The 72,089-nt window shown below is 45.7% G+C and overlaps 1 protein-coding gene across 2 annotated transcripts; it reads left to right on the top strand.

Moving 5' to 3' along the window:
* The first annotated feature begins 26,230 nt into the window (after positions 1 to 26,230).
* On the top strand, positions 26,231 to 66,206 carry LOC137561599 (pleckstrin homology domain-containing family A member 5-like). Of its 2 annotated transcripts, none has more exons than XM_068272909.1 (4): positions 26,231 to 26,410; positions 26,676 to 26,752; positions 47,642 to 47,699; positions 51,962 to 52,013. In XM_068272909.1, exons 1-4 carry the CDS (start codon positions 26,316 to 26,318, stop codon positions 51,996 to 51,998), a joined length of 267 nt encoding a protein of 88 aa, XP_068129010.1. In that variant the 5' UTR covers positions 26,231 to 26,315; the 3' UTR covers positions 51,999 to 52,013. The 2 variants fall into 2 exon arrangements, with proteins under 2 accessions (XP_068129010.1, XP_068129011.1); XM_068272910.1 differs by lacking the exon at positions 51,962 to 52,013 and adding an exon at positions 66,139 to 66,206 and having other exon boundaries at positions 26,232 to 26,410.
* Positions 66,207 to 72,089: the final 5,883 nt, after the last annotated feature.

Here is a 72,089-nt window from a genome sequence, read left to right as displayed (position 1 = left end):
CACCATGATGTGGCCTCTACCAGGACACAGTCACTGGTGATTTTGGTCCTCAGCAGCGCCGGACCTAATTACTAAACTTTTCTAGGAAGAAGTCTGCACAATAAAGGTAATTCAATAATCAACTGAATTTTTAAAAACATTGTCTACTATTAGACAAAAATGTCTAATGCCTCGTTTACACTTTGTGTTGCCATGCGTATTGTGGCAAATCTATTTTGCAGCGCAGCAATGCGTTGCGATAACGCACTGCTGCCCGCATTTTTGCACAAAACGTAGCACTCATCTACTCACTGTAGTGAATGGGATCAGCAGCGCAACAGATGGAAATGTAGATGGTGTGCGATCACATGCGTTGCGTCTGAACACTTGGCCATCTGTGTATCATGGTGAACAAGGCCTATGGCTGGGAGTACACTTGTCTGTTGAGAAAACCACAAGTTTTCTCCCATGTGTGTTTCTGCATTTTACTGCACTTGCATTTTTAAGCTTTGCATGCAATTCTAATGAGTTACACTATATGCTTTGCTAAGCGTACTTGGACAATGCGTATAACATCAGATGGAAAATCTCCACCAGTCAGGGGCTGCAGGAGTGGTGCAAAGTTGATGACCCACAACAACGCATTGCATCGAAAAATGCCATGGTGCGGGGTTCAATAGATTTTCAATATATTTCATGCTTTCATCTATTGTAAATCTATGTGCAGTATGTGAAGGAATCAATCCCTATATAATCAGATTTCGATCAAAAAGTATAGATCATTTTAAGCACACCTGAACTGAGAGGGATACGGAGGCTGCCATATTTATTTCCATTTAACCATACAGGTTGCCTGGCTGTCCTGTTACATAGTTACATAGTTATTTTGGTTGAAAAAAGACATACGTCCATCGAGTTCAACCAGTATAAAGTACAACACCAGCCTGCTCCCTCACATATCCCTGTTGATCCAGAGGAAGGCGAAAAAACCCTTACAAGGCATGGTCCAATTAGCCCCTAAAGGGAAAAATTCCTTCCCGACTCCAGATGGCAATCAGATAAAATCCCTGGATCAACATCATTAGGCATTACCTAGTAATTGTAGCCATGGATGTCTTTCAACGCAAGGAAAGCATCTAAGCCCCCTTTAAATGCAGGTATAGAGTTTGCCATAACGACTTCCTGTGGCAATGCATTCCACATCTTAATCACTCTTACTGTAAAGAACCCTTTCCTAAATAAATGGCTAAAACATTTTTCCTCCATGCGCAGATCATGTCCTCTAGTCCTTTGAGAAGGCCTAGGGACAAAAAGCTCATCCGCCAAGGTATTATATTGCCCTCTGATGTATTTATACATGTTAATTAGATCCCCTCTAAGGCGTCTTTTCTCTAGACTAAATAAACCCAGTTTATCTAACCTTTCTCGATAAGTGAGACCTTCCATCCCACGCATCAATTTTGTTGCTCGTCTCTGCACCTGCTCTAAAACTGCAATATCTTTTTTGTAATGTGGTGCCCAGAACTGAATTCCATATTCCAGATGTGGCCTTACTAGAGAGTTAAACAGGGGCAATATTATGCTAGCATCTTGAGTTTTTATTTCCCTTTTAATGCATCCCAAAATTTTGTTAGCTTTAGCTGCAGCTGCTTGGCATTGAGTACGATTATTTAACTTGTTGTCAATGAGTACTCCTAAGTCCTTCTCCAAGTTTGATGTCCCCAACTGTATCCCATTTATTTTGTATGGTGCTAGACCATTAGTACGTCCAAAATGCATGACCTTACATTTGTCAACATTGAATTTCATCTGCCATGTATGTGCCCATATAGCCATCCTATCCAGATCCTGTTGCAATATGACACTATCTTCCTGAGAGTTAATGATTCTGCACAATTTTGTATCATCTGCAAAAATAGCAACATTGCTCACTACTGCATCTACTAGGTCATTAATAAATAAATTGAAGAGCACTGGACCCAGAACAGACCCCTGTGGGACCCCACTGCTAACAGTCTCCCATTTTGAGTATGATCCATTGACCACAACTCTTTGTTTTCTGTCCATTAGCCAGTTCCCTATCCATGAACACAGACTCTTCCCCAGTCCTTGCATCCTCAACTTTTGCACCAGACTTTTGTGGGGAACAGTGTCGAAGGCCTTTGCAAAGTCCAAGTATATCACATCTACAGCATTCCCAATATCCATATTAGCATTCACTACCTCATAAAAGCTGAGCATGTTAGTCAAACAGGACCTGTCTTTAGTAAACCCATGTTGATGCTGAGAAATAAGATTATTTTCTACTATGAAGTCATGTATAGTATCTCTTAGTAACCCCTCAAATAGTTTGCATACAACTGATGTTAAACTTACAGGTCTATAATTTCCTGGATCAGATTTTTTGCCCTTCTTAAATAATGGGAAAACGTGGGCTGTACGCCAATCCACTGGGACTCTGCCAGTTGCAAGAGAGTCACAAAAGATAAGATAAAGGGGTTTATCTATAACTGAACTTAATTCCCTTAGGACCCGAGGATGCATGCCATCCGGGCCAGGTGCCTTGTCTATTTTTAATTTATTTAGTCTTGCCTTCACTTCTTCCTGCGTTAAGTATTTAATATTACAGTTAGAAGATTGAGACTCTTCCGCCTCTGTAGTTTGCAACAGTGCTGTTTCTTTTGTGAAGACAGAAGCAAAGAAAGCATTTAATAACTCTGCCTTACCTTGGTCATCCACCATTGAGTTCCCATCCTCATCCTTTAGGAGTCCTATACAGTCAACCTTTCTTTTTTTAGAGTTAATGTACTTGTAAAACTTTTTTGGGTTAGATTTGATATCCTTAGCGATTTGTTTTTCAGCTTCAATCTTTGCCTGCCTAATTTCTTTTTTACAATTTTTATTGCACTCCTTATAATTGCTTAGTGCAGCCTCTGTCCCCTCCTGTTTTAAGACCTTATAGGCATTCTTTTTCCTTTCATTTTATCTTTAACCTTTCTATTCATCCATAGAGGCCTTTTTTTATTCCTAGACATTTTGTTTCCATATGGGATATACATACTACAGTATTGATTGAGTATAAGTTTAAAAGCTTGCCATTTCCCTTCAGTGTCTTCCCCTTGTAGTACATTATCCCAGTTCACGAAACTTAGTGCCTGCCTAATTTGAGTGAACTTTGCTTTTCTAAAGTTCATAGTTTTAGTGGTCCCGCTGCCCCGTGGCCTATCAGTTACCAGCTCAAACGTTATCATGTTGTGATCACTATTTCCCAAATGTTCTTGAACCTGCACATTTGATACATTATCTGGTCTATTAGAAATGATTAGATCCAGTAACGCATTCCCCCTAGTTGGTTCAGTTACCTTTTGAGTCAAGTAATTGTCCTGTAGTGCTGCCAGAAATCTGCTGCTTTTACCAGAATGGGTAGCCTCAATACTCCAGTCAATGTCTGGAAAGTTGAAGTCGCCCATAATTATGACCTCATATTTACCTGCAGCTTTTTCAATCTGCTGTAGTAATCGCAGTTCTGCAGCTTCATTAATAAGAGGTGGCCTGTAGCATACCCCAATAAGCAATTGGCAACTTTTATTTCCACCATGAATATTTACCCAAACGGACTCCACATCTTCGCAATCTTCCTCCATCTCATCGTTGAGGACAGCTGTAAGAGAATTCTTAACAAAGAGACAAACCCCTCCACCTTTTTTCCCTGTTCTATCCCTCCTAAACACATTGTATCCTTTTAAATTAGCTATCCAGTCATGGCTTTCATCCATCCATGTCTCGGTTATTCCCACAATGTCATAGCCTTTGTCATTCAGAATGAACTCTAGTTCGTCTATTTTATTTGCAAGGCTCCGAGCATTGGTTACCATGCACTTTATATTTTTACCACCACATTTACCAATTTTGTTTACATGAAATTGGCTACTTGAATTTTTACCAACCTCCTTAATCTTTACACTGTCCCCACCCCCCTCTCCACCCTCCATAATGATAGGTTCCCACTGTCTTTTTACCTCATCTTGTCTATGTATTGAGACTTTATCCTCCCGCCTCCCCCCAGATCCTAGTTTAAAATCTCCTCCAACCGTTTAGCCATCTTCTCCCCCAATGCAGCTGCACCCTCCCCATTAAGGTGCAGCCCATCCCTGCTGTAGAACCTGTAGCCGACTGCAAAGTCTGCCCAGTTCTCCAGGAACCCAAACCCTTCCTTCCTACACCAATTTCTCAGCCACTTATTTAACTCCCTAAGCTCCCTCTGTCTCTCAGATGTAGCACGTGGCACTGGCAGTATTTCAGAAAACACCACCTTGGAGGTCCTTGCTTTAAGTTTATCTCCAAGTACCTGAAAATCATTTTTGAGGACCTTCCATCTCCCACTAACTTTGTCATTGGTGCCAATGTGTACCATGACAGCCGGGTCTTCCCCAGCCCCACCCAGTAATCTGTCAATTCTTTCCGCTACATGCCGAACCCGAGCACCCGGGAGGCAACAGACTGTACGGCATTCGCGGTTTCTTCGACAGATTACCCTATCTGTGCGCCTAATAATTGAATCCCCTACCACCAGTACCTGTCTAGCCTTAGCTGCACTCCTATTCCCTTTCTCGTTACAGCAGTCTGCCCCTTGGTTGCTAAGGAGCACATCCTGCTGCAACATTGCTACTCCTGAATCATCCTCCCCAATATTACGCAAACAAGCATACTTATTAGTGAGGGACAACTCGGGACTAGCCTCCCTGCCACTTTTTCCCCTACCCCTTCTAACTGTGACCCAACTAGCGGCTGCCTCTGCTTCTTGGTCCGGCTGTACTCCACCCTCCTCATCTTCAATGGTTCCATCCAGTGTCTGGATCGTGAGATCCAAGCTCTTCTCCATGTTGTGTATGCTTCTCAGTGTTGCGAGATGCTTATTTAGCTCTGCGACTTCCGCCTCTAACTGAGCAACACGCACACACCCAGGGCAACAGTAAACACCCTCAATCCGCTGATCAAGGCATGCATACATGTTGCAGGATGTACACTGTACAGCATAGTCCAACATGATGACTTTTGTGTGGGGAAAAATTATTTAAAGTAAACTGTGGTGGTAAAAGATGAAATGGGAGAGTGAGTGTAGCTGGGGAGGAGGAAAGGGAGAGTAAGTGAAGTTGGGGAGTGAGTGAAGAGGGGGGGGAGGGGAGGAGGGGGGAGGAGGGGGAGGAGGGGGAGGGGGGGAGGAGGGGGAGGAGGAGGGGCGGGAGGGGTGGAGGAGTGGAGGTGGAGTGAGTGAAGTTGGGGTGGAGTCCTCAAAATATAAAGACTACACCACAACGTGCCTAGCACATTCTAACCAATGCAAAAAACCACAATATTGATTGAAGTTTTTTTTTTTTTTATTTATTTTTTTAGTCCTTACCTACTTCCTCTCACCACTCTCTTTGTGCCTGTGTTGTAACGCCTGTTTTTAACGCCTATGCCACTTGTGTCGCAGCCACTTAGTGAGCAAGCCACAGACTGAGCAAGCTCAGTACTGAGTCCTGAAGCTGACCAAATACCTCCTGTTGCAGCTAGTCCCTCCCCCTAGCCAATTGCCTGCTGCAAAACAAACTAGAGGGAAAAGAAAAAAAAATTTGTACTTTTAAAAACTGACACTTGCTGTTTAATATCAGATGAACCACACAGACAATCCACCAGATATTGCAGCAGCAAAAAACAATATACAAACAGCAATGTAATATAATTAGTGCTCACAATTCCCAGCAGTGAAGTGAAGCAGCCCACCACCAATACTTTTAGTGATAGACCCTAAACAAGCATATCCAGAACAGGTGCTCTGACTGGATTTGCTGCATGCTTGTTTCAGATGCTATTGCAGGCATTTAATCCACTTTTTTTTTTTTAAAGAAAATAAATATGGCAGCCTCCATAACCCTCCATTCAGGTGTACTTTATTAATGTCCAGGCAGTCAACAACCAAATATACAACCACTTTAAGTGGTTATATATTTTTGTGTCTTTTATTTGTACATTGAATTTTTTTCACTCTACTGATGCCACTTATCGACTCTTTTTCAAAATCATCACCGGGACTCTGGCAACCACCATCTGTGTTGCCGTGGTCCAACCCCCAGCTCAACAGCCGTAACTAGTGCACATAATTAGTGACTGTCGAGCTGGGGGCAGGCCACGACAGCGCAGGTTTCCAAAGAGCTACGTAAGTCTTCGGAAACATGACTGCAACTGCTCTGTCGAGGAAGAGCGTCACCTGTGACCTGAAGATGTTGGATCAGGGGTGGAGCGTCACATGTGACCTGAAGATGTTGGATCAGTGAATTATTTAACCCTGTGAATATCTCCCCCTCCCCCCCACCACCAGCCATTTGTACCTTCGGTACTCTTTAACCTTTTGATTTTTTTTCCATGAGTGGTGATGTATTGACCTAATATAGCATATGTACATATATGTCTGGCCAATAGGCCTTAAGACTTTGCATGTCGCTTTGTTCAACTCCATACCCAGGCCTTTTGGAAGCTGCTACTTCATGCACCACACCATTGACTTTTCTCCTCTACTCATAGTAATGGTGGTCATCATTCTGAGGCAGGGCCAGCGCTTCCACAGATGCAAACTAGGCAATTGCTTAGTGACCCGGAGCTGGCTGCTGGGCCCTCATGGCACCTTTCAACTTTATTGTGGTACCTTGGACTCCTGCAGAGTTTTTGGCAACAGAGCGAACAACAAGCAATTAACAAATGTGTCACTCCTCTATGCAGGACCGTTTCTAGTTGCAATGGGGCTGCTGCTTTTCTGTGACCCGGTGGCACATTATAATGCAACAATCGGCCCTCCAGGAAGGAGGACAGGAGCACATGGACTGATGAGGAGCACACCAGCTGGACAGACGAGTTTGGCCCAGGGACCACAAAAAAGTTGGGGGGAGGTCTCTGATGCCACTTACGGGTGGAGCCCATGTTAATTTTGTCCAGGGCCTAATAGGAGCTAGAACTTGCCCTGCATAGAGGAGTTACATGTCTGTTAAAGCGGATCCGAGATTAAACACTAACTATAACAAGTAACTTGTCTATATATCTTATCTAAAGTTTAGATAGTTTACACAGCATATCTAGCTGCAAAAGTTTAAAAAGTGTATGATTATTTATTCCTGTGATACAATGGGGGCAGCCATGTTCTTTTTGTCATATTGTCACAGGCTAAAGCTAAGTACTCACGGGGGGACAATTGTAGCTGTCGCTAGCACACGGGAGCGTGTGCGCGACAGTTCGGCGACAGTTCGGCGACAGCTCGTCGCCAAGTCCCTCTGCATCCACATGGCAGCAGAGGGATTAGCGATGCGGCAGAAGCTGTCGCCGAGGTTCCTCCCCCCCGCCGGAAGCTCCGTGTGCTGTGTGTGGGTAGCTGTCGCTAGCCCGCATACACATGCGGGACTAGCGACAGTTCCGGCGAGGTTGCGGCGACGGCTGTAGCCGGCGATTGAACATGTCAATCGCCTGGCGACAGCTCCGACGGTCGACGGTTCGGGGCGCGCGTCATAGACACGGGCGAACTGTCGCCACAACATGCGCATGCCACGCGGTTGCGGCGACGGCCGTCCCCCGTGAGTATGGACCTTAAGAGCTGGAGATGGTATCAGATTTCTTGTGTGTAAATTCAGTCCCCTCTCCTCCTCCCCTCTGCCTTTGAAATCAATGGCTAGTAACACCTCCCCCTCCTCCTGCCCAGACTGAACTCCTGTAAGCCCTTGCTATTGTCTGAAAGTGCCTTGGCACTCTGAGGGCTGTGGGCGTGGCTTTTTTAGTTTATAGGGAATTAAACAATTAAAACAAAAATAAAAAAGTATTTGGCTTGAGGAATGCCCTATAAACTGTAGAAAAGGGACATAATTATGCAATGAGTAAAAGTTCATCTCGGATCCACTTTAAGTGCTTGTTTTCCACAGTGCCATCTGCAAAATCAAAGTTGATCATGAAGGGAGACACTAATGGTGCCTGCATACGCACTCATATTGTTATTGTTCCTTGACTGCATTTTACCGGTGCATTTTCTACATACTTAATGAAGTTAAATTCTATGTTACTTGAAACCAAATTGGGCTTGGGCGCCGCCATAGACCATAATGTTAAACAGTCTATAGCAGTGCAGGGGTATTCTCAAAAAAAATCCCTGTAATCCGTGTGCTGGCAATAGCCAGAATCCGATTCCATGTCTCCTCTGGGTTGCTACAACTCAGAGGGGAAATAGTGTTTAACCTGCCAACCAATAAGGACAAGCCTGACTCGTCAGAAAATTTTTTTTGGAATGGTTATGCTGGGTATACACCATGCGTTTTCCCGCTCGATCTGTGGGTCGATCGGGATTGATTAGATTATTTCCGGCGTGCTCAATTTGGGTTTCGATCGTTCCTGCCATCGATTTGCATGTTAAGTATGCAAAATTTATGGCAGGAACTATTGAAGCCCGAAACAAGCATGTCTGAAATAATCGAATCGATCCCGATCGACCTGCGGATCGAGCGGGAAAACACATGGTGTGTACCCAGCATTAAGGATGAGTCAGGCTCGTCTAGTAATTCCTATTACTCATCTGAGGTGTTGCTTCGCATGTGAGATCCTTTGACGGCACCTTGCAGATTCCCGTCTTCTTAGCGACGATCCACGGCAGCGATCTCCTCCTCTTCATTCTTCATCCACTCCCTATCCAGTAATCACGTCCCCTCACAATCTGCAAGCGGTCCGCAAAAATGCTTACAATATAAAGAAATGCGTGAAAAAATTTTTTTTTTACAGCTTTTGGTACAAAAATTGCAGGGAAATTAAATACCAGGAAGGTTAAAGTGATACTTAAAGTGTACCTGAGATGGGGCAAAAAAAAATGTATACATACCTGGGGGTTTCCTTCTGATCGCTCCCACGCTGCCGTCCACTGCCGCCTGCAGCCTCTGCAACTGGCCCCGGTAAGTCGTCCAGTCAGTGCAGTCTGGCTATGTGCACTCCCGTGGCCGTGAGTGGCACAGAACGCTCCTGACAATGGGGACACGCGCGCGGCTGTATGCGCAGTATGCCCCAGACCAGAGGACTTTCAGGGGCAATTTGCAGAGGCTGCAGGCAGTAAACGACCGCAGTGTGAGAGTGATCAGGCTGGAGGGGGCAGGAAGAAGCCCCAGGTATGTATACATTCTCCCTTCTGCCCCATCTCAAGTTTACTTTAAAGTGGATCGGAGATGAACTTTTACTCATTGCATAATTGTGTTCCTTTCCTATTGTTTATAGGACATTCCTCAAGCATCAAGCCAAATACTTTTTTGTTTTAATACTCTAATTCCCTATAAACTAAACAAGCCACGCCCACAGGTTTTCAGAGAGCCAAGGCACTTTCAGACAGTAGCAAGGGCTCATGGGAGCTCAGTCTGGGCAGGAGGAGGGGGAGGTATTACTAGCCAGAGATTTCAGAGACAGAGGGGAGGAGGAGGGGGGGATTAGTTTTTTTTTGCTTAAGATGCAGATAAGCTTGCCTCTGTGTAATGTTTACAAACAACATGGCTGCTGTCACTGTATCACAGGAAGAAATAATCACATTCTATTAAAGCTGTTTGCAGCTAGATTTGCTGTGTAAACTATCTAAACTTTAGATAAGATATATAGACAAGTTACTTGTTATAGTTAGTTTTTCATCTCGGATCCACTTTAAGTGAAAAAAGTCAGAATATTAACTCTTTCAGGCAGGGTAAGAAGAAAAGCATCACAGCATCTAGCATTTTTCAAAGCGGTTTTCCACTTTCCTATACTTTAACATTGAGGCAGAAACGCCTCAGAAATCTAAAAAATGTTGCAGCCCCCCAGTTTGCGTTTGTGGAAAAAACAAACCGTTTTGGTGTGCACCAGCCCATTGAAATACATTACCAAGCTGTTTTCAGCTAAGGCTTGATTCACAAAGCGGTGCTAACATTTAGCACCCTGGTGAAAAGCCCCTTATTACGCCTAAACTCAGTTTAGGCGTGATAAGTTTAGGCATGATAAGTTTAGGCGTGATAAGTTTAGGTGTGATAAGTTTAGGCGTGATAAGTTTAGGCACCAACTGGGTTAGCACCGCAGTGCACAGCTGATCAAAAGTTTTGCGCTAGCAAAGTCCGGTGCACTTTGCATAGAGTTTAATGGCGCTGCTTTGCGCGCGGGACTTTGCGCGCGATCTAAACTTATCTAAACTTATCACGCCTAAACTTATCACGCCTAAACTGGCTTTTCACCAGCGTGGTGCAATGGTTATCACCAGGGCTGTGGAGTCGGAGTCGTGGAGTCAGAGTCGGGCAATTTTGGGTGCCTGGAGTCGGAGTCGGGAAAAAATGCACCGACTCCGACTCCGACTCCTAATGAATTTGTAACTGTAATTAAAATAGAAAATATTATAAAATGTTCTATTTCTCAGATAATAGTCATTAAAAATAATGTATATATATATACAGTATATATACAGTAATAGCTGTGCTTAGTCCACAAAAATGAAATAAACCAATCAAAATTAGTTACTTGTGCTGCTTCAATAAAGCAGTCCCCGTATTTTTAAGGTCAGATATACATATCTGATTGTGACTGTATATATGATGTGTACACAGGAATCTCTTATATATACTAAATAACATCTATGCTGTAAGAATAAAGCCTGATGTGTAGCTGTGTCACTAATAGAGATTGTCAACGAGATGGAAATAATTCTGCATTGATGCTGATTTATGCAAATGTATGCGCTCCTTTTGCTGATGAAATCAAATAATTTGATATGTTGTTAAAATTTGGTTTGGTGACTACAAATTAAAGGGCAACTGAGACGGATGAAAAGTAAAGTTTTATACATACCTGGGGCTTCCTCCAGCCCCCTTCAGGCTAATCAGTCCCCCGCTGTCCTCCACCACCCGGATCTTCTGCTATGAGTCCTGGTAATTCAGCCAGTCAGCGCTGTCCGGCCGCATGCCGCTCCCACAGCCAGGAACATTCTGCACCTGCGCAATAGTGCTGCACAGGTGTAGAATGCTCCTGGCGGCGGAGTGTGTGCATGCGCACTACGCCCGACTGGCTCAAGTACCTGGACTCATAGCGGAAGATCCAGGCGGTGGAGGAGGACAACGAGGGACTGATTATCCTGAAGGCGGCTGGAGGAAGCCCCAGGTATGTAAAAACTTTAATTTCATCTGTCTCAGGTTTACTTTGTTACACAGTAGTACTATACTCTACATATGCACTCCCCACAGAGCTGCAGGGAATCCACTGAGAATGCTGTGCACATTGAACACAGAGGTGTTGTCTGTTTACAATCTCCTTATTCCCCTGCAGAGTACCTGCACATCATTCTTACATGTACCCACACTTACATTGCCTAGGGCCTGATAGATGTTCTTTGTTCCGGTTTGTACCTTTTACAAGTACTCTTACCAAGGACTAGTTTTAGTCTAAAGGGAATAAATATAGTAGTCTACATATCCTTCTCACTTTAGTTGTCTTGTAAAATTCCTAAGCGTTGGCAGTTAAGAGACGAATTTCATGTTACATACTTTTAATCAACAAAATTGTAATATGCAAATTAGAGGAGTCAGAGTCGAGGAGTCGGAGTCGGTGGAATCCTAAACTGAGGAGTCGGAGTCGGTGGATTTTTGGACCGACTCCACAGCCCTGGTTATCACGCCTAAAGTCTTTTACTGGGTTAGTACCGCTTTGTGAATCGAGCCCCTAGTGTTTTTAAAAATGCTCCATAACCACTCTGGTGTGCACCAGCCCTCAGTGAGGATTACTATAGTCCAGCTATGTCCCGGCTGTGAGAAACTTGCATACCTGAAAGTTTAACTCATTCAGGCAGTAAAAAAGAAAAGGAACACACAGATTAGTTATTTGTACTGCACTGTACATACACATCTATCTTATCATATCACCTTGGGTACACTTTTTTTTGTAAGAAGGTTTTCCTGCTGAATCATTCTATAATTAAGTAATCTGAAATCTGAGTTAATGAGATACTACTCATCCCAATAATTAATTCCTGGATAAAGAGATATGAAAATCACTCATGTTTGGCAGGTGCAGGTCATGTTTTTTTATACAGTGTAAGCTGATCCTTATTTACAGTAGTATTCAATTTTGGATAACGATACCATCCCAAAAATACATTTATATAACAAGAGGTTCAAAATTTGTGTGGTTTTCCACAACATTAGAAAGTAGGCCACCATGATTGATAGAGCAGGTCAGTATGATTCTCACTATAATTTGCAGGTTGCATAGCTGATATACTGCCTCCTCATCCTACTCTGCATACAGAGAAATGTGCCATATTGGGCAACCAATGGCTCCACCTTACCCTTTAGGGCCCGTTTTCACTAGCGTGAATCCGCATGCAGACAACGCATGCGGATTCGCATAAGCAATACAAGTGGATGGGACTGTTTCCACTTGTCAGTTTTCATTTGCGTTTTTCTGTGCAGGATTTTTCTGCACGGTAGACCCTGCAGAATTCGCCTGCGTGTGGAATGCAGGCGAATCGCAGGCAATGTATTTAATAGGGAAATCGCCTGCGATTTCGCGAGCGATTTCGCATTGAAAGTATTGTAAATTGACACTGGCAGTGACATGGTTAAAATCGCTTATACCCTGCCTATGCGAAATCGCATGCGAAATGGCGGCAAAAACCGCATGCGGAATCGCATCCGCATGTGATTTCGTCAGCGGTGATATGCGGCAATTCCGCACCGCAATAGTGGAAACGGGCCCTTAAGGTTAGGAACACACTAGGCAGAATCGTATATGCGTTTTCCACTATGTGCTATGGAAAACGCATATGCGATTCTGCCTAGTGTGTTCCTACCCTAACAGTTTGCTCTCAATTTTGCATTCAAATAGGCCTCAGCTGGCTGAAATTTCTCACTGAAAAATCGCTTGCACTTGGTGGGAACACACTAGGCAGTGCGTGAAAGTTAGCCTTTTGCTGTATATGTGTTTTGAGTGCATTTTGCGTGCGTTTTCAGTGCGTTAGCGTTTTTGTTGTGTTTTAATGGGTTTGCAGTTTGCATATATAAATCGCATATGCGTCTTTGATATGTGTTTTATGCTAACCACTAGGAAGTCAACAGGGAGCGGAAATACATCATCAAACTTGGTTTAAAAAAAATAATTTTTTTTTAATAATATATACATATAAAAAGCACTAAAACACAATACCTCTGCATCACCATTGACTTTCACTATATGTGTTTTAGAGGCGTTTTGGAAAATATGCAGCAAGTCCTGCGTTTTAAAAACGCACATTGCAGAACGCAAACATATGTGTTTTTCCATGCGGCCCATTGACTTGCATTATGTGCGTTTTCCGCAACGCTAGAAATTCTGCCTAGTGTGTTCCTACCCTAAAGGAACATAAAAATTAATGTATTCTCACTATTAAATTCACACAGATACACCTCGTCTAACCAAAAATTACAATTGAATCATGAATGAATATGTGCTTGTTCAAGAGTGAGCTATATTCTAGCAAGTTAACAATTTAAGGGAGCATACAAACATCCAATTTTGATTGGCCAATCACTAACCAATTTTACCACCTGCATTTGAATACTATGATCAATTGTGTAGATAAGCTCACATACTACAAAGAAGTCACACCGTTTATCTATTGACAAGGCACAAAGTTCTAACAACAATAAGACCAAGCAGCACTGCAACAAATGGTGGACTACAAGTTCCAGCTGAGGCAAACCACAAGTCCATGCAGCGGTCAACAAATCAGAGGACAATACGTTCCAGAAATAAACAAAGGTCACTAAACACAAATTCCTGGCTTAAGGTGCGTACACACGCACTACTATAAGGAACAACGGGTCCGTCAGACCCTCCCGCTGGGCGGGCGTTCCGCCGATAGTAGAGCGTGTGTACAGTCGGCAGACTGATAACACTGTTTCTGAATGATCCACTCAGCGGACGGGAATCAAATCTACAAGAAGCTTGGTCAAGAGACAGACAGAAAGCTGCAGCAAGACAAGGCACTTGGTGTGAGCGCAATCTGAGCTACAAGCTTAGTTTAGGCTATCACGGGCGAAGACTGTGGGTGCTCACCTCTCTCATACTAGGACTAACCAATCAAAATTAAAGGAATCCAAAACAACTAATCATTCTGCGGCTTGTCAGCAAGTCAGCTGAAATGCCAGTACGCATGCTGCTACTGTTTACCGCGGTGGAGCGCATACTGAGGACGCGTCCGCCGCTTGGCCAATAGGGAAGAAGCGCCATGCGCTCCACTGACATCAGAGCTTCGCCGAGACCCAGAGGCTTGCACCTCAGAGTGGGTCTTGGCGTTCTACCGCCATATGCGGCGAGGTTTTACATAATCATAATACATGATCATTGGTTCTAAACAATTTCCAAGTTTTACTATTGCTTTTAATTAGCAAAAATACTAATTTGGTGTTATTTAAATAAGATTTATCATTTTCTAAAACTCTAAATTTGTTATTCTTGGCTAAGTATATCAAGCCTGAGTACCCCCCTGGAACCATCAGAAGTACCCCCTGGGGTATGCTTACCACACGTTAAGAACCTAGGCAGTAGATGGTTGGACCTATGTGGAGCAGTCATCGTGCTCACCTCCAGCAGCAAAAAAATCATGAATTGCAGCTATAACTATTGGATACCCAACTCATAGCAGCAGGCGGAACACTAGGCTTGTCCTAGGAAAGTTAAAGTCTCACCTCAAACAACAGCTAAAGCACACATTCAACTAGTCTGCTGTTCTGTCTGAGTATTCAAACCCCAGCAGGAAGTGGCTCCAGCACTGGGCAGGGCAGTTATTAAGTGGACCTTAATCCTCCCCTTCTTCTGTTTCTCCTAAGACTTTTTACATGTTAGGGACAAAAGGTTTAACCGAACCTTGTACTTGGGGAGGTGGAAGTAATTACCCCCCGAATGTGGATGTAAGTTCTGGGGGAAAAGTGTGGTGGAATCCATCAGGGCTGTGGAGTCAGTACAAAAATCATCTGACTCTTTAGTTTATGAAACCATCGACTCCAACTCCGAGTAGCCAAAATTCCACGGCCCTTGCATGGCTATGGGGTGGATACAAAAATCATCCGACTCCTCAGTTTATGAACCCACTGACTCCGACTCCAGGTACCCAGAAACTGCTCCGACTCCACAGCCCTGGAATCCATGGAGGCAGTAGTCAGGCAGAGGCATGGAGTTGAGGCAAACCTTCAAACTGTAAGTGCAGAAACAAGAAGACACAAGAAAAGAAGGTGAAAAAAAAACAAAAAAAGAAGTGTTCAGATAATAATACTGGCAGAAGATAATGTCAGAGGAAAGACATTTACAGATGAAGAGAGCTTATGAAAAAAGCCCCTCATCGCTGAGCACGCCCCTGCCCCCCCCCCCCCCCGGAATGCAATGTCGCTAATCCCATCTGGGCCGTGTAGCTCCTTTTCCTGGTTGAAGTGCGCGCAATGGCCGATTGAGCCCTCCTGTGCAGTAGCCAGGGGCTCCGTGCTACTGCGCATGCGTGGGCGGGCTGGCGTGCACTTCAACCAGGAAGAGGAGCTGCATGGCCCCAATGTGAAGGGCGTTAGCGTGCTCAGCAACGGGGGGCTTGTTACAACGGAGGGAAGAATCCAGGGCTGTGGAGTCGGTACAAAAATCATCCGACTCCAACTCCTCAGTTTAAGAAACCTCCGACTCAGACTCCAACTCGGACTCAAGGTACCCAAAATGGCTCTGACTCAGAATCTTTAGTCTAATTCTTACTAGAGTTGTACATTTGGTACAAAAATCACCTGACTCCGACTCCCGACCAGTGATGATCACCGGATGAAATCCGAATAGGTTTTATTCGGATTTCATCCAGGAAATTAAAGCACCTGTGCGGCGAGGGTGGGTTAAACTTACCCAGCAGGCGTCTTCTTTTTTTTTTTTTTTTTAAACTTGTTTATTTGGGATTTTAAACATACAGTAAGCATGAGATTTTACAACCAGGAGATGGCAGAAGCTTGTCATTAAAGGGAACCTAAACTGAGAGGGATATGGATGTTTCCTTTTTAAACAATACCAGTTGCCTGGCTTCCTGCTGATCTGTATGTCTGCAGTAGTGGCTGAATCACACACCTGAAACAAGCATGCAGCTAATCCAGTCTGACTTCAGTCAGAGAACCTGGTCTGCATGCTTGTTCAGGGGCTGTGGCTAAAAATATTAGAGACACAGGATCAGCAGGAGAGTCGGGCAACTGGTATTGTTTTAAATGGAAAAATCCATATCCTTCTCAGTTTAGGTTCCCTTTAAGGCACAACATAATGGATATACAGTATAATGTTGATTAGACTAGAGAACCAAGTCCTGGGAGACTCTGAATTTTCAGAGTCTTCTGATAACAATAGTGATGTAACGTAGATCAGAAGAACATCCTAGAATCCTAAAACAAGTGTAGTACCCAAACTCCCCCTCCCCCCCTTTGACCCTCCCCCCTCCCCTGCGGTTGCTCTCTCACGGGGTACCAGTGTAAATGGAGTTTTCCATAGATGGCTGGAAAACGGGTCATATCTAAACCTGTTCCTTATGAGGATGGCCGGGGTCCATTCAGTTTTTTAGGGAGCAAGTCTCAGAGCCCCAAGGGTGTCATGTAGGTCTTCAGTGCAGTACCATCCTGTATAGCGAAAAGGACTAACCAAGGATTGGATTTCTTCAGTGGTAAATATAAGAGTTATAAAATGTTTCCATTTTTTGAAGAACTTCTTGGCATTTTTTTCCTTGTGTAGTAGGGAGTCAACTTTGTCCATTAGGAAAAGATCTAAAAGAACATCCTTGACATCTTGTATAGTGGGGGAGGTGGGGTAAATCCACCTGTTGAGTATGGCTTTCTTGGCGGCTGCCAGAGTAAGGTGTAAAATATCAGGATATTTAGGTGAATGAGTTGGGGAGGGTAGGAGATTAGATTTATTATGGAAAAGATACAGCAGAGGTTCTCTATTATGGGTACCACAATTTAACCGCTTAAGGAGACGAGATACTTGATCCCAAAATTGTATGATTTTTGGGCATGACCACATACAGTGGACCATATTAGCGTTAGGTAGGTTACATTTAGGACATTCTGGGGAATAGTGGGAAGGTGGGGTTTTGTAATGAATATTAAATGCATATTTGGCATGGTGTAGGAATAGAAGGTGTGACTCACGCCAAGATTCGTTTATAATTAGGCCGTAATACGTTTGCATTCCCTCTAATATTTTTTCTTCTAAGTTGGGGATATCAAAGTATTTGGACCACCTTTTTAGGTTAGTCAGGGCCAATTTTGGTGCTTGGAGATTTTGAAGGCCTCGATGGAGCGTGGAGAGAGACAGTATCTCGACTCCCGGTCGTATGAACAGATCAAATGGTGTGAATGTATCTAGGCATGCTTTGTTTATGAGGTGTTTTTGGACATATGATCTGATCTGTCCATACATTAAGAAATCAGATTTAGGTATTTTCCAAATTTGAGTAAGTTTGTGGAAAGTAAACCATCTAGATTTGTGTATTTCAAAGAGTTGACTGAGTTTATTTAAACCTTGTTCCTCCCATCTAAGGAAGGCTCCATGTTGCATGCCAGGTTCAAAGGCTGGGGTACCCCAGAGTGGCATGTACTTGGAAACCCTCCAGGGAAGGTGGAATAGTTTTCTGGTTTCCTTCCACGTGATGATAGTATCTCTAACAATGACATTATGTCTCAGTCGAGGAGGTAGAGAGGCCCAATTGGAGTGAAGGAGGCCTACCGGGGACCATGGTTCAATCAAGGCTTGTTCCAAGGCGAGATTTGAGAATCCAGAAGTTTTGGATATCCAATCCCTGACATGTCGTAGCATGCAGGCTAAGTTGTAGAGACGGATGTTAGGGAGATTGAGACCACCCAGGCTCTTTGGGAGCTGTAATTTGGATAAAGAAATTCTGGCTCTTTTGTTTTTCCGTAGAAACTGGGAGATGGCTCTATTTAAGAGCTGGATGTCAGTGTGTTTGAGGAGGAGGGGGAGTACCTGCATGGGATAGAGGAGCTTACCAAAAGTGACCATCTTAACTAATGCTGCTCTGCCCATAAGATTGAGAGGAAGATTCAGCCATCCTTGGAGTTGTGTGGTCAATTTGCGGATGAGGGGGGTTATATTAAGGTTGTATAAGGAAGATGGGTCTTTGTGGAATTGAATGCCTAGGTAGGTTATGGTCCTTTGGTAACTTGCACTTCAGAGATGTTATTCATGATCGTTAAAGGGACTCTATTTGACAAGAATAACAGTTCACTTTTGGATTTATTGATCCGGAAACCGGATTCTTGACCTATTTCTTGTATTAGCTTAAAGATCTTAGGTACTTGCTCTTCAGGATTATTAAGGAATAATAGAATATCATCAGCAAAGAGAGCCTGGGTGGTCCGCTCCTCCCCAATCATAACGCCTCCAATCAATTTATCTAGTAGTCTAGCTAGGGGTTCCAGGGCGATATTAAATAGGAGGGGGGATAGGGGGCACCCTTGACGAGTACCCTTTTGTAGTGAAAAGGGAGAAGAGAGGAAACCCGGGGTGTAAATGCGTGCTTTGGGGGAATGATACATTGACCTGTAGAGATTCATGAAGTTTCCTGAAAACCCCATCTTCAAGAGAACAAGGTCCAGCCATTTCCAATTTACCTCGTCAAAAGCTTTATGTGCGTCTAATAATAGCACTGCGCTTTTTTGATAGGTGGAAGGGTAAGCTTTCACTTGTTCAAGGATGGTGAGCAACTTCCTAATATTGGAAACCGCTGACCGTCCCTGTGTAAATCCAACTTGGTTGGGGTGAATGAGTTTGGGCATATACGGGGCCAGCCTGTTTGCCATTAGTTTTGTTAGGATTTTTAGGTCCTGATTTATAAGGGATATGGGGCGGTAAGATTCAGGTTTGGTAGGATCCTTGTCTCTCTTGAAAATCAGTTTAATGTAGGTTTCGTTAGCTGAGGATAGGAAACGGCCGTCCTTTAGGATCTCGTCATACACGCTGACTAGGGTGGGGGATATATCTTTTTGAAGAATTTTATAAAATTCGGAGGATAGGCCATCAGGTCCAGGGGCTTTATTATTTGATAAATTTTTAATCACAGAGGAGATTTCAGAGGCTGTGACCGGAGCATTAAGATCTGCTAGTTCATCTGGGCTAAGGGTTTTGAGTGGGACCTTCTCCAGCCATGAAAGGCTTGTATTTTCATCACAAAAGGTGGGAGAGGAGTAGAGTTCCCCAAAGAATTTGGAGAAAATGTCATTTATATCTTTTGGGTGGTGTTTTAGTTCACCACGGTCGTTGTGGAGCATTGATATGGGGGATGGTGTGAACCTACCCTTTGCTAAGGTTGCTAAGAGTTTCCCAGCTTTATTGCCAAATTTAAAAAATTGAAGGGCCTGGTATGGTCTGGTGAAGGTCTCCCTCAATTTCATCCACTTGTCTGTGAGAGCTTTGGCTTTTAGCCATTGGGATCTGAGATGAGGGGAAGGGGATTGTTTATATTGGGTGTAGGCTTGTCTGGTAAGCTGTAGTTGTTGGTTATATTTTTGGAACGTTAGGCGCTTCTTGGAGGTAGTATGAGCTAATATTCGACCTCTGAGCACAGCCTTGGCTGTGTCCCAGAACAAATGAGGGTCTTTTTGGTGTTGGAAATTATCCCCTTTATATTCAAGCCACCATGATTGAAGTAGGGAATGAAATTCCTCGTCATTGTATAAATGGGAGGGGAATCGCCAGATATAATCAGATCCTCTGGGTGTGTGATCTAGAAGATTTATGGATATAGGGGAGTGGTCAGATATGACAAGATCCAGGATTTCAGCCGACTCCAATCTAGAGCAAAGTGAGGCAGTTAGAAACAGGTAATCTATCCTAGAGAAGGATTCATGAGGTGAGGAATAGAAAGAATACTCCCTATCATAGGGATGGAGATATCTCCAGGTATCTTGTAGACATAAGGAGGTAACAAGCTCAGACAGGACAGTGGGTTTGGTTGGGCCTGGGGTGATTTTGGATGTGTTCGACTTCCTATCTTCAAGTGTATGCATAACATCATTGAAGTCTCCCCCTATTAGCATTTGTTGAGGACTAGCCGAGAGTATTTGAGAGTGGATCTGCTTAAAGTAGTGAATTTTCCCTTCATGAGGACCATATATATTGAATATAGTTAAAGGATCCTCAGGTATGTTGACTCTGATCGCCACACATCTACCCTCATTATCGCTGAAAATATGATCAACCCTGGCATTAATTTTTTTATTAATTAGTATGAGAACTCCAGCTTTCTTGTTGACAGCTGGGGAACCAAAGCATTTGGAGACCCATTTTTTGTTCATAAATTGTATCTCCTGGGCCCCCAGATGTGTCTCCTGCAAAAGAGCGATATCGGCATTAATATGCTTAAGATGTCTTAAAACTTGTGCTCGTTTTACAGGAGACCTCAGACCCTTGACGTTCCAGGAAATCACTTTCATAATATGGGTGTTTCAATGAGCGAGCATATGATGGCGAGCAGTGTAAAACATGAGAGAACAGAGAGATATGCATAATAAACAACCTTAAAATCTATAAAATGAGAACAGCAGACCCCAGAGAGAGCAACCAAAAAGTAAATATAAAAATAAGGGAACCAAAAAATACTTATGCTCCAACAGTTTGGTGTTGATCCCTTACGCTGAAGGAATGCGTAGAGTGTCTGATGGCGATAGGGTATAGTTGGAGGGAACAAATCCAACTTCCCTGGAACAACAAAAACTTCAAAAATACATAGAAGCATGGACTTCACTTCTTCCCTGTAGCTCCAAAGCTTCCTCACGTCCGAAGCCAGACAAAAATACAGGCCACGGTAGTGATATTAGACCTAAATATGTGAAATGAAAAAAATCACGCAGGATCATCATCATCATCATCCCTTGACTGTAGCGCAGGAGAGGCGGCTTTGCGGTTGGGAGAGGAGAATCGAGTGCGGAGGTAGGAATCAGCTTCCTTGGGGCTCTTAAAGATGCGGAATTTCTCATTGTCCTCTATTATTTTCAGAGTGGCCGGGTATAGAAGAGAGAACTTGACGTTTCTCAGGGCCAAATAGGAGCAGGCTTTGGTGAAGGCTTGGCGTCTCTGGGATACTTCATAGAAATAATCGTTGAATAACCTGATGGGTTTATCTTGATGGAGTAGTGGTTGCTTTAGAGATTTAAAAGCTCTGAGGATCTTAGCTTTCGCGTTGTAGTCCAGATAGCGAACCATGACTAGACGCGGGGTACCTTTAGGAGATTCCGGCTTAGGTGGGCCTACCCTATGGGCTCTTTCCACTTTAACCACCTGAGCGGTCTGGACGAGCTCAGCTCGTCCAACACCGCCGGAGGCTGCCGCTCAGGCCCTGCTGGGCCGATTTTAATGAAATAAAAAGCAGCACACGCAGCCGGCACTTTGCCAGCCGCGTGTGCTACCTGATCGCGATCCGCCGCGTGCAGCGGCGACAGAGGGTCCCCCCAGCCGCCCGAGCCCAGCGTAGCCGGAACAAACAGTTCCGGCCAGCGCTAAGGGCTGGATCGGAGGCGGCTGACGTCAGGACGTCGGCTGACGTCCATGACGTCACTCCGCTCGTCGCCATGGCGACGAGGTAAGCGAAACACGGAAGGCCGCTCATTGCGGCCTTCCGTGTTACTTCTGGCCGCCGGAGGCGATCAGAAGAACGCATCCGGAGCGCCATCTAGTGGGCTTTCATGCAGCCAACTTTCAGTTGGCTGCATGGAATAGTTTTTTTTTTTATTTAAAAAAACCCTCCCGCAGCCGCCCTGGCGATCTTATCAGAACGCCAGGGTGGTTAAAGTCCCCTTCCAGAGAAAGTAGCTGGGGGAGGGTAGACTCGCAAAACTCAGGCAGCTTGTCTGTGCGGATATGTTCAGGTAGACCCACCACACGGAGATTATTCCGCCTTGATCTGTTCTCCAAGTCCTCAATACGTTCATGAGAAATGGAATTCTGTTTGGTGAGATAGTCTATCTTGCTAAATGCTTTATCTAAGTCTCCTTCACATTGTTCAATGCGATGCTCAGCATCATCTAGTCTAGCAGAGTGTTTCTGCAGTTCTTTAGTGATGGCTGATAGGGCCTTAGAGACAGCCTTCCCCACTGCAGCTTCCAAGTCTGGGGCGAGATGTTTCATCATCTCTTTGGCCAGGGCTTTGTAGTTTAGAGGTGGTGGGGCTCTCTTACCGTCTTCCGAGGGTGCATCGGAGTCCTCTCCCCACTCGGGCTGTGAGGCCTGGGAGTCATGACGGGAGCCGCGCTTCCCTGTGCCAGGCGCCATCTTGCCATCTTGCCTCGTGGTGTCTGCTGCGCTGTATCACCTCGCGTGTTGGAGGAGCGGGTGAGGTAGCGGTCCATGGATGATGTCTCCGTGGTCGGGAGACTGTGAGCCACCCGGGGATGATATCCTCGGGCGTGTGGGTGGGTTTTTTCACCGCCGCGGGCTGGCTGGCTTTACGGAGCTCCGCTACTAGCTTCCTCCCATACAGGCGCCGGAACCGGAAGTCCAGGCGTCTTCTTTAATCCGTCCCTAAATTCCTTCTTACGCTGCGTTCCAAGCACATCACGTGACCACAAACAAATGGGACGGATCAAAGAAGACGCCTGCTGGGTAAGTTTAACCCCCCCTTGTTCACCTGCACAGGTGCTTTAATTACCTGGATGAAATCCGAATAAAACCTATTCGAATTTCATCCGGTGATCATCACTGCTCTCAGTTTATGAAACCACCGACTCCAACTCCGACTCCAGGTACCCAAAATTGCTCTGACTCCACAGCCCTGGAAGAATCAATAGGATCCTGAGGCTTCCCTCTTTAAGTGTTAGATTTTGAACCCAAGCTTTGGCTCGGTTCACTTTAAGTCTTCCCCAGGATTCCCCATACAAGGTGGGAATGTGCCTCATGTCCTTCACATGTCATGCACCATGAGGCCTTGTTCACATTGCGTTCGGCATGCGTGTCCATCTGCTTTGGGCTGTTTTTGAGGCGTCTTTTTTTCCCCGATTCCCAGTGCTTGAGTGGGCGATTCCTTTTTGTGCCTTCTAAGCGTTTTTCCAGAGCGGTTTTGTAATTCACTCCCTGACGCAAGTCAGGAAGTGAACTCTTTGACCCGGAAAAGAATAAATACAATGTAATTATTCTTAAAAACGCTAACGCAATTGCTGTACACAGCAATTTTGTGAGTGTTTTGCGTTTCTCCTATACTTTCCATTGAGGCGGAATCGGCTCAAAAAATGGTCCATGCACCGCTTTGCTGCCCGCACAGCGCATGACCCGTGCTGATATGAACCTTCTCAGACATTCATTGCACAAGCGTTTGGTGGGCGATTTCAAAAATTGCCCACGTGTAAAAAAAAAAACGAAAAACCCTGCAATGTGAACAAGCCCTGAGGGCAAATATGGATTGGATGACATAGCCCCCTCATTAGTTATTCTGGTCATACCAGCTGGCATAGGGGAAAACGGGTTAAAAAAATCTGCGTATGTGGAGAGGGTGCGAGTGTGAGGGAAATTAGGGATCATATGGCACTTGAAAAGGATGTTATCACATGATTTAACAGGGTTAAATGAGGGAAAGATATTCATAGGCAAACACAGGGGGGGGTTACAGCTGCCCAAAATCCCCCCTCAGACCAGGGCCAGTGCAGTGTCTGGGGACAGGCACAAGTTGAGACACCAGAATATCTGCAGGTATCCTACAGCTCACAGAACTGCCCCTTCTTTCCCTGCTACTGTTGACTTTGGATGTAGCAGCAGAGGGTGTACAGAGCATGGAGCAGCAGTGTGTGTACAGGATATAGAGCAGCAGTGTGTGTACAGAATATAGAGCAGCAGTGTGTGTACAGAATATAGAGCAGCAGTGTGTGTACAGAATACAAAGCAGCAGCGTGTGTACAGAATATAGAGCAGCAGCGTGTGTACAGAATATAGAGCAGCAGCATGTGTACAGCATATAGAGCAGCAGCGTGTGTACAGAATATAGAGCAGCAGAGTGTGTACAGAGCACGGAGCAGCAGCGTGTTTAGAGCACGGAGCAGCAGCGTGTGTACAGAGCACGGAGCAGCAGCGTGTGTACAGAGCACAGAGCAGCAGCGTGTGTACAGAGCACGGAGCAGCAGCGTGTGTACAGAGCACGGAGCAGCAGCGTGAGTACAGAGCACGGAGCAGCAGCGTGAGTACAGAGCACGGAGCAGCAGAGTGTGTACAGAGCACGGAGCAGCAGAGTGTGTACAGAGCACGGAGCAGCAGCGTGTGTACAGAGCACGTAGCAGCAGCGTGTGTACAGAACACGGAGCAGCAGCGTGTGTACAGAGCACGGAGAAGCAGCGTGTGTACAGAGCACGGAGCAGCAGCTTGTGTACAGAGCACGGAGCAGCAGCTTGTGTACAGAGCACGGAGCAGCAGCTTGTGTGCACTGTACAGAGCACGGAGCAGCATCGTGTGTACAGAGCACGGAGCAGCAGCGTGTGTACAGAGCACGGAGCAGCAGCGTGTGTACAGAGCACGGAGCAGCAGCGTGTGTACAGAGCACGGAGCAGCAGCGTGTGTACAGAGCACGGAGCAGCAGCGTGTGTACAGAGCACGGAGCAGCAGCGTGTGTACAGAGCACGGAGCAGCAGCGTGTGCACAGAGCACGGAGCAGCAGCTTGTGCACAGAGCACGGAGCAGCAGCTTGTGTACAGAGCACGGAGCAGCAGCGCGTGTACAGAGCACGGAGCAGCAGCGCATGTACAGAGCATGGAGCAAGCAGTGTGTGTACAGAACTGGGGAACTTAAAGGGAACCTTAACTGAACGGGGGGTAAAGAGTTTCACTTCCCTGGGGCTATTACCAGCCCCCTGCAGCAGTCCTGTGCCCTCTGAGCCGCTCTGGAATCCTCCGGTCCCCCGCTGTCACTTAGTTTCGTTTTTGACGACTCACCAGTCGGCCGGCCGCCATGCATATTATTGGACGCATTCCCTACTGCAATTAGCGCTGTTGCGGACCGCAACGCGTACAAAAATACGCGTTGCCACATTCCGCACGCGTAGATATGTGGCAACACGTATTTTTGTACGCGTTGCGGTCCGCAACAGCGCTAATTGCAGTAGGTAATGTGTCCAATAATATGCATGGCGGGCGGCCGGCCGACTGGTGAGTCGTCAAAAACTAAACTAAGTGACAGCGGGGGACCGGAGGATTCCAGAGCGGCTCCGAGGGCACAGGACTGCTGCAGGGGGCTGGTAATAGCGCAGGTAATTGAAACTCTTTACCCCAATCGGGGTAGATCGGACAGTTAGGAAATAATTGTCAGATCCTGTCAGTCGGACGGGAAATTGCATGTACCCAGCATGATATCTTACCATATTATTATACTGTATTGAGAGTGGCTGAGGCAGACCTTTCTGAAATCCCCCCCCCCCCCCGAAAATCCTGGGTTTGTCCGAATTTGGAGAGGAGGGGGGGTAGTCGCAAGACACAGCAGGTAGACATTACCTTGCCCTGAAGCCGAAACATTGGATGTCACACAGAGAAAACATTGACTGCAGGGATCACCTCTCAGCCCATACATGGTAGTGTACTACAAACGGGGAATATTGTGTTGTCACCTACGACTGCAGGGAGATATTGTTTGGTCACTTGACTGTGCGGAGGGAGTCATCTGTAACCTGACGCTGCGAAGAGGAACTACTAGCATCACTCCTAGCATCCTATGAGCTGCTGGTTGTTGTGACCCAGCTGATGTTGGTTGTGCCCAGCGTGGCACCGTCTAGGCAAGGCAGAAAGCCAATTACACTCCTGCATACTGAAATGCTACTGTGCTTGCATGCCCCACCTCCATTCCTGTAGTGTACCTGTATGAAAGGGGGAGCTCCCTCTGGCCCTGCCCCCGCCTGGTCTGCGCTGTTGGGCGGAGAATGTTGGCTGCGGGGATGGGCGGTGATACTACAGTAGGAGGCGGGAACGGGTGGAAGCTTGTGTTGTGTGAGGAAAGTAGTCTGTGGTGGGCAGTGATTGCGGGGCAGCTAGTGGTGGGCGGGTATAGCAGAGCACTGGGTGGGCGGGGATTCGTATACTCTTGGCTCTAACTCTTGATACTCTGGTGTGGTGGGTGGGAATAGTTCTTGGTACTCTGGTGTGGTGGGCGGGGATAGCAGAGGTTTGGATGGACGAAGGTCGCTGCAGGCACGACTAGATGAGTGAATGGGAGTTGTGGGCGTGTTCTGGCGAATGCGCGCTCCCGGGTAGGCGGGTTCAGTGATCGGGTGCGCGCTTGGGGAAGTGCGCGGTCCCGGGCTGGCAGACATGGCGGAGGATGGCGGCAGCCCGGAGTGGGTGATCTCTTTGCCCGGATCTTGGAGGGCAGCCATCACTGCTGGGGGACGCGTCTTCTTTATCAAGTAATGATGGAGACAGTGGGTGGCGGGGGTGTCATTTCGCATTATATATTCTGTATGAAGATCACATGTACATCGAGACTCCCTACATTAATCGTTACTGTGTGTCACACTGCATCCCAATATATATTCTGCATGCCACTGTGCACCAATACTGCTTCCCAATACACACGTTTCCCGCACCAACTGTCCTCAGTATACCCTCTTCACTGTACCCCATTATGCACGCTGTCTCTCCCTTCATCTCTCCTCTTCTGTACCCCTACAGTGAGGAGGCCAAAAGCACCACCTGGTTGCACCCCATCACTGGGGAGACCATCCTGACTGGCCACCGGAGGACCCCAGGTGAGTCTGTGCATCCTGCATACTGGCTTTCTACTGAGCTCATGTCATTTGCTATGCACATACTTTTCCTGATACACATGCATATACCTTTTTTTTTTTTTTTTTTTTTGTGCTGCATACCTTTTGTGTACACGTCACCAGGGTGACAATGATACCAGCCATGTCAGGACCACAGATGAGTCTGTGTACGCTATATATTACACATACTGTACATATAACCTTATATGTTACAGAACCTGTACTTTATCTACAATGATCTGCCTCATTCTGTCACCTCGCCTACATATATTATTCACATGCCAGTACAACATGTCTATGCTTCATGTACAACTGGTGTCACTACTTGTACAGTTGAACTGTAAAGTTACATCTGGTATTATGTATATACACCTTTGCACTGTACATTCATACCCACTGTCAGTGTATGCACAAACCACTATGCAACACAGTCATGATCAAGGTGTATATACATTGTATACCATACAGTCTTTCCCAGTGGTTAGGTATATGCCATTGTATGCTATATATACATATTACCTGTATTATCATATCCTATCAGTGTATATCTACACTTGTATAATGTACAGTCATGCTCATGAGCAGTGTGCATATACACCTGTCACATGTTTGCTGTACAGTTGTACTCAATCTCTGTGTATATATATATCATACACACTTAAATACTGTACAGTCATACTCAACATCAGTATATATAACCTCATAGTAGTATCTAGGTATATACTTACCTGAATACCATGCAGTCACACTCAGCATTTATATGTATACACTTGTACAACCATATGTAGTATTTTTATATGCGATCTGTCATCTGTACACTCACTAAATGTCTGTGTGTAAAATACAAAACTTTGTCATATGTAAAATTTACAGTCTTGCGCAGTATTAGTGCATATGCATATCTCTCATTTGAATCCATATTCTGTATTGGGCTACCTGTAGCTGTGAGTACATTTGAAATCGGTGCTGGTAGACTTGGGCGCAGGATTCAGCGGTATATGGCTGATCCTGCTTCTGCACAAGTCTGGGCCGTTTTAATTACTATTCCCCCTCCAGGCCGACATGGATAGTGGGGGAATGAAATAATTCGTCTTCCAGCGATTGCTGGAGGCCGAATTATTGTGTTTTTTAAGCAACCTCGGCTCCGTCTTCTGATGGACCCGACGTTACTCGCTGAGCGCTGCAATAGGAGTGATTCCTATTGTAGTCTATGGAGGCGCCGGCTGCGCCCAAATCTAGCAGCGCTGAAAAGCACTGCTCCGGTAGCTGTCCCTATAATTTCTAGTTTTACTTGAAGCTGAACTGGAGTTCCAGTACCAGGGTATTATGGTACTGATTGGCCTACCAATAACTGCAGACTTTGCTGAATGCTTGGCTCCCGGGAACCTTGATCCTATATTATCCAATGGACTATCAACAGTTGGGCTCTGTACATTTCAATAGAATTTTAACAACTGGGTCCTGCACATTTCAGTACCTTAGCAGCAGCTGGGTCCTGTATGTTTTACTGTAGTCGCAGACATTTCAATGGACTATTGGCCTATCAGCAATTCGGCTCTTTACATTTTACTGGACTAGCCACACTCTTTGTACATTTGACTGGACTAGCCACATCTGGGCCATATATATTTCACTGGACTAGCATCAGCAAGACCCTATACTATATATTTTTTGGCTACCAACCATGGACCACTGGAGTTTGAGTAACTGAGACCTATACTATTCTTTAGACTACTAGAAACTGGCTTCTATTATTCACTGGACTACCAGCAAGTGTGACCTTTACTTTCCACTCATACTATTCTTTTCACTACCAACAATTGGTTCCTCTATTATCTATTGGACTACCAGCAACTGGGACCAATACAATACACCAGACTACTAGCAACTGGCAGCTATGCTATCAACTGGACTACCAGTCTATGATAACCTATGGACTATCTGCAACAAGGTCCTATTCTATCCACTGGAATATCAACAACTGCACTATACACTGGAGTACCATCAACTGGACTGTAATACTATCCACTGGAATATTATCAGTTGGGCCATATATTATCACCTGAATTACCAACAACTGGGACATATATGTACTGCAGTACCATAATTTGAATCTATCTACTGGATTACAGAGAATAAGACTATAACATTTACCAGAGTATCATCAGATGAGGCAGACTCTATCTGCTGGACTGCCAACAGTTGGGAGCTATGCTTTCCATAGGATTTCTGACAGCCACACTATAAGAATACTGTCTATTGGTTTGCCAGTAACTAGGTCTCCGGCTGTTATTGTTGCTTGGTTGCCATTGCTTTCAACTGTTTAAAGGACACCTGAAGTGTGAGAGTTATGAAGGCTGCCATATTTATTTTCTTTTAAAGTGGGATTGTCACCATAAAAATACAATTTCAACAGCAACTGGTCTGAGTGTATTAAGTGATAAAGATGCTGATCCTGCATTTAAAACTTTCAAAACTTTTTCTGCAGTTATGATTTGGAGTTATCACATACTTAAGGAGCATTGGCCCTTTAGTAGCCAGTGCCAAACAGTTGCATGCTGGGGGTTCTTTTTATCTATAATATATTCCTCCTCTTCCATTTATTTCCCTGCCTAGCTGCTTATCTGAAACTTGATCCCCTGTTTACTTGTGTTTACAAGCAAAGCTGAGGTGACTCAGTGATTGGAGGAGAAAAGAGAAAAAAAGTAAAGGGCAGAACTAACATCAGGATTTAGCCTCAAATCGTGGGCAAATGACATGGTTCCCAACAGGAACAGAATTCTCTTCATTTACTATATAACATTCACTGAAATCAAAACGTGGACAGTACAATACATGTGTTATGTAAGTAGATCAAGTATTTATCTACTTATATATGTGTGTTTTTTTCCTTGCCATAGTATGGCTAATCCTACTGCTTTAAGCAATACCAGTTGCGTAGCAGCCCTGCTGATTCTCTGCCTCTAATACTTTTAGCCGTAGACCATGAACAAGCATGCAGCAGATCAGGTGACATTTTTGTCAAATCTGACAAGATTAGCTGCATGCTTGTTTCTGGTGTGATTCAGCCAAACAGATAATAAGGGCTGCCAGACAACTTGTATTGCTTAAAGGAGTTATCAGGCAATTATAAGCAAAATAAGTGCTACTTACCCGGGGCTTCGTCCAGCCCCAAGCATGTCCTTCGCTGCAGCTCCGCTGTTTGCCGCCGCTTCCTCCCGCTCCCCGGCGATGATGTCAGGTCGACCTGTACTGCGCCTGCACGAGCAATCACCACCACGTGGACCAGAGTGTACTGCGCAGGCGCAGAACTACTGTGCCTGCGCAGTACACTCCGAACCACATGGCGGTGATTGACAGCGCCGTGCGCACTGGCGCAGTGCAGGCCGACCTCCAGGTCGGCCTGATGTCATCGCTGGGGACAGAGAGACAGCGACAGCGAATGGCTGATGTTGGAGCTGAAGCGAGGGACATTCTGGGAGCTTGGGGCTGGACGAAGCCCCGTGTAAGTAGCACTTATTTTGCTTATAATTGCTGATGACTCCTTTAAAAAAAGAAATATGGCAGCTTTGAGCCAATCACAGTAATTGTTCTCCCCTGGCTCTTTCAGCCGGGTGCTCCACCCGGCTGTCATCAGCTCACCTCCTCCCATTCTGTAAGCAGAGTTGCACACAGAAGAACCGGCCCTGCATTCTCTCATCTCGCCCCACCCGGCTACTTTTTCATGCCACCCGGCTACTTTTTCATGCCACCCGGCTACTATTTCATGCCACCTGGCTGGAAAAAGTTCTGGGGAGAAGACTGACAGTGATCACATTAACTAATTTGGGAACGCACAACTATGACCCATTAAAGACCAGAGCCTTCTTTTCATTTTTTTTTTTTCTTTGTGATAACCGATTGGCTCAAAGTGATCACAGGGTCAAGAGCACCGCTATTAGCTCAGTGTAGTAAAATATAAGCCACATCAGGCTTAAGCAACCACAAGTGCTGCCTAGGTTTTACTACGGGTGGTCCCGAAGAAGTTAGTAATCCCGAGCCACAGCTTGGGATCAAAATCCGAGGCATGCTTTAAAAGAGGATCCTATTGAGGCTTCCCTCACTGACTTGAAGCTCCCCATGGTTAGGGGTGTCCCCCCTCCACATGGGGGCCACGCAGCTCTTCCTTCTGAAACATGGCTGCACACTAGCCCATCCGCACATGTGCAGTAGCATGGAGTCCGCGGCTCCGGCTTACTGCGCATGTGCGGGTGGGCTGGGTCTGCTATTGCGCGCCCACGATATGATTAGCGCCAATGCATCTTCTGGGGAGCCGTGCTCAGCGACGGGGGACAGCAGAGTTGGGAGGTAGGTCTCAATAGGATCCTGAGACTTTCCTGTCTTTAGGTAAGTATCTAATTTGACTCGGTTATTCTTTAAAAAAAAATGGTCCTTTAAAGGGAATGTCCAGGCTCCCTAAAAAAAATATCTACTTACCTGGGGCTTCCTCCAGCCCCTGGTAGCCGATATGTCCCACGCCACAACTTCACTCTCAGCTGCTGGCTCCCATTCCCCGCTGACTGCAGAGGCAGTAGTTCTGCGCCTGCGCAGTACACTTCGGACAATGTGGACTTGATAGACAGTGGCGCTTCCGCAGGCACAGTGGAGGATGACCTCACAAGGTCAGCCTCTGCAGCAAAGAGGACTTACTTTCTAAATGTTTTTAAATAGAAAATAAAACCATGGAATATAAAAAAAAAAAAAAATTGGAGTAGGAGGATAGATACAAATGTTTATCTCATCCGTTTATTTTCACCTTGGGTTCACTTTAAACGAGGTCACTGCTCAGCCCAAACATTCTGTCAGTCATAGCGTGTTTGGGCCAGTGAAATCTAGGCACTTCTTCAACCCATCTCTACCGGGGTGGAGGCTGAGCAGACCGCTTCTGCCTTCCTGGCAATATCCTCTTTCCTGAATGTAAGACTACCGCTAGATTGTGAAGGACTTCATGGTAGATCTCAACTGCACTACTTTTTCCATTCTGTATACACAATTGTGCTCCTAAAATTGTACATAGGTAGATCATTTTGACTTGCTAATAAAGTAGCTCACAAGCTGAAAAAGTGTGGGCACCTCTGAAGTAGATACTAATATAACAAATTATTTTTTGATGTGGACGAACTATTTAATATTAGTCTTTAGAGTTTAGTTTGGGAGATAAAATCCCTTTAAATTTAACACTTAGAGCTAAGGGTGTAGGGAAGAAAGCCAGGATTAAGGTTCCATTCACACTTGGCAAACGCTAGCGGTTTTTAAAAATGTGTGCTGTTAGAGATTGCATAAAATGCAGTATCTAATGTTCCCACTAGTGTGTTATCGCACTGCAGTATCCATTTTTGTCTTCTGCCCTATTCAGTCAAATGAATGTGGTTAGTGGTATTGTGTGGTGCCACCTGTGTTGTGCAGTGTGATTGTATCCTCAATGTTGGATGGATGTACATCAGCAGTGGAATGGTGCAAAGGGTAGTAAAACATACGGTATGTGTTGTTTACCCCAGTCTTATGTGGCCTCTGCCTGCCTGGGACCCTAAAGAAATTATATCCTGGACTGAAAGAATGGTGGTATTATGGCTAGCACTTTTGCATTGCAGCTCCTAGGGTCCCAAGGCTCGTTATAGAAGACTAGTGACCTTAGCCTGTTTAAAAACGGGCTAGGTCTGTCTCCGCGCGCCTGCTGCGCGTATGCGCGCTCCCACCCGTCGCACGCCCGCTCGCACACCCGCCTGGCTGCGTCCCTCTCGTCTTCCCTGTGTGAGGCTGGGTCCGTGCTGCGCACATGCGTCGTAGCAAAAAGCACGGACCCAGCTACACTGAGTCAACTGTCCCTGCTACGCAGGGACAATTGCCTATTATTATAGAGAATAATATATAGATAGATTTTACATTCTACCTGTGTTTGTGTGGGTTTCCTCCCCCATCTCAGAAACATTCAGATAAGTTAATTGGCGTGAAACTTTGATAGGGACTATGACAAATGGTAGGGAATAGATTGTGAGCTCCTCGGGGAAACAGCAGCATGTCTATATACCCTTTAAAGCACACTGCAGAAGAAGTCAGTGCTATATAAATTCAAAATAATCACTTGCTTGCAAAATAGGATCCACTATTAGAGGAGATTGTGGGAAAGAGTGCTAGCAGTAAAATGGCAGTGTTCAGCATTGTAGTAATATTGCCTGAGCCATGGATTTGAGAGAGCTGATATGCAGAGATCAGTGCTGAGCTCTGTATGAATATTGCGTGTGCTATGTGTGCGCGAGCGTGTGTCAGCAGGCACTGGAATGTACTTATAAAGTGAAGACGGTTTTCTCCTAAGAACAGAGATTATAGCGAATGCTAAGATATAATTCGGGGGAATTAGTGTCAGCTGATGTACTGCACTGACAACGCTACACCCTGCCAGACGCGCACAAAGATGTAAATATTTACAGTGAATTCAGGGATCTGTGCCTTTAATATAGGCCATGTATGGATGTAGAGGACTTGCAGATCCTGAGTGGCTGGAAGTAACCTGGTATCTTATACACGTTATATTCTTTTACCAGAATCCTGCCAGTCTGGGTTCTCTGTCCTGCCTTTTTCAGCATAGGCGAGTATAAGTATGATTGGTTGCATCTCGGCTCTCTGTAGCAAGTCAAATTTGGCCTACTTTATACTCACTAATGACTATTTGGATGGCATTCAGCTTAGATGCAGATGGCTGTTTTCATATTTCTGTGCCCCTTGTTTGTAAACATGGTGGGGATGTCATCATAGCGGAATTGCTGGGAACGCAATATGGAGCATGCTCGAGTGATGAGCAGTAAGTATGTCAGGGCTATGTTAAGGTCTTACCCCAGCATAGAAAGTCATGGATTGTGCGGGGGGAGAGGGAGGGCGAGTTAGGGGGGATTTAGTTAGTGCACAGCGGCGGGGATGCAGCGGTTTAGGTAGGACAGTAATGTTAAACACATTTTTAAAATAAAAACACGATTTATAGGAGACTTCAGTCAGTGTCTCTTTAATTATAATGTCTCTTTATTGTAGTGGTTTTTATGAATGTGTTCATTATTAAGCTATGTACCCACCTGGCGATATTTCCAACGACCGGCCATTTTTACACGACATCGTCAGGTGGGTACAGAAGCACGATTGCGAACGTCGCGCGATGACTAAAGACCGACATGGCGGATCTTTAAGATCCCCGATGACACTGCGCAAAGTATCGCGATCGCTGGAAGTCTCGCTTGCACAGCCGTGTACATCGCATGAGCTGATGCTTCACCCGCCAACAGGAAGAGGCATCGCTAGCGACTGTCGTCAAGGGGACGTCGCTGAACCCATCGAGCGGTGAGTACGCAGCTTTACTTTGCCCACCAATTTAGTGCTTCTTTTTACAGTACCCCTTTTATAATGTGCTCTATTATACTACTCCACAAAAATGCCAAGGATCCCCTGCAGAGTTCTCAAGGAACCCTGGGGTCCCAGGCAACCCTGGTTGAGAAAGCCTGGTGTACACCAATAAACAAAACACATAATTGGTGACAAAATACAAAATCGCTACAAAATACAGAATTGGTAATGACAGAGACAACCGTAACATGATGAATGAAATGTATAATGATTTCCAAGATACAAAAAGGGGAAGAGAGCCCTGCCCTTGCGAGCTTAAAATCTAAAGGAATAGGGGGGAAACAAGAGATGGGATAGTATACAATAAACATATAGAGGCAGTGTGTTTTAGGATATCTGGTAGGAGTGCAATTTTGTCTTAGGACAAAGGGGAAGTGGCCGTGGCCTAAGTTAGTATATGCTTGTCGGAGAGCATTTTAAAGGTAACAAAGGTTGGAGAGAGGCAGATGTGTTGTGGGAGGGTATTCCAGAGGAGGGGTGAAGCGTGTGCAAAATCTTTAAAGCGTGAATGTGAGGACGTAATTCTAGAGGAGGACAACAGAAGGTTGTGTGCAGATCTGAGATTGTGACTGGGTTGGTATCTGCAAATTGGTGAGGAGATGTACAGGGGGGTAAGATTGTGGAGAGCTTTGTAGGTTAGGGTTAAGAGTTTGAACTGGATCCTCTGGTTAATTGGTATCCAATGAAGTGCTTGACAGAGAGGGGCAGCAGAGGAAGACTGAAAAGAAAAATGAATGAATGAGACGAGCAGCTGAGTTCAGTACAGATTGAAGCGGTGACGGTATGTTAATAAATGAATATGTCAGCCTCCATATTTTCTCACTACAGGATCACTTTCAAGTTTAAATATAGTTTTGATATATATTGAGAAATAATTTTATTCCATATACCATACTTCCTTGTTTCTGTGCTTTCAATATGTAAATGTTTAATCGTATAGGTCTGTGAACGTTTGATCAGTATTTTTCCAATGATTTGTAAATGGGAGTGTCTACCACAATTACCATAACTATAATGACTTCATGCGTGCCATTATTGTAGTAAGAAATACTGCACCTAGCATCCTGTGCAAGTAGAGAAGTGGTATGTGGGCTTGCTTTGCACACTGGGAATGAGGTGTGCTAGGTAACTGCAGACAGAGAGAAGAGTATGTGCTGTCTGACTGTGCAGGCAGAGAAAGGTTAATGTGCAAAATGGATCTGTAGGCATAATTGAGGTCATGTGGAGTTTGTTTTACAGATAGAGAACTGTCAATGAGCAGGCTGGATGCACAGAATATGAATCGTGCAGAATTTTTGTGCAGGTAGGTAAAGAGGTTATGTGGAGTAATAGTGCAGGCAGAGAAGGGGCTATGTGCAGGATAGCTCTAATTAGCCCAAGAGGGGTAATATACAGACTATTTGTGTAGGCATGAGTGAACTTATTTGCAAAATGGTTGTTTAGGCGTTGATGAGGTTATGTACAGGTTGGTTGTCCTGGCAAATATGGAGTTGTGCACAGGATGGTTATGGCAAAGGTAGGGTTATTTGCTTGGTGATTTTGTAGTCAGAGAAAGGCAGGCATGCATACTGGGTGGCTGTGTAAGCAATTCAGTGGTTATGTGCACTTGGAATTTTGCAAGGAGGCAACGGGTGTATATTCTGGCAGAAAAAGGGTTATATGCAGGCAGAGAAAGCAATATATTGTGGTTGGCTTTTTACGCAGAAAAAGAGCAATTTGCTTGTAATTGTGCAAGTACAGAAGAGATAATGTGCTGAGTAGCTGTGTATGTAGTTAATATAAAGGTTATGTGCAAGCAAAAATGGGGTTTTGTCATAGGTAGGCTGCAGATTGGACAGAGCAACTGCCATTCACTAAATGCTGTTGAAAATAAATAAATCCCTGAGAATCCCCACATGAAGAGATGGACTAGTCCAAAACCTGTCGCTTCTGTCAGATTTCTACTACCTACTGTAAGTGACAGCAACATAGGAGAAAAATAATTTAGGGCTCATTTTACTCTGGAAAAAACGTACTTCTTATTTGTCTATGTTTGCACGTATTTTAACTTTACAATTCGCCATGGTGCCCCTCTAAGTGCTGGATGGCTGTGCAGGCAGGATAGGGGTTAACTGCTTATCTATGTGGTTGTCGGGACAGAGAAGTGGACATGTGCTATGCTAGTTCTAAGTGGCAGACAGAAAATGGGTTATTTATGGAGTAAGGCCTTGTTCACACCTAAAAACGCAAACATTTTGTGTTTTTTGTATGCTAGGTTTTTTTGTGTTCCCGGCACTCCACTACTGCACGCTGCATTTTTGAAAAAGCGATTTTTTTTCTAAGCGCTTGGCCAGAGCGGTTTTGAGATTCACTCCCTGACGCAAGTCAGGAAGTGAACTCTTTGCCCTGGAAAAGAATAAATACAATCGCCGCATAAAGCGGATTTGTGAGCATTTAGCACCCTTCCTATATCTTCCATTATAGCAAACACGCCCCAAAAATGGTACAGACACTGCTTTGCTGAACGCACAGCACACAAACCGCGCTGATATGAACCTTCTCATAAAGATTTATTGCATAAGCGTTTGTGTTTTTTTTTTTTTTTTTTAAATCGCCTGCACTTGAAAAAAGACCGATAACGCCCCTAGTGTGGACGAGCCCTTACTGTGCACACAGAACAGGTTCTGTGCTTGATGGTTTGTATGGGAAGTTATGTGCTGTGTGGGTTTGTGGGAAGGGTAGAAGTTGGCTGTGGCTGTTCAAGAAGGGAAGCAGGTTTGTGCAGGGGGATCTTGCAGGCAGGTCGGCAAGGAATTATGACTATGCTGGCAAGGCAGGGGTTGTCTACCACCTGAAAGCTACACAGGCAACGAAGAGGCAATGTGCAAAGTGGTTGTGCAGACAGGAGTAGCTTTGAGATGTGTGGGTATTCAAATAGAAAAGTGTTATATGCTGACTCTGCAGGCGGATGAGTTATGTGCTGAGTAGCTGCTTAATGGAAAAAGTGATTAAATGCTTGGTTTTCATGCAGGTTTTTGTGCAGCATGGTTGTGCAGGCAGAATGGGATTATTTATATTACAAAATTGGTGAAGCAGCGCTCACAAAAATTACAAACACATGCAATCGGGTGCCTAATCAGCCCCACAAAGGCAACCTTTTCCCAAGCAGGTCTGTATAAAGTTCAATGTATGCAAGTCCCCTAAGCCAATATGGCAGGAGACTGCAGGATGAAACCGCCAACAAGACTTAAATGAACGTTGGAGCGCTGCGGAACACACTAGGTTACACTATTTACACGCTAGGTTACACTAGTCCAGTCAAATCAAATATCAATATCCGCACTCTCCCTCCAGCAAATATCTTCCAATAGCAATGGATGAAGTTAAGAAAGCCCTTCACGCGTACAGATTCACCAGATCGAAGGGTCTAACGACCAGAATTCACATTGGCGGTGTGGGCCCTCCCGTCGCCTCTCCGGTAATTTGTATGTCGTTCCTGTCCCTCTCCATCTGGCGTGGATTTCCTCCGTTCTGCACAGGCTTGCAGGCTCTCTGATTCGGACTCAGCTTGTGAAAAAAGTCAGAGGACCCACCTCTAATAGTGTATTACTTCTTTATTAAAAGATTCCTTAAAAACAAGGCTTTAAAAATCAGCAGTGCAGCGAGGCTAGCAAGACATGTCTCTTATAGGGGAGTTAGCTCCCGGGTGGCCATGTCCCTCCTTAACAATGCCTCCGCTCACGCTCTCTATCTCTGCCGTTCTAAAAAAACTTGCCTGGGTTCACATAACAAGTGACGCCGCTCATTGACAAGTCTATGCGTGTTAACTCTGCGCCATGCGCATGTCCACAACTACTTCGCACGGAGGCTCCGTCCTACACGTTGCGCTGATCACAGCTCATCAGGGGCTTAGCGTAGTGACTTATCGGCTTCCCTTACAATACTGTAGTCCCTCCCCACAGCCCTCCAAGAAGTAGCTCCTCCTTCGCAGGTTAAGTCCAATCATTGTTTACTATCTTCAAGGTAGCAGGCGCACACTTTTTATCCGGGATTGTGTGTGATCTAAGCTAATTAATTACAGAAATAGTATTCAGTACAAATCTTCTCACACTCCTTTATAAACCTTACTACAGGTCACGATGGGAAAATGTAGAAATTCAAATGGCACTAAACACATCACGTAAAATTTAAAGATACAGGTCTAACTTCTTAAGCATTATTCAGGAAACAGTTCATATCAATATTGATCCCCTTTGGTTCAAGAGTGTCTGGCTAGTATATCCATTTGGTTTCCCGCCTGGACAACTCACGTATTTTATTACATCCCTGCCATGATTGATTCAATTTTTCTATACCACACATTTTCAACCGGCTCAGTCTGCATCTATGGTGGTTTACAAAGTGTCTTGGGACACTATGATTAATATGCTTTTTTTCAATCTTATACTTGTGTTCACACAACCGGGCCTTTAGTTCTCTCCCTGTACATCCCACATACTGCTTCCCACACTCGCAGCTTAAAAAATAAACCACAAATTTACTGCTACTAGTGATGAACCCCCTTATTTTAAAACTGCGTCCGTTACTTGAAGATGTTATTGTAGTTGTCCTGGCTGTCAATGCATCCCGGCACAAACTACATGTCCTTCAAGGATAAACTTTTTCAGGTGGTTTCGCACAGCTGGGTGCCAGTATTGATTTCAAATTATTAGCTCTCCTATATACAAATTTGGGCCTATTAGGCACAATAGACCCCAATTGTACATCAGCTTTAAAGATGAGTTGTCAGCCATGCTATCTCAGGAAAAAAAACCAAATATATAAGTAGATATGCTTGCTCTACTTACATAACATATGTATTGCACTGTCCACGTTATGATTCCTGTGAATTTTATAATGGAAAAGTAGAGAATCCTACTCTAGACAGTTTCCATTTCCATATATACTGTGGCTATTTTGAAGCCAGTCGTGATGTAATATTCACCCTTAGTCTCCTCTGCCTGATTTGCCCGCCCTTCACTATAGAAAGCGCATTGTTTCAGCCTGAGAAATTTTGGCCAATCGGAGAGGAACAGAAGTGTTTGAGAGGAAAACAGGAGGGAAAGAGGCTTCAGCCAATCAGGCTGCATCAGGCTGAGGTGAAAAAGAGAAGCAAAAAACGACAACCCAGCATGCCCGGCAACTTCTCTTTTGTGTACCAAATTTTCTGTGTACCAAATAAGTCATGTAAACTGGGGAATGATAATTTATCAACAAGAAAAGTAATAGTGATTTTAACTTTTGGATTGCCTGATTAGCATCCTTATTACTTGTTTACCAAATAAAAATAAAGAATTGATTTTTGATTTTATGCCCGACAGTTACTCTTGAAAGAGAGGCAGAGACGAAGCACCCCCATGTATTTTACCATATATATCAATGGGAACATGACAGTAAACACCTACTCTGCTCTATGTTTCATTCTTCTCTGCTAAATCTGCCTGTTATCAGCCCTGATAAGAATCCCCGACTGAGCATTCAGTCTAGCTTTCACCGGAATGGTTATAGCTGAGTCAGTCTTCTGTGATGTCTTTTCAAGCCCAAGTCTGCCCTCTTGTGGCTCTGCTTTCCTGCTATTTATCCTCAAAGCAGCAAAGCAGAGCCACAAGGGGGCAGACTTGGGCTTGAAAAGACATCACAGAAGACTGACTCAGCTATAATCATTCCGGGCAAAGCTAGACTGAATGCTCAGTCGGGGATTCTTATCAGGGCTGATAACAGGCAGATTTAGCAGAGAAGAATGAAACATAGAGCAGAGTAGGTGTTTACTGTCATCTTCCCATTGATGTATATGGTAAATTACATGAGGGTGCTTCGTCTCTGGTTCCCTATAAGTATGTTCCAGTGTCTGTTGATTATTTTTTCCACCTCTCTATATTGTTGATCAAAACCGGTGGTGAACTGGAAATCCACTCTGGTTTGTTTTTTTGTCTTATTCTGGAACACCTGTTCCCTTGGTAGACAAGCTACTCTCATTTTTTTGACATATACTCTCATGGTTATATCCTCTATCTAGAAACCTTTGTTCAAGGATTTCAGAATTTTCCATATAGTCCTACTGATATGAACAATTTCTTTTAATTCTCAGGAATTGACTCTTAGGGACCGATTTAACCCAATTTGGATGATAACTATCGGTCCCTATATAGCCATTTCCTGTCTGTGTCTTTTACAGTAGGTACGGGTCCATAATTTAGGCACCCCTTTACTTCCAAGTCCAGAAAATGTACTTTGTCATAGTCACATTCCATAGTCAACTCGATATTTCTATCATTATGATTTAACTTATCGATAAATTCCTTCAATGACTTTTCAGGGGAATTCCATATTATTACCTAGGTCGTCTATATATCTTGCCCATTTAACTATTGCGGAGGAGGCGGGGCCCGCCAGAACCTCCTCCTCCCAAACTGCCATGAAGAGGTTCACAAAGCTTGGTGTGAACCCCGCCCCCATTGCACATCCTTTTATCTGCATGTAAACCTCTGGTTAAAAACCAAAAATTACTTTTCAAGGCAAATTCTGGTAACCTGATAATAAAGTCAACCGGAATCTCGTTTAGACCTGTCTTTTGCAGATAAAACCTTGTTGCATCTACCCCTGCCGCACGGGGAATGTTTGTATATGTTGCGGCCAGAACCCGAAGTCTGGCCACTTCGGGTTCTGGCCGGTCAGATCTAGAAGTGGCCGGCTCATGCGGCCAATGTTCAAAATGAAGCTTCCCTGCGGACTTTGGCCGGCCAGAACGCGTTCTGGCTAAGAGTGCCCGGTGCTCCAACGTTTTGACCTACGCGTCGATTTTGTCTACTTTCCCTTCTGCGCGTGCTCAGTACTTTCCACGCCCACTCTGCATATGTGCATTTAGGTTTTCTAATTTCCCCTCATCGGTTTACCCTACGGGTGTGCGGAGTAATAGCCTGTGGCTGGAGGGAGTGCAGCGGCGTGTGTGTACCAATGAGCAGACCCCTTTCTAGGGGCCGTGCAGCCGCCCTGAGCATAGATGAATCACCTATTTCTGCTACATTTTCATACTTATTTCCATTATTACCTTAATAGCAATAACATACAGTGAAACTCATAAACAATCTCCCTATATCCATAGTAGGATATTTCGATTTGTAGGTCACCTCAATGGAGTTCTCCATCATTCTGTCATTAGCGTAGGTTATTTCGACAATATAGGACAAAACGTTGGAGCACCGGCCAAGTCCCGAAGTCCCCTCACCTCTCCCCCGCTGCCTGCACTTCTCAGACCTCACATCAGGACGACCCGGACCAGAGAGGCAGAGCAGCGCGCACACGCGACCCGCAAGACGCATGCACTTCCATGCTGAAGTGACGTCATTGCTCACTTCCGCATGTGAAGTGTATGGGTCAGGGCGGGTAGCGTGCGCGCTGCTCTGCACCTTTCCACCGCTCTGGTCGCCCTGATCTGAGGTCAGCAAATAGCGCAGGCTGCCCCCCCACAAGCCATGCAAAGCGCACAGCAAATCCCTCCAGCCATGCAAAGCACCCTGAAAAGCCCCCACCCCCCACAGCCATGCAAAACTACCCCAGCCATGCACAGTGCCCAGCAAAGCCCCCCAGCCATGAAAAAGGCCCAGCAACCCCCCCCCCCCCCCCAGTCATGCAAAGCGCCCAGCAAATCCCTCCCCCCAGCCGTGCAAAGAACCCAGCAAATCCCCCCCCAGCCATGCAAATCGCCCCAGCAATGCCCCCCCCCCCCCTCCAGCCATGCATAGCGCCCAGCAAAGCACCCCCCCAGCCATGCATCCCCCCTCATCTGTGACTAATCGCCACTGTAATTTGATCTCTCCCCTGTGTCACCTGACTGCCACAGCAGAGCAGCCAATGTAAAAGCACAGGATGTTAACAATATGTCAGCTCCCAAGAAAGCAGGATGTAAACACACTGCAGATTTATTGCAGGATTTGTAACAGCTGTATCTAAGTTAAATGCTTTTCTTTAATAAAAAGATTATTATGCTGTATCTTTAAGAGCAGAGAGGAAGTTCCGAGTACCATTCATGATGCAGGACAGGACCCGGGATGCTCTGGGATTTGTGCGTTTTGAACTTTGGCTGACTGACTTTGGCCATTTCTAGAACTGGCCGGCCAATGTCAGAAATTCCCAGCATTTTGGACTTTGGGCGACGTCAAATCGGCCAGTTCTAGAAACGGCCGGCCAATTCTAGAATTGGCCGATTTCTGGTTTTGGCCGTAACATATATAAGGATGACACATTTGCACAAAGCATATGTGCCTCTATGTTGGCCTTTTGTAATACCTGGATGGCATGTTTGGTGTCTGAGGAGATATGGCACCATTGCCACAGCCGGCTGCAGCATGTCATCCAAGTACTGGCCTAACCTATGGGTGACCGACCCCATCCCACTTATAATACAATACAATAACATTTCTATAGCGCTTTTCTCCCATAGGACTCAAAGCGCTTAGGCTCTCTCAGATTCAGTAATTGGTAGTAGGGTGAAGTATTCACACGACAAAAGTTATATTTCTGCAAATGCCAGACTGAACAGGTGGGTTTTCAGTCTGGATTTAAACACGTCCAGAGATGGTTCTGTCCTGATCTGTTGAGGTACGGAGTTCCAAAACATAGGGGCAGCATGACAGAAGGCTCTGGGACCAAAAGTTTCCAAGTGGACTCTGGGTATGACTAGATTATTGGAACCTGTGGATCTGAGAATGCAGGGATTGCTACGCAGCTGCAACATTTCTTTCATGTATCCAGGGCCTGGATTATTCAGTGATTTAAATGTCAGTAGGCCGATCTTGAATAGGACCCTCCATTCTATAGGTAGCCAGTGGAGGGAGTGCAGGACTGGCGTTATGTGGCAGTGACGGGGTTGGTTGGTTAGCAGTCTGGCAGCACTATTCTGTATCAGCTCTAGGCGGTACAAGTCCTTTTTTGGAAGGTCAGTGTAGAGAGCATTGCAGTAGTCCAGTCGGGAGGTAATGATGGCATGAACTAAAGTTGGTAGATCTTCTGGGAGGATAAGGTGCTTGATTTTTGTGATGTTCTTAAAGCGGTATCGTCACCATAAAAATCAAATTTCAACAGCAACTGGTCTGAGTGTATTAAGTGATAAAGATGCTAAGCCTGCATTCAAAACTTTTTCTGCTGTTATGTTTTGGACTTATCACATACTTAAAGGGATACTGTAGGGGGGTCGGGGGAAAATGGGTTGAACTTACCCGGGGCTTCTAATGGTCCCCCGCAGACATCCTGTGCCCACGCAGCCACTCACCGATGCTCCGGCCCCGCCTCCGGTTCACTTCTGGAATTTCCGACTTTAAAGTCAGAAAACCACTGCGCATGCTTTGCCGTGTCCTTGATCCCACTGATGTCACCAGGAATGTATAGCACAATCCCAGTATGGTCTGTGTCTGCGCAGTACGCTCCTGGTGACATCAGCGGGATTGAGGACATGGCAACGCAGGCGCAGTGGTTTTATGACTTTAAAGTCGGAAATTCCAAAAGTGAACCGGAGGTGGGGCCGGAGCATCGGTGAGTGGCTGCGCGGGCGCAGGATGTCTGCGGGGGACCGTTAGAAGCCCCGGGTAAGTTCAACTTATTTTCCCCCGACCCCCTTGTGACGCCGGGCGACGCCCAGTCGTCCGAGGATTCGCGGCCGATTGTCCGATCGCAACCGTGATCGGAAAACTGACATTCTTTATTTTTAAAATAGAAGTTTTTCCTTCCTGCCTTCCCCCCCCTTTTGCCATGAGGGCTGAATGGGCCTGCGTTAGCATATGGCTAAAGCAACCTGGTTTAGCAAGAAATCCTGTTAAGGCTCCCGGAAAAGCTCTGGTGACACTAATGTGCTAATTGGGCAGAGCTGAAATACCAACAGAGTCTATTCAACAGGGGAAGCTAGCACAGCATGAGGTCTATTGACACCTACATTCCTCCCAGTCTTGACGGCACCGACTAAACTGAGTATGGAATGCATGGCGTTGATAACTTTGTCACATTTTGCAAATACCATCCATGGGAGGAATATGAAAATTACATAATTTTGTTTCCCTAATTCTGTAGAATATGGTGATACTAGACATAGCCAGGTAACCCGAGCAGGGGCTGAGATATGAATAATGGGGTCCCCGTGCGCCCAAATATTGCAAGTTTGATGTCCTATGAACGTGTATTCTCAGCCCAATCTGAATATGAAATCGGTTTGCATGTGCGACAAAACCCCGGCGGGGTATGAAATTGGACATATTTTGTGGATGGCTGGAAGTTCCTCCCCTGAGAACTCACTGCCTGACACGCCCCTGGGCTGAGCTTGAGACTCCGCCCAGAAATGTCAGTGCTCAAAACTGATTGCATGAGGACCCCCAGCCAATTCCCCCACTTTCCATCATACCGAAAAGACTGCCACTGCTTGGGGAAATAGCAGTGGCCATCTTGCAGGCGGAGCAACGGCCATGTGGTTCGGCCATATTGCGAACTAACTGCAACAAAGGAACTTTGTCTTTTCCCGAACGGACTTTCCACAGAATCATAAGTATTCGTTCTTTTTATCCCTTTTTCTTTTATGTACTGTGTTATCACTGTCTCTCATCGTTTAATTGTTCACGATTGTCTGTATATATTAATTATTTATATTGTAACAAATAAAGGCTTGTTAAAAGGTCTTTACCTCTCAGTAAAACCTTCTATTCAGTATACACAGACGAGACCTAAACTTCCGAAGGGACGCTACTGTTTTGATAGATAGATAGGAATTGCACAGTTTTAACCGGTTGTTTGTTTCACAGGTCTATAGCCAGTTAGCAGTTATCTCTGGGCTGATAGAAAACAGAGATGGTGGCAAATCTACCCCTGGGTTGGAGTAAAAGTGTATTTTCGTAACCTCACAGGCTCCCTACTGCGTCGTGACGCTCAAACTCCGCCAATTCTACGCAGATTGCGTCCATAGCTCTCAATCTGTGTGCTAGAATCGGATCGGACGGTTTTGCGTGTTCACGGCCAGTGGGGCTCTTGTGACACCCCTACAGTATCCCTTTAAGGAACACTGGCCCTTTAGTAGTCGGTGCCATAGAATTGCATGCTGGGTGTTCTTTTTATCTATAATCTATTCCTCCTCTTCCCTTTATTTCCCTGCCAGCTGCTTATCTGAAACCTAATCCCCTACTCACTTGTGTTTACAAGCAAGGCTGAGGTGACTCAGCGATTTGGAGGAGACAAGAAAAAAAGTAAAGGGCAGAAATGACATCACGAGTTAGCCTTAACTGTGGGCAAAAGACATAGCCCCCACCAGGAACAGAATTCTCGTAATTGACTATATAACATTCACTGAAATTAAAACGTGGACAGTATAATACATGTGTTATGTAAGTAGATCAAGTGTTTATCTACTTATATATGTGGGGTTTTTTTCCTGGCATAGTATGGCTGATCCTACTGCTTTAAGGTGAAAATAGGATGATTTCACCACAGCAGAGATGTGAGTTCTGAAGTTTAAATCCATATCAATTAGAACTTCTAGGCTACGCACATGATCAGAGCTGTGTAGATCCGTGCCTCCTATTCCCAGTGGTGAAGACTGCAAGTTAAGTTGTTTTGTTGTCATGCGCTGCCCTCCGATCAGAAGGACTTCAGTTTTGTCTGCATTTAGTTTCAGCCAGTTGTCATTCATCCATTGCTGTAGTTCATGTAAGCAGGCGTTTATAGTTAGAGTTGGGTCTGTCACACCAGGCTTGAAGGAAAGATATAGTTGGGTGTCGTCCGCATAGCAGAGGTATGTCAGGCCATGTTTTTATGATCGGTCTCCCAGGTGGACATACATTCTCTCAGGCCTTCCTTTAGGATCTCTCGCAAATTATCATAATATTCTAGTATTCTAGTGTGGGATCCTTCTGTAATTTTTTTATAGGTGGATTCATCATTAACCAGCCTTGCCAGTTCTTGATTGTATTGCTCATTGGTCATAATGACAATCCCCCCCCCACCCTTATCTGCAGGTCTTACTACCAACTCATTGTCATCCAAACTTTTCTTAACTGTTGTGGGCAATACATCCCCTTTTCTTTCTGTGATTTCTTCTAAATTTCTACACACCATCCTTTTGAAAGTCTCCACAGTACTTCCCACAGGAGCCCCGTGGGGTTAAAGATAGAATTATTCCTCAGGGTGGTGTGCCTATACTGATCCTTCTGCCCCCCTTTCCAGGTGACTGCAGGTTTATCCAGAAAATATTTTTTTAGTATTCAATCTCCTGATACATTTGTTGATGTCTATATAAGTTTCAAATATATTCAGGGAATTCTTTGGTGCACGTTTCAAGCCTTTGGATAATATTTTTAACTCTTTATTTCCCACTTGACTTATTCTTTCTTTCTTTCTGTCCCCTCTGCATCCCCTTCTGCTCTTCTCTTTTATTTGATTTGATGGGATTATTTATATGATGGCTATGCAGGCAGTGAAAGTGACATGAAAATACCAAGTAGCTCTGCCGGCAGGGAAAGTGTAACGTACTTGACTGTTGTTTAGCTAGGGATGGGGTTATGTGCAGAGTGGATGTACAAACAGAGAAAGGGTTTTGTGCTGGGTGGTTTGCAGGAAGAGGAGGGATCCTGTACTGGGTGTTTATGCTGGCAAGGAAGAGTTAATGTGCCAAGTAGATGTGCATGCTGGGAAGTGGTTGTGCATGTGAGAATGGGGTTAAGTGGAGAGGGTACTGCCAGGGAAAGTGTTTTGTGTGTGCTGGCTGTTTAAATGGGGATCTGAGATTTATTTGCATGTTCTTGTTTACCCAGATATTGGCATTATATTTTGTTTATGGCTGATATCTACACGATATATGTTTGTAAATATATCTTATTTGCTTTAAAATCGAATAAAAAGATATGTTATAATTAAAACAAACCGGGGATCTGTTTTTTTGCATGTTGGCTGTGCATGTAGAGAAGCTGTTTGCTTGGTTAGCTGTGCATGCAGGGCATAGTTGTAACAGGAAGAGAAGGGAACATTGTGCTGGCAGGGAAGGGGTAGTGCGATAAGTGGCTGTGTATGCAGTGAAGGTATATTTTATGGGTGGTTGTGCAGATGGGATGGGTTACCTACATGGTGGCTGTGCACACAGGGAAGTGATTATAGGCTGGATTATGGTTCATATAGTACAGAATTTATATGCTGGGTGACATAGCTGGGGGAGAAGGGGATATTTGCTGGGTATCTGTGCAGTCAGGGATGGGTTATGTGCTTGTGGAGTAATGAAATAGGAAAGAGTGTATATACACATCCTGTACACACCATCTTGCACATCCATCTTCCTCTGCCGACCCATACAACCTTCCTCTGTACATCCCCTTCCGCTTTATGAAACACCAAAACATTAATCTGTGCTTCCAATGGTCTTCCTGTAGTTGTTGCTAATTCTTAACTGACATTGCCTTACAGATCTGCCAACAGGATGGGAGGAGGCATACACCTTTGAGGGAGCCAGATACTACATCAAGTAAGTGATATTGGCTGTAACTGCAGTGTTTTTAATGCTGAAACCATGAAACCATCAATATGAGTTAGCAGAGGTAGATATTGGACAGCTCTATGATTTGGTTGTGTCCCTGTGTTTGGCAAAGCTGGACCTGGTAGAGTTTTTTGAGCTGGAACTGATTCTAACTGTTGTTGATTGGAAGAGATGAGGAAGAGCTTACTGTGTGTTTTTTTTTTTTTTTTTTTGTGTGCAGCTGAACTTGTTCAAAGTTATGTAGATGAACACGAGGTAATAGCAGCTTCTGGCTGCTGTGGGTGGGGTGCCATAAACACGTTTTGTTTGATGTAATGAATTGGTGGTGTCGCTGCAGAATTAGAAAAAAAAATGGCACTTATTTTTTACATCAGATATATCGTATTATATATACAGAAATGCAAGAATGTTGTTCTGTCCATGTTCAACAGCCAAACACAATTGATTGGAAATTTGTCAAGGCTTTCTTCTGTCTCTGAATGGATAGAGAATGCTGTGTTCATGTTCAGGATATCTCTTATCTGGACACAGGTATTGCTGAATTCAGGTGGTGAGGGGAAGTTTCCCCAGTAGGTTTATAGAGAAGAACCGGCACTGAGATTCACCCTCTCCCACGTCATCTAGAATGAAAACTTCAAAATTGGGCTGGGTTCACACATAAAAGGTTTCCTATCAGTTTTTGACAGTTGGCATGAGTTTTGTATGAGTTTACTATGGCTGTGTTCACACATAAAATGTGTACATTTCCGGTCCAGTCTAGTCCTGTCACTTTTGTATTAGTTTTCTAGGTGTACAGTTCCAATCCTGTCAGGTGAAACTGATGAAAAAAATGACAGGATTGGACTGGGCCAGAAATGTACTTTTTGCAGTTGCAAATGCTGCATAGATTTCAGAAATGTGCTGTTATTATAAAATTGGGGGAGGGGAGCAAAGCATTTTCTAGCTTGGAAATTGTCAGGTTCTTGTTGTAGTCTTTGTTCCTGTGAGCAAGATGTTGTTCATGGCTATCCTGGTTCTACCAGCATCTGTGTAAACCTGAGGAACCTACTGGTTTGTGCCACAGAGGCTTTTTATTTGTCTGGCCTAGAGCCCTGCCTGTTGTAGCTGTCTGCTTCCTAAACATCTATAACAACATTTAGATACGCCTTGCAATTTATTTTTAGGATTATCTTGGGGAACAGAAGAATTTGAGAACTTGTGTTTCAAGTACACTTATCCTTTTCTTCTATTGGTTATCAAACATCTAGCTGCTGTTCTGTTGGTATCGCCTCAAAAGGGTTGGCTGTAATGGGTCAGGCACTGTTGTAATAGGTCAGTTATATTGATAAGCTTGGGAATATGAAGCCTCTCACAATGACACTCTCAAGCCCAATCTACACGATACGATTCTTTGAGCGATTCGATTACGATCCTATTAAATCCGACATGTCCGATCGGGATTCCATTCCATTCAATTTGCCATTGCAAAACAATGTCAAATCGAATTGAATCGAATCCCGATCGGACATGTTGGATTTAATCTGATCGTAAATAGAATCGTAATCGAATCACTCAAAGAATCGTATCGTGTAGACGGGTCTTCAGAGGCAGGAAAACTCGACTGAAGCACACTATCTTCCATGTACAATCAATATAAAAGGCAGCTCTGGATGTTTGCTTTTTATAGTGTGCTCTGCTCAGAAAATGGCAAAGCAGTGGAAATGCACCTGATTCACTAGCCCTAATTAGGGCCTATTTCCACTAGTTCTGCATCAGTTTTTCTGCATCCAGATTTCTGGATGTGGCTTTTTAGGGCCTGTTTCCACTACACACAGATTCTGGATGCAGAAAAACTGACTCCAATAAATGGCTATGGGAAAATATGCAACAGAAAAATTGTTTAGTGGAAACAGGCCCATAGGCTTTCATTGGAGTCAGTTTTTCTGCATCCAATCTGCGTGTAGTGGAAACAGGCCCTAAGGGCCCGTTCACACTGCACGCGCTTCCAGCCGCGTTTTGGAAACGCGTGCAGGTGGCCGACACGCAGGACATCAGACATTGCATAGAGTGCAATGTCTGATGTTCACACTGCATGCGTTCCGGACCTGTGCGGTCCGGGAATGCATGCTGCACGCAGATTTTACAAAAACGCGCGGCTGTCCCATTCACTTTTCAGTGATGGCGTGCGTTCGGACGCGTTGCGGTCCGCATGCGTGGCCGTCCGCATTTCGCAGTCTGAACGGGCCCTAAATGCGATTTTTCTGAGGTAGATTTCTGCATCGTGCATCTGTTTTCCCATACAATGAAAAAGTTAGTGGAATCAGAACCATAGACATTCATTGGAGTCAGTTTATCTGCATTCAGAATCTGATGCAGAAATCTGCAACAAGCCATCCATAATTTTTCTGCATCAGAAAAATTGCGTTTAGTGGAAACAGGCCCATAGGCATTCATTGGAGTCAGTTTTTCTGCATCCAGAATCCCCGTGTAGTGGAAACAGGCCCTAAGACTGAGTGGGTATTCTGATTCTTGTATTTGCTCATCAGTCTCTTTAAGCAGCAGTTTCTGCAGATGAATATTTTTCTTCTCTCTGTGCGGCTGTAGTGCCCTGACAGCTCTCTGTGCAGCAGGTGTTTCAGGCTGCTTCTGTATTGCAGAGTGTGCGTCCCTGGGGTCAGCGGGTGAATTAGTAGTCAGGTAACGCCGGCTGAAGAAACGCTCTGATCCTGGGAGGAGAAACATATGACTCATGGAATGAATCTTATTGAGAAATCTTGTCAGGCTTCTACATGTTGTAGAAAAATCCAACACTGAGACAATGGCAGTCTTGGTACCTCTAAATGATATATTGAGAGGGGCAGCGCCCTCCCACCATCACTAAACACCACCTCCCCAGCTTTAATAGCAGGAGATTAGCAGTGACTGTCCTAATGAGAGGGCATACTCTGCCTCCAACTCTTCACACCACAAGCCAAGCAATATCTGCTGATGGGGAATGCTGCCAGACACCACCCTGAACCCCTCAAATTCTGATAACTCAAGGTGTTATGCATAAATGGGGACTGTGTCCCTTCCTTTCTATAATTTGTGCACCTCTTGGTCACCACTGGGAATGGAGGGTTAATTACAATGGGAAGTTTTATTTTTCTCTGACTCCTCTCCTGGGATATTGGGGGGTTATCTTTGTCCCACGCCCTCCCTGTCATATCGTCATCCTCTGAGAGATGCTCACAGAGCTCCCATTAGTTTATTCATATTTTCTAGCTGAACATCCTGTTTCTTTCTCAGTTCCCATGATCCCACATGTCACATGCTAAACAATGACATCCCCCTGGACCACTGGGTGTTTGTGCATGTGTCTGTGTATATGTGCTGTGTGTGTAATGTGCAATTCATATTGCTGTGGAAAGCAAACTAAATGTGTCCTCAGTGTGTATGTGTGTAGCATGTACCATATATATGGTATACACAGCTTTTTATTTTTATTTTGCAGAGCTCATCATAGATGATGCTCTCGTTATGAAGTGTCTTGACAACGTACGCACACGCACACACGCTCTTTCTCACTCTCTCTCGCTCTCTATCTAAGTTCTGGCCAATCTGTGAACTCCTGACCAACTCCTTACATCTCACCAGTTGCTGAGGTTAACTTTTTTTTTTATAAAGTTTAAGCCGTATTTGACCCGTAAGTGGAATTTGGTGATGTGCCTCTCTATGGAAGAAAATTTTCTCTAAAGATATGTGCTCATGTTGCATATATATTTAAATTACAGTATCCTTGAGCTCCCTTGGGGAGGAATATCATTTGCAGGTAGTAGAGGGGGGAGCTGATAGGTCTTGTATTCCCCATGAAAAAAAGTGATAACGAATACAACACAGGTTGTAGGAGGTGTAGGTTTGGGATCTCATGGCTCACTTATTAAACAATGTGGATGTAATATTAGGTATACACCATTCAATTTCCTGTCAGATCGACGGGTCGAACCAATCATTTCCGACATGTCTTATCAACTCCCAATTGATAACAGGATACATTTTGTGCAGTACTGATTTGAAAATCTATTCCATTAACAATTATAAGCAGATCTGACATAAAAAATTATCGGTTCAATCTGTTGATCTGACAGCAAATTGAATGGTGTGTACCTAGCCTAATGTATAGAGAGTTAGGTAGCAATGAAGAGAACTGAGACTTAATATTTGTACAAATAAGAGTCCAGTCAGTCTGCAAGTCTCCAGGGCAGATGCTTTTTTCTTTCCCAAACACACAGAAGGATCAGACAGGTTCAGCAGCCACTGTCATCATAGCGTCTGGGAGACCTGAATCGTGGGAGCACAGCAGGACTGTCGGCACTCTCTCTGCAGGTGAAGTGTGTGGGTGGTGTATTGTCCTGATCCCCTCTTCCCCCCCCACTATGATAATTATATAATGGACCCCGTGTAAGGGAACACAAGCCTGACTTATCCTACAGAGGATTCATGGCCCGCATTGGCCCTTTCTCTGTTCTCACTGCTCCTGGCTGCAGCATCACCTGTAACCATGGCAACCAACCGAGCTCACACATCTTATTACGAATAATTCTCTGATTGGGGGGGGGGGGGGGGCAGCATTGCGGCGTGGGAACCTGCAACGTTTACATGTCTGTTAACAGCATGGTTATGTGTTCTGGGCTCCGCCCCCTATCATCACTGCACTTGTCTTATGTAAGATGCAAAATTTATTTTTCAAACAATATACGTTGACATACAAACAGAAAATACTCAGTATAATTTATACATGCATATACAGTCAGCCTACATTAGCAAAATGTATACATTGGTTTACAGTCCGAACATATTGAAAGTATGTATGCATGGAAATACAGTCAGCAGATGCTGAAAGTAAGTTATACATCCATAAACATCAGCCTCCATATCAAACATGCAGATGTGGACAAATTTGTTGGGTCTTCTTACAGCTCATTAACCACTTAAGTACCAGTGGTCTCTGCCCCCTAAAGAACCAGAGACCGCTGGTACAAGAAACAGTGGAAAATGGACGAATCACCGTCACCGCTGCATGTCGGGAACCTGGGCCACCCACTCTGCCGTCTCTATGATGGCAGAGTTCCTGTGAGCCGGTCTGGAGCCGCTTTCATTGGTTCCTGACCCTGCCTATCAATGTAAGCCAATGGGAGCCTCTTATGTTGATATGTCAGGAGCTGCTTTCATTGGCTCCTGACCCTGCCTATTAATGTAAGCCAATGGGAGCTGCTTACGTTGATAGACAGGGTCGGGAGCCAATGAAATCGTTACACTGTTATAGAGACGGCAGAGCGAGTGAGCTGCGGCGGGGAGACAGCGGCGAGATTGTCAGGAGCGACGAAAGCGTTGAACGTGCGACGACGGATTGAAATCTACACCCTGGCAGCCAGGTAGCCAGCAAAACAAGGCGTAGATTTCAATCACTAAGGTCCTTAAGTAGTTAAAAAAAGAGTGTTATGTTTATATCATAATAGGTTAGGCATATTTTTGGCACCCACAGAAAAGGTCATAAGGGCTCATTCACACTATGGGCTTAATTCACCAAACCATGATAACTCAAATACCACACCTTATCAAAGATATCACACCTTATCAAAGTTAACACGCCTTATCAGAGTAACATAGAGAACGCTACAAACCCACAGGGGCTCAGGGCAGGACGAGTGCCTTTGCCAATTAGCAGGCATAAGTTCGTAGCGCTCGCTATGCTACTCTGATAAGGTGCGATATATTTGATAAGGTGTGATATTTTAGTTATCACGGTTTAGTGAATCAAGCCCTATGTGCATTGCAGTCAATTTTGATGCACTGCACATAGTGTGCGATGGACATTCATTTTTAACATTCACAGTACAGCAGTGCATTGCTGAGTAGTGTATTTCAATGCAGGGAAGTGATTAGATCACACTATGCATGCGCAGTGCATACTAATAATAGTCTATGGGCACATAGTAACGCATGCTACATGTGTTTCAGCGCATGGATCATGCAGATAAGCCCAACTGAATCAGCTGGTTTCCTTACCCTCCACGTCACTTACCCTGGAAAAAGAAACCACAGTGGTTTGACAATGTAGTTAAACAGGTGGAAATGCATGGAAACGCACGATTAATTGCACAAAAACTCACTGATAAATGCATGCATTTTTACTTTACATTTTAATGCACTTCAAACGCATTTACTAGTGAGAATGAACCCCAAATAGCTGGATTAAGCTCGATTCACTCTCAACTATTTAAAAAAATCAATAAAAAAAATTCTCATGGCGTCCTCTTCTCCTTCTCCGTTTGCCCTGGAAAGTCCTCCGTGCCGGGGCCAGCTGCCAGATTTTTCAAATATTACAATCCATAAGAAAAATTGATTGTAATCCTAAAACTGTAAAACAAATTTAAAAAATTGTATGGTGTTTGGCCACCTTTGACCTGATGGTCTTTTGAGAGATTGTAATTGGTTAGGTGTATGTTTATTTACTGATTTGTACTGTCCTTGCCTCTTCTGCATGCAAAACTGACTCCTGAAAACATCTACACAATCCTTCATGCTTCTCTACCCTGTAATAAATATATGTGATCTCCATGCATGTTTGAAGTAAGGGTAGTAACACACTAGACAGAATCGCATATGTGTTTTCCTCTATGTGCTATGGGAAAAACTCATGCGATTCTGCCTAGTGTGTTGCTTACCTAAAAGTCATTGGGTTGTCTGATGAGGCCCAACTGACCAGTGTTCTAAGGTTCTCTTCTAGTAGGTGGTGGCTGCAGGGCAGTCCCTAATTAAAAACTAGAATGCTTGTGTAGGCTGTCTGAGGACGTGTATGCAGGATGTAGTCCCATCTTATGTGTTCGTATGGATGAAGTCGCATGTCTCTCCAGGCAGAAAAAGAAACAGTCAGAGGAGAGCAGTTGCTATGGGTTATAGCACTTTGCACTATCCATGCTTTTGGGATGTGAGGTTTAATAGATGTTCTTGGAGTTCAAATATTGAGGCAGGTGGTGTAGGCTGTGTGCATGGCGTGGAGGGCTGGGTGATGATAGTTTTGTTTAGATGTCTTTTTCTTGAGGTTTATGAGCTTCTAGCAGCTGACATATTTGATGGATGTGACATTCACTTGCTTTGTTCATAACTACATGTATGGGATAATAACCAGGGATAGCTACAACTCAGCAGGACATGCTGGGATTGTCCGTTCACATCTGGCTATGCAGAGATTTTCAAAACCTGCAAAAGATTCTTCATAAATGTATAGGTACTTGTGGCATGCTGGGACTTGTAGATCTAGGAAAGTTTTCATTGTCCTGCTGACTGGGTATGCTGAGACTTCTAGAAAGGTTGGCAAGGTTATGAGGCTTGTTGCTATGGAAAGACAAACTGGGGATCCTGGAACTTGTATTTGGGTAGAATCTGGCAGTGACCCATATCCCCATTCTCTCTTACATTTACTTTCCTATCTATCCTCCTCTCTTCCTCTCTACCCTGATCTCCACTCTCCCCATCTCTTATTTATTCTGTCTTGTTGCTCTCCTCTTTTTCCCTCTCTCCTCTGCACTCTACTCTCACCTCTTTTGTCTCTTTGCTCCACTGCTCACATCAGTCCTTACCTCCACTCTGTTCCTCCCATGCTGGGCTGTAACTGATCCCTATAGGAATATTTTCCTTCTTTCTTTCCTGACATCTAACCCTAACCCCCACACCCCCCATCATGTTATCCCTTTCCTGACAACTAGTTCCCCCCCACCCAAATGTCAACCCATTGAAGACGTCCAACCCTAATCTCTCTCCTTAAGCCTTAAAGTTTCATGTTCAATACTTACCTGGGGTTTCCTTAAAGAGACTCTGTAACAAATTTTTCATCCTTTCTTCTATCCTATAGGTCCCTATGCCTGTTCTAATGTGGTCTTTCCTACTTGCACATTGGCTGTGTTATCTCTGTTATATGATCTAATCTTCTCTCATCTGTCGGGTCTGGCTGGAATGTGCTGTGCTGTTTGTGATTGGTTAGAAGCTATACACACCCTCTCTAGGCCCCCTGCAAGCCCTGTTTGACTCACACACTCTGCTTACTTGAGCCTATCACAAGCTTTTAGCAGCCATGTCTTTTGTTTGTAAACACTGCCTAAAACTGGTAATTACAAGCCAGGTTTGTAGCAGAGAGTGGCAGAAACAGCACAGAGTGGCCCAGGAGAACATAATGAATAGAATGGTATTCTTTTTTTATTGTAAGAATTTTAGAGTACAGATTCTCTTTAAAGAGGAACTGTCGTGAAAATCTTAAAGTTTAAAACACATACAAAAAAGAAGTACATCTCTTCCTGAGTAAAATGAGCCATAGGTGACTTCTCTCCTATGTTGCCGTCACTTACAGTAGGTAGTAGAAATCTGACAGAAGCGACAGGTTTTGGGCTAGTCCATCTCTCCATAGGGGATTCTCAGCATGGCCTTTACCCTCTATAATAAAACCCAAGTGTCTCTGCATCCTATGTCCCTGTGTGTGTGTTTTGTAGCACTGCGCATGGGCAGGGAGGGACGCAGAGACACCGTGTGTGTGTGAGTGCGTGGCGGGGGCGCTTCAGGTGGACGGGCGCATGGAAACAGACTCAGCCCGTTTTTTAAACGGGCTAAGGTCACTAGTTCTTTATATAAAGACATTCCCTGAAAAAACTTTATACAAAGATGCTGGCCAGCCTCCCTGATCACTGCACACTATTTTGGTAGTTGGACGGAGCAACTGCCATTCACTAAGTGCTTTTAAAAATAAAGAGAACCCCCCTATGAGAAGATGGACTAGTCCAAAATCTGTCGGTAATTTCAGATTTCTACTACCTACTGTAAGTGACAGCAACATAGGAGAAAAGTAATTTATGGCTCATTTTACTCAGGAAGAAATGTACTTCTTATTTGTATGTGGTTTAAATTTTAAGATTTTTGCGACGGTTCCTCTTAAAGCCCCATTAGGGCTACTCGCCCCTAGCCGTCTCCCTGGGTGACTCCTGTCACGAGACGTGCTCCATCGCGCATGTGCGGCCTGTCCAGGCACGATCCACCGCCGTGCTCCTGGGAATGATTTGTGCGATTGCTCCCAGGGACAGGAGCGCACCTGGCCCGGGCTGCGCATGCGTGAAGGATCAAGTCTCGGCCAGGCTTTAGGGGACAAAGACCGTGAGGGACGAGCAGCCCTAACGGGGCTTAAGGAAGCCCTAGGTAATGGGCCTGAAAAATCAAATTTGAATCGAAAACGCGATTACCAAGATCACAATTTCGGAATCGTCAAAGTGGCGATTATTGCGATCACATCATTTTCACATGGGGGAAGTTTGAAGAAGCGTCTTCAAACTTCACCAAAGTCCTGTACCTTGCGGCCTGCAGCGTTGGACATACCTTCCGCACGAGTCCAACGCTGTTCGTCCTCTATCGCTGTCTGCCGGCTCTTGTGCTTGGCAAAACTGTGGGTTCCTGTATGTCACATGATATACAGGAAGTATTCCGTGCATTAGTGCCTGTAGTAGGTGAAGTGGATTGACGGGCATTGCTGGACCCTGCTGCATCTTGGAGGACAGAGGGGGCACAGAGAAAGAGACACAGAGAAGGCACAGAGAAAGAGAGAGAGACACATAGGGGGCACAGAGAGAGAGAGAGAGACACAGAGGGGGCACAGAGAGAGAGACACAGAGGGGGCACAGAGAGAGAGACACAGAGGGGGCACAGAGAGAGAGACACAGAGGGGGCACAGAGAGAGAGACACAGAGGGGGCACAGAGAGAGAGACACAGAGGGGGCACAGAGAGAGAGACACAGAGGGGGCACAGAGAGAGAGAGACACAGAGGGGGCACAGAGAGAGAGACACAGAGGGGGCACAGAGAGAGAGACACAGAGGGGGCACAGAGAGAGAGACACAGAGGGGGCACAGAGAGAGAGACACAGAGGGGGCACAGAGAGAGAGACGCAGAGGGGGCACAGAGAGAGAGACACAGAGGGGGCACAGAGAGAGAGACACAGGGGGGGCACAGAGAGAGAGACACGGGGGGCACAGAGAGAGAGACACAGGGGGGGCACAGAGAGAGAGACACAGAGGGGGCACAGAGAGAGAGACACAGAGGGGGCACAGAGAGAGAGACGCAGAGGGGGCACAGAGAGAGAGACGCAGAGGGGGCACAGAGAGAGAGACGCAGAGGGGGCACAGAGAGCGAGACGCAGAGGGGGCACAGAGAGCGAGACGCAGAGGGGGCACAGAGAGCGAGACGCAGAGGGGGCACAGAGAGCGAGACGCAGAGGGGGCACAGAGAGCGAGACGCAGAGGGGGCACAGAGAGCGAGACGCAGAGGGGGCACAGAGAGCGAGACGCAGAGGGGGCACAGAGAGCGAGACGCAGAGGGGGCACAGAGAGCGAGACGCAGAGGGGGCACAGAGAGCGAGACGCAGAGGGGGCACAGAGAGCGAGACGCAGAGGGGGCACAGAGAGCGAGACGCAGAGGGGGCACAGAGAGCGAGACGCAGAGGGGGCACAGAGAGCGCGAGACGCAGAGGGGGCACAGAGAGCGCGAGACGCAGAGGGGGCACAGAGAGCGCGAGACGCAGAGGGGGCACAGAGAGCGCGAGACGCAGAGGGGGCACAGAGAGCGCGAGACGCAGAGGGGGCACAGAGAGCGCGAGACGCAGAGGGGGCACAGAGAGCGCGAGACGCAGAGGGGGCACAGAGAGCGCGAGACGCAGAGGGGGCACAGAGAGCGCGAGACGCAGAGGGGGCACAGAGAGCGCGAGACGCAGAGGGGGCACAGAGAGCGCGAGACGCAGAGGGGGCACAGAGAGCGCGAGACGCAGAGGGGGCACAGAGAGCGCGAGACGCAGAGGGGGCACAGAGAGCGCGAGACGCAGAGGGGGCACAGAGAGCGCGAGACGCAGAGGGGGCACAGAGAGCGCGAGACGCAGAGGGGGCACAGAGCGCGAGACGCAGAGGGGGCACAGAGCGCGAGACGCAGAGGGGGCACAGAGAGCGCGAGACGCAGAGGGGGCACAGAGAGCGCGAGACGCAGAGGGGGCACAGAGAGCGCGAGACGCAGAGGGGGCACAGAGAGCGCGAGACGCAGAGGGGGCACAGAGAGAGCGAGACGCAGAGGGGGCACAGAGAGAGCGAGACGCAGAGGGGGCACAGAGAGAGCGAGACGCAGAGGGGGCACAGAGAGAGCGAGACGCAGAGGGGGCACAGAGAGAGCGAGACGCAGAGGGGGCACAGAGAGAGCGAGACGCAGAGGGGGCACAGAGAGAGCGAGACGCAGAGGGGGCACAGAGAGAGCGAGACGCAGAGGGGGCACAGAGAGAGCGAGACGCAGAGGGGGCACAGAGAGAGCGAGACGCAGAGGGGGCACAGAGAGAGCGAGACGCAGAGGGGGCACAGAGAGAGCGAGACGCAGAGGGGGCACAGAGAGAGCGAGACGCAGAGGGGGCACAGAGAGAGCGAGACGCAGAGGGGGCACAGAGAGAGCGAGACGCAGAGGGGGCACAGAGAGAGCGAGACGCAGAGGGGGCACAGAGAGAGCGAGACGCACGCAGAGAGAGAGACACAGAGGGGGCACAGAGAGAGAGAGAGAGAGAGAGAGACACAGAGGGGGCACAGAGAGAGAGAGAGAGAGAGACACAGAGGGGGCACAGAGAGAGAGAGAGAGAGAGACACAGAGGGGGCACAGAGAGAGAGAGAGAGAGACGCAGAGGGGGGCACAGAGAGAGAGAGAGACGCAGAGGGGGCACAGAGAGAGGGGGCACAGAGAGAGAGGGGGCACAGAGAGACAGAGAGACGCAGAGGGGGCACAGAGAGACAGAGAGACGCAGAGGGGGCACAGAGAGACAGAGAGACGCAGAGGGGGCACAGAGAGACAGAGAGACGCAGAGGGGGCACAGAGAGACAGAGAGACGCAGAGGGGGCACAGAGAGACAGAGAGACGCAGAGGGGGCACAGAGAGACAGAGAGACGCAGAGGGGGCACAGAGAGACGCATAGGGGGCACAGAGAGACAGAGAGACGCAGAGGGGGCACAGAGAGACGCATAGGGGGCACAGAGAGACAGAGAGACGCAGAGGGGGCACAGAGAGACAGAGAGACGCAGAGGGGGCACAGAGAGACGCAGAGGGGGCACAGAGAGACGCAGAGGGGGCGCAGAGAGAGAGAGAGAGAGACGCAGAGGGGGCACAGAGAGAGAGAGACCACTAGTGCTAGGGGCACTTTATTTATTCACCCAGGTCTCTCTCCCTCTATATCTGCTAAAAAATTCATTTCTCACACAGCTCACAAATATATTTCACCTTGTCACTCACAGCATGCAGGAGACATGAGGAGAAATAGGCTGATCTGAGGTGGTAACAGGTAACTAAATGAGCTGGAATATAACTAGCTATAACACTAGTCTGGTTGCCTGCTTGTGATGATTCACTCCAGGCTGCATTCACTTTACAAGCTGCTGAGAGGGGCAAACCACTGTTTACAATTAGCATTATTAGTATCTTTATCAGTCAAGAGAGGCAAAGATAATAAACACACATTGCTAGAATCTTTAACCCCTTACCACCATATCAATAAGATTCTTTCAGCAAGGTGATAATTAAACTATAAACTGAGGAGTTGATAGCAACTCCCCTGTGCAGAGACATGGTCTAGCCCTCTGGGAGCCGTCAGTATTTAGATACATTTTGTATCCAAAACTGACGCCAAAACTGACGGAGGATTTTACAGCTGAGCTGTGTGAGGAATCAAATTGCTCCTAGTACTTGTCCTAATGTGTGCTACAACATACAGCATTTCAAAATAAATGCATACATCGTTAATATTCCTTTAACCACTTGCCGACCAGTGGATTTCGGTCTGATCTGTGCTGCGTAGGCTCTCCAGCCCGCAGCACAGATCAGGTTTTAGCCAGGGCGATCAGACTTACCCCCTTTTTTCCCCACTAGGGGGATGTCCTGCTGGGGGGATCTGATCGCCGCCGGCTCTCTGCGCTTTGCGGTGGGGCTCTTCAAAGCCTCCCTCCGCAGCGTTTTCGGCGCTCCGTCCCTCTCCCTCCCTCTCTGAACTGCTATTGTAGGATAGGCTTCAGCCTATCAAATGACGGCGATCCCCGGCCAATCAGGCCGGGGATCGCCGATCTGCCTTACGGCGCTGCTGCGCAGCAGCGCCGTATGATGTAAACAGCAGGGATTTCTTCCCCGCGTGTTTACATTTTGACGGCGAGCCGCGATCGGCAGCTCTCCGGCTGTTCACGGAGACAGCCTCCGTGAACGGACTTTGAAAGGCCTTGGAAACCCGCAGACGACCAGTTTACGACAATCGGCGTTAGCTGGTCGTCAAGAGGTTAAGCACAGGCAACGCGTTTCGCAGGTCTGAGCCCGCTTCCTCAGGCCAATACAAGTGCCAAATGACTGAAAATTTATGGTGACGGGAGCCTCCCTTCACCATATGTTTTCAGTCATTTGGCACTTGTATTGGCCTGAGGAAGTGGGCTCAGAGGGAAGCTACCTCATGGTATTTATCATTTTTAATCTGTTTTATAACTCCCAGGGCGCCTCTTTCCCCCATTTGTGCTAAGTATACCCCCCTATTCTTGTGATCCGAGGGGGTGGAAACAGGCCACCGTTGGTTCCCGCCACGGTGGACATCTGTTTCTCTTGTTTCTAAGAGAGCGACCACATCCAGGTCCTGGCTAGGACCACCCCGAGTGGAGTCAAGTTTGTCTCCACCTGATTCCTGTGGTCGGTTGCCCCTTGCAACCCTCCTTTGTAAGTAGCATTTCTATCACCATTTTTTTACCCATTGTCTCACACATATTGCACTACTGGGCTCCTGTTTTTGTGTCTCCTTTATCTTTTCCTTAGGGTGCAGAGCCACCCCGACTCGTATCTCGACTTTTCACCAACGGTTCATCAGGGGGATCTGTATGGCTTATATTGTGGTGAACCCCCTCCCACAAGAAACTCTGAGGACCATGGTCCTGGCAATTTCCTGTCTGTGAACCTCGTTGCATTGTGGGAAATAGCTGTTTACAGCTGTTTCCAATGGCCAAAAAAGCAAGCAGCAGGCACATCACCTTCCAGCAGTAAAAATGTCACCATGTGGTAAATGTCAGAATGTAACTCAGGGATTTAAAAGATTTTACAATGGGCAAACACTGACTAAATCATTTATACATAATTATTGTAAAAATGAAGCACTTTTTTTTTTTTTACATTATTTTCACTGGAGTTCTTCTTTAAGATTAGTCCCTTCCTGAATCCTAACCCTTATCACCTCCTCTTAAAGTTAACCCTTTAACTTAAACCCAGATAAAACACCCTTTCAGATGCCTAATCCAAATTTAAAAAATGAACTTTCTCCAACCCCTTTCCCTAACGCTTAGAGGACAACTGAAGTGAGCGGGTTATGAAGGCTGCCATGTGTATTTCCTTTTAAGCAATACTAGTTGTCTGGCAGCCCATCTGAACCTCTGTCTCTAATACTTTTAGCCATAGACCCTGAACAAGCATGTCGCAGATCAGATGTTTCTGACATTACTGTCTGATCTGACAGGGTTAGCTGCATGTTTTTTTTTTTTGTGTTATTCAGACACTTCTGTAGCCAAATAGATCAGTAGGACTGTCAGACAACTGGTATTGTTTAAAAGGAAATAAATATAGCAGAATCCATGTACTTCTTACTTCAGTTGTCCTGTAAAGGGGAACTGAAGTAAGAGGTATACGGAGGCTGCCATATTTATTTCCTTTTAATCAATACCAGTTGCCTGGCAGCCCTGCTGGTCTATTTCTCTGCATTAGTATCTGAATATTAACACCAGAAACAAGCATGCAGCTAGTCTTGTCAGATCTGACTGTAAAATCTGAAACACCTGATCTGCTGCATGCTTGTTCAGGGGCTATGGCTAATAGTATTATAGGCAGAGGATCAGCAGGGCTGCCAGGCAACTGGTATTGCTTAAAAGCAAATAAACATGGCAGCCTCCATATACCTCTTTTCAGTTCCCCTTTAAGGGCCTGTTTCCGTTTCCACTACACACGGATTCTGGATGCAGAAAAATTGACTCTAATGAATGCCTAAGGGCCTGTTTCCACTAAACGTGATTTTTCTAATGCAGTTTGCTGCATCATGCATTCGTTTTCCCATACAATGAAAACATTAGTGGGAACAGACCCATAGGCATTCATTGGAGTCAGTTTTTCTGCATCCAGAATCCGCGTGTAGTGGAAACCGTTCCCACTGTGCACGGCCTGCATCCTGTGAGATGCAATGCCAATGTTACGAGATGCATCCAAATCCCTTGGATGCATGCATTCCCTGTTTTTTGCTGCATGCTGGCCGATTCCCCCCCTTCCCGCATGATAATCAGATGGCAGCCTATTGATTTCAATAAGCTATGTTTTTCTGTCCAAATTCAAATACGGGAAAACACAGTGAATCGTGCTCTATAAATAAACAGGCCCTTACACTCCTAAATGAAGCTAAAACCTAACCTAATTCTCCTTTACATAGTTATTTGGGTTGAAAAAAGACACATATCCATCGAGTTTAACCAGAAAATAAAGTTTAGTTGTCTGCCTTGGCTTCAAATCCAAGCATGTAGATGCATTGTGAGCACATGCTCAGAATACATGAATAATAAAAGTAAACTTTGACCATCTTTCTGCTACCGTCTGTAGTCAGTATAAATGGAGACATCTCTCCAGTAACCTCAACTCCTACTACATGCCGTTTGGGGATATATTTAAGAATTATGTTAACTATAGTACCTTTATACAATTTACACCACAAAAATATATCCCCTCTTCTGTTTCCTCACACAAGAAGCTACTAAAATACTGTTGCATGTCGTAATTCTATCCCATCTCAACTACTACTCTGTGACCTACCAAACAGACTGGCGCCTCTCCAATTCCTACTGAACTCTGTCCTACCTCTCCTTCTGCTCCTGTACTCGATTCAGTGCAATGCTGTGGGCCGTCAATTTATGCGGCTCCTACCTAGCTCCCAACCCACTGAGATTTTCATCCGATCAATAATTTTATTTTTTTTTTTTGTAAACATTGGTCGAAATTTCCAAGGATCTGACATGCTGTGTGATAGATTTCTGGCAGATTCCTGAAGAGTGATCAAATCTGCTGGGAAATAAGAAAATGTGTATGACCTGCTTTAGGCCCCTTTTACACTAGCCGGTAATTCCTACATTGCGTTAGCCTAATTTGCTGCAAGGGGTCGCAAAAGCAATGAAAGTCTATAGTGACTTCACACTTATTGCGGTCCCTTGCATTGCGCTGGAAGTATCAGAACCGACGCAAGGACAACAGTGCTTTACCGCTAGTAACTGCGTTTAACGCGCGATGCTTGGGATAATGTAAGTCTATGGGCGATGCACATAGTGCATGCGCGGACCATCGGGAATCCCAGTGACGTGCTTCCTGCCCAGGAGAGAGTAAGTCACTGAGCGGGGCGGAGCTATTCTTATGACCCTGTCAGCGCACTCTGCTGCAGGGTGATATGTTTGTCATATTTTATGTTGCAGTGGAATGCAGCAGGAGCATCACATCCCCACCGCAAGGCAAAAAATGTATGTAAAACCTGCCTTACTCTTCTCTTGCTCCTTCTTATATCATTTTCAGTTACCCTTTGCTAATTTTCTCTATCTGCTCTGCCCTTTGAACTGTCCTCTCTGCTCTTCTCTGCTCTCCACGTAGCTGGCTTCTTTTTGAAAAGGAAAAGTTTGGGAAAGTTTTGGTGTTCTATAATTGTCTCTTGAGCAGTGAGGACAGAAAGATCCTCAGCATTGATCAGGTTCGGTGACTGGTTTAGTGGAATATGTTTTGTTCCTCGGTGGCGGCATTAGCGCAGTTCTCATTGCATTAGTGTTTGCTGTGCTGTAATGAGACTTATAATGCGGCCAGACTATTAATGTGATAGAGCTGTTGGAGGACATTGCTGAAGGACAATGTCTCTCTCATCTGTTCGGAGACTCTTCACATACCTCCCCATGATTTGGGAGCTCCCCACCCAGGCGGAGAGATCAGCCGCTGAATCCCTGCATTTTTTGGGGGATTGGGCCTTACTTGATTTTTAAGGCTCTGACTTGGGCAGGATGTCATATAGGTAATTAATAATGGTGGCTCACTTTTTCCATGTTAAAGTAGGGCATTCCTGAACATTATCTGTAGAAGTGTCTGCATTTTGTTTTCACAAACTTGGCGGCTACTTTTTGTGCAGGAAAAATGCATTCTTTTTGTTAATTTAAATCAGAATTTTGGTATTTTTCTTTTACTGCAATTTGTACCTCTGAGCAGACTTCCGCTTGGATGGAAGCTTGCTGGTCCTGTGATACAAGGGAAGCTTCCTTTGTCCCTTCATTAATTGGAGTAGCGACATAGCGTGTTCAAGTGTTGTGCGTGGGAACCTGCATTCTTTGGTATTGTGTGTTCTGAATTCATTGGTGTTTGTGTCATGTTTTTGTTGAGTTTATATTGTGCTTCCCTGCTTTTAAAACAATCTAATGATGGTCTGTTTTTATGAAGGCAGTATAGTGATGTCACTTCAAAACTACATATACTTCAGCATTTATCATTCAGGTTCAGGCACTTGTGGCATTCATAAACACACGTTACCCTTAAAGTACTAACAGAACAAGTTTATGTTTTTATTGGGAAGACCTAGCTTCCTATGTATGGTAATATGAGATTTTGTAAGGACTGGGATGGATTCTGGTTGGAGTGTAGGTTTTGCAGCACCAGATGGCTCCCTGTCTCTTGGATCACGTTGTGCAGTCCAGGATGTTTTTCTGTTCTCAGTTGAAAATGGTATGGTTAGTACTGGAGAACACTCTTTAACTTTGTTGGGAAGTAATGAATAACTCATTGTCACTTGGCTTGGTTTGGATAGGACATATTAGGTTACAGCACTTCTTGCCTCTGAGTTAATTGGGCTAGACACACTACTGGATGGCTCACTGTCTTCTTCGTTGAAAGTTTGATCGGACAGCACAGTATGGCTTTATGCTTCTTGTTTGGAATTAAATTACACAGCACAAGGTGGCTTCCTGTCTCTCATGTTGGAGGTAGGGTTTAGGCAGTTGTGCATGACTCCTTGTGTATTGGGTCAGATATTGGGTTGTTAAAAACCAAATGGCCTCCCCTCTGGCTAGAGGTTGTTTTGAACAGTTCTGTAGAGCTCCGTGTCTCTTGGGTCAGATGTTGGGCAGTTCTGGATGTATTGCTATGAATAGGGTCAGAGGTTGATCTAGGTGGTACCAGATGGCTCCATGTTTTTTGGGTTAAAGGTTGGGCAATACTGGATGACACCTACTTCTTTCATGGGCTTGGGTTTGAAATTGGTCTGGGCAGTACCAAGATGCCTCTGAGTGTCTTGGGTCTGAGGTTGGGTTTTACAAAGAAAACAGTTCCCTGTCTTTCAGCTGGAGGTTGGACTGGACAGCACTATAGATGTTCCCTGTCTTTCTTGGATCTGGAGTTTGGATATGAGGTACCGGAGAGCTTCCTGTCTTTAGGGTGGGAGGGTTGGGTAGGGCAAAGAAAAGCATATTTTTGCTTTGTATAAATAGTTGTTTATTCTTCACACCTTACCTGCGCCTACTAATAATTACACTCTTTAATTGCCATGCTGCCAGTTCCGGCTCTCCACCTAGCGCCAGTAATGACCTCCGAAGCTGAATTATTAGTCTTGTAAACTTGCAAAGCTTGTGTTATGATGTGATACGCAGAACTGAGCATTTTTGTGCCTCACTCTATACTACACTTCTACATTTCAGGCTGGTGCAGTTGTTAGGACTATTATGTGGCTGGCACACACTGCATTGGCTTATGACTCCGGATTGGCAGCCAAAATTATTAGACTGGATCAGTGCCAAAATATCCAACATCTACTCCCGGAGGCGTGCAGAGTCTGTGCTGCATGTTGTCTATTCTCCCATGGGTGAAAATCTAATATGACACACAGAAAAATTCTAGACTTACCACAAGTGATACGAAAGAGTCTTGTGACATTTTGCTTGAGTGCATGTATACATAGCACTTTCAGCACGTGTGTTGTCCCATTACATAACATACATGGAAAGTCTGACTGTGACAGGGTATAGGGAATGAGAGCATCCCAGTATGGGTAGAAACAGGGCCAGGAATTATGGCTGGAGATCTCCATGGAACAGAAGTAAGTGGTTGCTTCTGATTCAGAGATGGAAATACAGTGAGCCAATAACCAGAACAGGGAGATGAGAATTTTGGGTAGTTCTGTGCATCGAATTTTTGCATTTAAAGGGTAGGTCCGATCACAATAAAAATCCACTTACCTCTGGCTTCCTCCAGCCCCTTGCAGCTGTCCTGTACCCTCGCTGCAGCTCCAGTGGCACCCGGTCCCCTCTGGTGTAGATGCCGACCTTGCCTGCACTGGCGTCATCCGGACTGTACTGCGCAGGCGCAGAACTACTGCACCTGCATAGTACAGTCCGGATGATGTCAGCGCGAATCTGAGAGCAGCTTGCGCAGGCACAGTGGGCATCTTGCACCAGAGGGGACCCCAGTCCACCGGCGGGAAACAGAGCTACGGCGAGGGCACAGGACGGCTGACAGGCAGGGACAAACCCGGGATTTTCAAGGGGGGTGTTTCTGAAAGGTCTCCCTCAGCCACGCGCAATACAGTATAATATGGTAGGACTTCATGCTTGGTACACATAATGCAATTTCCCGTCGAAGTGACAGGATCTGACCATTATTTCCTAAATGTCCTATCTGCTCCCGATCGACAACGGTAGTGTTCTCCCCAGGCTCTTTTAGCCGGGTGCTCCACCCGAGTAGTTTTGGTGAGCACCCGGCTAGTTTTGGTGAGCACACTTCCTTCTCTGTTTAAAGCAGATTTGTGCAGAAAAGCGCCGGCTCTGCATTCTTTCATCTCGCCCCACCCAGCTACTTTTTCATGCCACCCAGCTGGAAAAAATTTCTGGGGAGAACATTGAACGGGATAGATCAGGAGCAGTTTGGATACAAATTAATGAGGACAGACAGCATTGGTAATGAAGGGGAAAGTGAAGCATTCACACAGCAGTGGCACAGGGCTGTGCTCTTACCTGACTCTGTTAAGTTCCCCAGAGCTGCTCCATACTCAGTACACACGCTGCTGCTCCGTGCTCTGTACACGCGCTGCTGCTCCATCCAAAGTCAACTGTAGCAGGGTAAGAAAGGGGGCAGTGCTGTGAGCTGTAGGATACCTGCAAATATTCTGGTGTCTAAACGTGTGCCTGTCCTCAGACACTGTACCGGCCCTGGTCTGAGAGGGGATTCTGGGCAGCTGTAATCTCCCCTGCGTTTGCCTATGGGCAGGGGCTGGAGGAAGCCCCAGGTAAGTGGATTTTTTTTGTTATAGTGTTTGGATGTATCCTTTTAAGTTTTAATAAATTAATTTGTTTGCAGGGGATGGGGGTTTGGAAGGAAATGTTAATATAAATCAGTTCAGTAATTGGTTTTATCTAGTCTGCAGCAATACAGAGAGTTTTCCATCCAGCCTGTTAGTAGAAAAAGACTGGGCCACTTGGGATGTCTCACACACTAGCACACAAAGCTTTTACCCAGGTTGTGTTTAAGCAGAACTAAAATCAACACAGAAAACAAAATAGGGTACTTATCCGTTAGCCGGGCGCATCCGGCAGGTGGCGCTAATTACTATTCCCCCTCCAGGCCGACATGGATAGTAGGGAAAGATGTAACTCTGGTGGAGTTTTGTCGCCACCTAGAGGATGCGCCCGGCTAACGGATAAGTACCCAAAATAGCTTATAGCAAAGTAATTATAACATCAATGCTTAAAGCAGATCTCATCCAACAAATAAGATTCAGGGGTAAAAAAAATGCACTTACCACAACCCACAATGAAATCCAGACGTAACGTAGGTACCAGGACCTTCAGGAAGCTGGGTACTGCATTGCTGCAGAGGGCTGTCACCTCCAACAATGTTTGCAGGGAGGAGCCATAGACCAAGCTGCTCCTCATTATGCCTGTTCATTGTGTGTTTAAACTAGAGGGATATGGTGGCTGCCATATTTATTTCCTTTTAAACAATACCGGTTTGGCATCCTGCGGATCTCTTTGGCTGCAGTAGTGTCTGAATTACACACCTAAAATAAGCATGCAAGTAATCCAGTCAGACATATCTGATCTGCATGCTTGTTCAGGGTCTATGGCTAAGAGTAGTTGCATAGTTGGAATCTCCCATGTATCTCTTGTATTCATTTCTGAAGCCAGAGCGTGGAAATTAGTCTTTCAATAATTCTGCCAGTACCTACCGGAAGTACTCAAGTTCAGAGTGGCAGAGTGATTTGCCCTAGTAATTCAATCAATCAAATTATTTGGTCTAGAGTTGGACAGCTCAAGCACAAGGTTAGGGCCAGTATGACATCCAGGCAATCTGCATTGTTTAAAAAGAAATTAACGTGTCAGCCTCCATATCCCTCTCAGGTCAGGTGTACTTTAATAGCACAGTGTCAGCTTTCCCTTTTTGTCTAATTTCCCACTTCTACGTAATATCTTACATCTTAGTAAGGGGGCTTTTAGGACCATTGTAGTCCCTTACACACTCCAATGATTTCTGGGTCACCATGAGCTTGCTGGTTAGTCTGTGCCTCTCGGATTCACAAGCCCTACTCCATAGAGCCATATTAATCCATGCCATGCACTGATGAGGATCAAACAATCCGAAACAGTCTGTATGCATGTTGGATTATTATGTCTCTGTACAAATTAACAAGCTGACACATCATTGCATTCCAGCGGTTCTGGAGGTGTGTTTAGCTTCTAAGGGTACAATGGTTAATTTCCATATATTCAGCAGTGTTGCTCTGGGAGACCTCTCAAGCTCGCTCCAACCTGAATTATCGCAAATTCTTTCTGTTTTAGGAAAGCAAACTTTTCATTGTAAAATGAAAGACGTTTTGAATCCGGATACTATTTATTGGCTAAATTAAAAATTGAAGGTAGCCAGTAAATGGTATCCTCCTGATTCAAAATGTCTTGCTTTTACTGATGGCTAACATGGTACAATACTCTATTGCTACTATGAGGGACTACCTAAAGTCTCCAAAGTAGAGTCACGCATTTTACCCTTCTACTCCATATATTTGGTAAGATTGAATTAATAAAAAGTGTACTATTAGTGGGCACCTTAAGCAGCAACGTTTCCCCAGAAGAAAAACCATATAGCGCAGCAACTGTTCACCAGAAAGAACATGTAGTGCAGCAACGTTTCCCCAGAAAATACCTATAGTGCAGCAGCATTTCGCATAAAATACACATAATGTGCAGCGTTTCCCCAGAGAATACACAACGCATAGTGTTTCCCCAGAAAATTCTCCTTTCATGTCTGCTACTCCCTGATAGCGTCCTGGTGCTAGTTCTGCACCTGAAAAGAAGAAAATGTACTAACCTGGCAGACTCCTCTCTCAGCTTCCAGTGTTACTCCCCAATCAATCTTCATTGCAACAAGTCCGGCTGCAAAACTCCCACGCTGACAGGTAGGACTAAGGGAAAATGTTGCCCGAAGCCCAGCACTGGAGACACAAATAGACTCCAGTGCTGGGCTTCGGATGCCATTTTCCCATTGCCCGTAGCTTGAAACAGGTGAGCTGCAGCCGGTGAATTGGTGTGGTGTCCATTGGGAGACTGCAAGCCATTTCATGTCCTGGGGGGGGCACAATCCGATCCCGCATCAGTGGGCCGGAATAAATGGCCAAGTAGGCCGTAGTTTGCCCACCCTTAGTATAGCCCATTGGAGGACCTGGAAGGATGTTCTGGTTATTAAAATGAGCTTTATGGCCTACCAGTTGAGAGGAAACGAATTCAATCCTATTTCTAGTTGTTAATTATATTTTTCCTTTTTCCACCCCACACACCCACCAAATCCATAGGACTCTACAGTACAGTACATACCTATATCAAATTTAGGGATCAGAGTGACTTGCCCTCTCCTTCTTTCAAGTGAATCTTATCCTTCAACTGATCCCCTGTCCAAACACCGCCACAATTCATACCTTCCACCCATAGGAAACAAATGATGGACTATAGAATGCCTGGCAACTGACTTTAAAATATGTTGCTGATAGACAATATAACATTTATATTGCGTTTTTCTCCTGGTGGACTTAAAGCACTTGAGCTGCAGCCTCAAGGGCACGCTCGGTAGGCAGTGGCAGTGTTAGGGAGTCCAAGGACTCTTTACTGAATCGGTGCTGGCTTATTGAGCTGGAAGAGCAGAGATTTGAACCCCAGGTCATCTGTGTGAGATACTCCCTTAACGAGTAGACTATCTAGCCCAGGGATGGGCAAACAACGGCCCGCGAGCCGTATACGGCCTGCGGACCTCCTAAATCCGGCCCCTACGAAGCCCGCCAAAACCTGCAGCATGTTTATTTTTTAACTCAATCTGCCCCGGAGTCTGCAGCGTGTTGCACGCACTCCACCGGCTGGTCTGCCTATCCAATCAGACAGGGGGACTGAGGCGGCCGGCCGTGGCGTGCCCTGGTGCGTAGCTCCGTCACGCTGCTTGACTCCGCCCCCCCACCTGGAGCCATTGCCGCAAGCCCGCTCTGCACTGCCCGCCTGTTGGAGCGAGCGAGCCGAGCTTCAGCGTTCTGTGCTAGGGCCTGGGGGACCTGCCACCTGCCTGGGGCTGCGGCTGCCTGGGCTGCCTCTGACTGGCTGCCACGTGGAGGGGAGTCCTGGCTAGGAGGCATCACACCATCACCACCTGCCTGGCTGCTGCTGTGGAGGAGGAGTAAGAGACAGGTCCTGAGAGGAGGTTGGGTCCAGGTCGCCAGAGGAGAAGGTATTACTTTGCCTGCCTGCCATTTGGCAATGTGCTGCCATTAAGATTGCATTTGTGGGGTAATGTGCTGCCATTAAGATTGCATTTGTGGGGAAATGTGCTGCCATTAAGATTGCATTTGTGGGGAAATGTGCTGCTATTGAGATTGCATTTGTGGGGAAATGTGCTGCCCTTAAGATTGCATTTGTGGGGAAATGTGCTGCCATTAAGATTGCATTTGTGGGGAAATGTGCTGCCATTAAGATTGCATTTGTGGGGAAATGTTTAGGCAATCTCATTGCATTTGTGGGTTGATCTGCTGCCAATCTCATTGCATTTGTGGGAAAATGTGCTGCCAATATGATTGCATTTGTGGGGAAATGTGCTGCCAATAAGATTGCATTTGTGGGGAAATGTGCTGCCAATCTCATTGAATGGCCACACCCTTTCCTGCGATGTCACCGCCCACATCTGGGCATGGCCACGCCCATTTATTTATTTTTTTAATGTTTTTTTTTCTTTTGCTGCGGCGCCGCACTCCGGACCTATTTTCAAAACTCAA

The sequence above is a fragment of the Hyperolius riggenbachi genome, chromosome 3 (genome assembly GCF_040937935.1).
Source record: "Hyperolius riggenbachi isolate aHypRig1 chromosome 3, aHypRig1.pri, whole genome shotgun sequence".
Lineage (NCBI taxonomy): Eukaryota > Metazoa > Chordata > Amphibia > Anura > Hyperoliidae > Hyperolius > Hyperolius riggenbachi.
The sequence above is the reverse complement of the archived record's forward strand: the minus strand, read 5'-3'. Positions and strand labels throughout refer to the sequence as shown.

Bases quoted from the DNA above. Each gene is read 5' to 3' on its own strand.
- LOC137561599 (XM_068272909.1), top strand. From the start codon at position 26,316: ATGGCGGAGGATGGCGGCAGCCCGGAGTGGGTGATCTCTTTGCCCGGA. The intron at 26,411-26,675 runs GTAATGATGGAG...GTACCCCTACAG, and splicing joins GGACGCGTCTTCTTTATCAA to TGAGGAGGCCAAAAGCACCA. The intron at 47,700-51,961 runs GTAAGTGATATT...CCAAACACACAG, and splicing joins GGAGCCAGATACTACATCAA to AAGGATCAGACAGGTTCAGC.